General features: G+C 33.8%; 9 protein-coding genes and 1 pseudogene across 13 annotated transcripts in view; 3 read left to right on the forward strand and 7 right to left on the reverse strand.

Moving 5' to 3' along the window:
- Positions 1-1,744: 1,744 nt before the first annotated feature.
- Positions 1,745-4,208, reverse strand: LOC128166889 (uncharacterized). The gene is made up of 2 exons (XM_052832323.1): positions 3,924-4,208; positions 1,745-3,829 (listed from the first exon to the last, which is right to left on the reverse strand). The coding sequence occupies exons 1-2, from the start codon at positions 3,939-3,941 to the stop codon at positions 1,973-1,975; spliced, it is 1,875 nt and encodes a 624-aa protein (XP_052688283.1). The 5' UTR covers positions 3,942-4,208; the 3' UTR covers positions 1,745-1,972.
- Positions 4,209-11,209: 7,001 nt separating this feature from the next.
- LOC128166564 (eukaryotic translation initiation factor 4E-like) lies at positions 11,210-22,325 on the forward strand. The gene is made up of 7 exons (XM_052831827.1): positions 11,210-11,298; positions 16,331-16,518; positions 17,519-17,582; positions 18,885-18,998; positions 19,187-19,326; positions 19,922-19,976; positions 20,450-22,325. The coding sequence occupies exons 1-7, from the start codon at positions 11,272-11,274 to the stop codon at positions 20,507-20,509; spliced, it is 648 nt and encodes a 215-aa protein (XP_052687787.1). The 5' UTR covers positions 11,210-11,271; the 3' UTR covers positions 20,510-22,325.
- Positions 22,326-23,431: 1,106 nt separating this feature from the next.
- On the forward strand, positions 23,432-25,189 carry LOC128165458 (uncharacterized). Its single transcript, XM_052830013.1, has 2 exons — positions 23,432-24,168; positions 24,977-25,189. Exons 1-2 carry the CDS (start codon positions 23,596-23,598, stop codon positions 25,091-25,093), a joined length of 690 nt encoding a protein of 229 aa, XP_052685973.1. The 5' UTR covers positions 23,432-23,595; the 3' UTR covers positions 25,094-25,189.
- A 134-nt stretch (positions 25,190-25,323) lies between these two features.
- Positions 25,324-32,398, reverse strand: LOC128165456 (uncharacterized). 2 transcript variants are annotated; one of them, XM_052830011.1, is made up of 8 exons: positions 32,153-32,398; positions 31,581-32,057; positions 30,144-30,276; positions 27,621-27,887; positions 27,432-27,508; positions 27,173-27,242; positions 26,286-26,329; positions 25,324-26,122 (listed from the first exon to the last, which is right to left on the reverse strand). In XM_052830011.1, the coding sequence occupies exons 2-8, from the start codon at positions 32,046-32,048 to the stop codon at positions 25,979-25,981; spliced, it is 1,203 nt and encodes a 400-aa protein (XP_052685971.1). In that variant the 5' UTR covers positions 32,049-32,057; positions 32,153-32,398; the 3' UTR covers positions 25,324-25,978. The 2 variants fall into 2 exon arrangements, with proteins under 2 accessions (XP_052685971.1, XP_052685972.1); XM_052830012.1 differs by having other exon boundaries at positions 31,581-32,069.
- A 747-nt stretch (positions 32,399-33,145) lies between these two features.
- LOC128165454 (uncharacterized) lies at positions 33,146-42,025 on the reverse strand. 4 transcript variants are annotated; one of them, XM_052830005.1, is made up of 8 exons: positions 40,727-42,019; positions 39,869-40,345; positions 39,652-39,784; positions 36,773-37,051; positions 36,367-36,431; positions 36,094-36,163; positions 35,258-35,301; positions 33,146-35,071 (listed from the first exon to the last, which is right to left on the reverse strand). In XM_052830005.1, exons 1-8 carry the CDS (start codon positions 40,751-40,753, stop codon positions 34,925-34,927), a joined length of 1,242 nt encoding a protein of 413 aa, XP_052685965.1. In that variant the 5' UTR covers positions 40,754-42,019; the 3' UTR covers positions 33,146-34,924. The 4 variants fall into 4 exon arrangements, with proteins under 4 accessions (XP_052685965.1, XP_052685967.1, XP_052685969.1 ...); XM_052830007.1 differs by lacking the exon at positions 39,869-40,345 and having other exon boundaries at positions 40,727-42,025; XM_052830009.1 differs by lacking the exon at positions 40,727-42,019 and having other exon boundaries at positions 39,898-40,057.
- Positions 42,026-42,185: 160 nt separating this feature from the next.
- LOC128165455 (uncharacterized) lies at positions 42,186-46,386 on the reverse strand. Its single transcript, XM_052830010.1, has 7 exons — positions 45,539-46,386; positions 45,328-45,457; positions 44,785-45,045; positions 44,585-44,637; positions 44,427-44,484; positions 42,867-42,910; positions 42,186-42,744 (listed from the first exon to the last, which is right to left on the reverse strand). The coding sequence occupies exons 1-7, from the start codon at positions 46,079-46,081 to the stop codon at positions 42,601-42,603; spliced, it is 1,233 nt and encodes a 410-aa protein (XP_052685970.1). The 5' UTR covers positions 46,082-46,386; the 3' UTR covers positions 42,186-42,600.
- Positions 46,387-50,906: 4,520 nt separating this feature from the next.
- Positions 50,907-52,867, forward strand: LOC128165457 (uncharacterized; annotated as a pseudogene).
- A 2,049-nt stretch (positions 52,868-54,916) lies between these two features.
- LOC128165459 (QRFP-like peptide receptor) lies at positions 54,917-65,659 on the reverse strand (the record flags this gene model as incomplete). The annotated part of the gene is made up of 2 exons (XM_052830014.1): positions 54,917-56,076; positions 65,620-65,659. Coding segments are annotated over 2 exons (1,053 nt in total), but the record flags the coding sequence as incomplete, so codon positions are not given.
- Positions 59,131-64,532, reverse strand: LOC128165453 (dynein axonemal assembly factor 5-like). The gene is made up of 10 exons (XM_052830004.1): positions 63,868-64,532; positions 63,319-63,561; positions 63,048-63,134; positions 62,239-62,471; positions 61,952-62,161; positions 61,657-61,794; positions 61,099-61,267; positions 60,637-60,935; positions 59,773-60,121; positions 59,131-59,567 (listed from the first exon to the last, which is right to left on the reverse strand). Exons 1-10 carry the CDS (start codon positions 64,496-64,498, stop codon positions 59,440-59,442), a joined length of 2,487 nt encoding a protein of 828 aa, XP_052685964.1. The 5' UTR covers positions 64,499-64,532; the 3' UTR covers positions 59,131-59,439.
- An 848-nt stretch (positions 65,660-66,507) lies between the features above and the next one.
- Positions 66,508-70,629, reverse strand: part of LOC128166965 (von Willebrand factor A domain-containing protein 3A-like) — an 11,248-nt gene continuing 7,126 nt past the window's right edge. The window contains exons 20-30 of the mRNA XM_052832444.1: positions 70,609-70,629; positions 70,403-70,490; positions 70,025-70,236; positions 69,161-69,279; positions 68,888-69,030; positions 68,628-68,772; positions 68,353-68,497; positions 67,985-68,136; positions 67,622-67,846; positions 67,338-67,390; positions 66,508-67,188 (exon numbers count right to left, since the gene is read on the reverse strand). The exon at positions 70,609-70,629 is cut by the window's right edge and continues 87 nt beyond it. Coding sequence (XP_052688404.1) covers positions 67,139-67,188; positions 67,338-67,390; positions 67,622-67,846; positions 67,985-68,136; positions 68,353-68,497; positions 68,628-68,772; positions 68,888-69,030; positions 69,161-69,279; positions 70,025-70,236; positions 70,403-70,490; positions 70,609-70,629 — 1,353 coding nt within the window. The 3' untranslated portion in view covers positions 66,508-67,138. The remainder of the gene's footprint in view (positions 67,189-67,337; positions 67,391-67,621; positions 67,847-67,984; positions 68,137-68,352; positions 68,498-68,627; positions 68,773-68,887; positions 69,031-69,160; positions 69,280-70,024; positions 70,237-70,402; positions 70,491-70,608) is intronic.

Here is a 70,629-nt window from a genome sequence, read left to right on the forward strand (position 1 = left end):
GAGAATCAGTAAATAAACATATACATAATACGCATGATTTTTAAAGTTGACACCAAGCCTGTGGATTGTTAATTTATGTACTTTTTGACTGATAGCCCAGTTAAAACAGTATTAATTACCATTACCCTTGTACATGTAAATAAAATTGTTTCTTTATGTTTTATAGTTACTTTATATCGCATATTCTTATATTCCGTAACAATAAGTAAACTTCCTATAACATGCTGAATGCAAAATGTATCTACATTTTTGGAACGGAACACACCGTCAGCGTCGTAAATATAAAACAAAAATTCTTGTTTATCTGTGAGATTAATTGTTTCGTTTATCTCGCAATTGTTTAAATATCGCAAAAATAAAACACAAATACATGTATGTTGGTTTACCGTCATTGTTGACTACATTTTTTTTGTAAATCTAAAAAAAAATGTATTTCGCAAATAAAACAGTTTACAAATTTTCTTTTTACGAGTATGTATTTCAGTTTTAGCAATATTTATTTCATCGTTATTCATTTTTCAGTCATTTTTTCTGTAATTGCAATTTGAGGTTATTTCTTTCAGTTAACGTCTTAAGTTTGTTTTCGCTCTTGCTTGATTAGATGGTAATTTTGCAAAAATAGGGGGTCAATTGCGTGATGATTAATATTTAATTGTTCTTTTCAATCGATCCAGCGAAAGTGTGGTGGACGTTTGCGCTTATTAGATAAATGAATCCGTATGACTGTATGAAGAAATGAGAAGATACAGACTGTTGAAAACAAACCTTTTAAAATACGCGTATGCTCGCAAAGAGTTTGTACATTAACCAACATACATATGTTAAATGTGTGATGTGTATGCATGTAACAGCATTCCTCATTGGATGAGGGGACCTTAATGATGCCAATACAAGTATATGTGTTTACCCAATACTTTTATTAGTTACTTGGTTTTCTGGATCATTGGTTATTTTCTGTAAAGGACAACTCGTTCAGTGAGAAACTGAGGTGGTAACATTTTTTAAGAATGTCACAGACACTTACCCATTAGATCAGCTGTAACTAACTTTGAATTATCAATGTTCAGGCATTGGCCAAACAATATTCATACAAGAATCAACTTTCTTATGAAAATGACGTTGCTCAGAATAAAAATAATTACACTTAAGAAAAAAAAAATCAATTTGTTTAAGTTATAATAAAACTTTGATTGTAGTATTTTTTTTCACTTTTCAAAATATGATGTCAATGACTTACTTTCCAAATATTGGCCTTAAAATAATTTTTTGGAATATGGTTTTTCATTTCTAAAATTTCAAAAAAAATGATTGCACACTACATGAACAATTTGATTTTCTCCGTAGTGTAAATACAATTAAATGATATTCAAAAGATGAACACATTGAACATGATATATTAATTTTTTTATAAATATTCCAGTCCGATGTCCTCTAATTTCCCTATGCACTTCTTATTTTGGATTCAGTATGACAAAAAAAAACTTGAATTATGATAATACAAAAATAGAATTGTAATTTTAAAATACTTTTATTGATCTTATTCTGCAAGCAGAAAAACTATATAAGATCAATGATAAAAATCTGGAGAGAAAAGAGGGAAATCACAAAAAGTCACAAGCACTCTACAGTTTCATTTATTACCCTTTTTAAAAATGCACATGCACTTACTAATTAATTTTTTTTTCAATTTCATCTTATTTAAAGATTTCACGTTAATTGCTAGACTTTTGAATAAAGCAAAACGGAAATTTCAGAGCATTTATTACAAACGTTATTGCTCTTACCATGGTATAGTATGACCAAACTGAAACTTTGTGAATTTGTTGAATTTACATGTTAAGTGTTATTATACACGGCAATTTCAATAATTGCATGGTTCAAATGTAAACAGCGATACTGAAGCAACAGAGTCCGATTATAAATCGTTTCATGATATACAGTGACAATATTCGTTCGGACTGTCTGAATGCTTCTAAAGGATGTGCACTGTATTTTCCTTGTCTATTGTCTCTAATTTCAGATCAGGGCTCAATGTATTATAACTAGATATGCATTTCCGGTAGAGCACTGCAGACAACCCATACAAAGTGGTCCAGTCCCCGATGATATTCCGATCGGCATCGTTATTCACAGAAATACGATCCACCAGACTATTGCCGTCAGAGATCCACATGGAAGAGAGAGTCATTAGGGGGTACATTTTTCTGTCGTGCATGACTGAGTTGTATTTGACGGTGAGAATCGTTTCAGGATGCATCGCATCTATGTAAAGAGATGCACGGTCGCCATGGATGAATTCAACATCGAACTTCATGTTGATCGTATCCATTTCAATGCTTTTGATTGGTGAGGTCGGTCGAGCATCACTGGCGTTGTTTGGACCAATGACAATGCTCGTTCCGAATGGTATCCAATCCAGACCATGGGGAGTCATTGGCAACAAACTGACCAATCCATCATGATATAAGGAAAATACTTGGGAGTAACCGCTGCTCCAAGGTAGTTTTACATAGACTTGAATCCGATCCATGTCATAAAATTCTTCTTTGGTATACTTACTAGTGATAGTCATGGTTTTTTCTCCCATGTACCAAAAATCAATGTCCGTTCCCTCTATAATGTATTTGTTGTCTTTAAAGAGAACGGTTTTGTTGTGGACAGTTTCTCGACTTTTAAGGATGATGGAATCAATGACTACATTCATGGTTTGAGAGGACGTAAATCCAAGCCTAAGAATGTTGTCTTGGTCTGCACTCCAGGAGTAGTCTGGGAATGTCCACGTATAAGTCGTTTCATTTTGGGGGTCAATCTTTAGTCTGTCGAAACTGATATAACGGCGGGACTCCCCCAAATAAGAAACGTCAAGGTCAAATACGGGGCCTTCGTTTCTAAACTTTACTGTCAAAATAGATCCAACTCGATTTTCATCCACGCCCCTAACGAAGGAAAGTACAGACGGATAAAAGGTTGTAGTCATGATCATGTAGGTTGGGGATCCCGCAAAAACGGTTTTCATTTTCTTCGTGGTGATGGTTTGTCCATACGGATCTATAAGTATATTGGAGAGGTTCAAAGAAGGGCGATTAAAATTACATCCACTGAAGATCGGAACTCGGTTATTGGAAAATGTTCTGTATTGAGGGATTGTTGCTGTTAAACGGAAAGTGTCTGCTATATCGTTAAACACAGCAACTCTAACGTTGGATTCCTCAGGACAAGACGACTTGAAACTGTTTTGCTCAAATCTTGAACTAGGTACGCTGTCCTGTGTAGACACGTTTTTAAAAGCTATATCGTCGGAACAAAACTTGTCACAATAAAACCCCATTTCGTCCAAATTCCTGTCGTCCACGTCTAGTGTGATAAAATCTACCTCGGCTCCCCACTGATCCGAGAAGACGGTCGTCAGCTTGACCTTGTGGCTACCAGCCCCAAGATCCACCGGATTTCCCACCTGACCACTGGAATGATAATCATTCCATGCAGCTCCACTTCCGGTTTGTGTTCCTGTCTCAAATTTTCCAACGACATTTCCGTCAATCTCAATAACATATTCGTCATGCGGACCGTCATTGGAGAACCTGATGTTGGAGACTTGAACTTTGGTCTCCTTTCGTACGCAGAAGGTGTATTCAAGGTACTGACCTTGTATTAAGTGAACAGCCTTTCTGCCGCTGGCCTCGGACCGGTAAACTGCTCCTTCTTCGGGGTTATTTATGTTAAGTAACCCCACAGCGTGTGAATCCTCTGCCTCAAATATGAAGGCTTTAGCATGGGCATGCCAACAAAAATAGCACAGTGTGAACATGAATAGGATGCATCGGAAAGTCTGAAATAAAAAGTGACTTCGTATATGAAATATTATGCACATCTATATGTATTGTGCATTTGAAAAAAAAAAGAAATATTGAATAGATACTTGCCTTGTAGAACGACATCATGAAAATTGAGATTTTTCAGGCAAAGGTTTAAATTTTACTCGGAGACACACCTTTTTTGGTGCATTGTTTTGAATACAAAACCTGTTTGAGACATTTTTCAGCCGCAATGAATTAATGAATTACTTAATTAGAATTCTTTAGCACACACCTTGTTAAACGCACTTGATACGCAAGTATTGAGTCTATGCCCACTGTCTTTATGTAAACTATAAAGATTTATATGTGCATGACTTTCCGAATAGAAATAAACATAATATAGGAATATGCCTTCTTTATGCACATTACTTCTGCAGTGAAGCTTTTCATTTTACGGGTTTGTGCATCGAAATCATAATTGTAAAAGTGCTCTGAATAGCAGTTCATAGTATTAAAATCGAATAGTCATGAAGCAAAAAGTTCTGGTATGCGATTCGCCTTCAGATTTGTATTAGGTTATAAAATCATACCAATATATCTATTATCAAACTACATGTATCTAATGTTTGTGGGTTTTACTTTATTGTATATATTCAATGCATAAAGGTAGCACTGCGTGTGCCCATATGTTATAAGTGATGCGCTAAATTGTAAAAACGACTATTTCAGAGCATGTCAATCTTCCATTTTTTTTATAAAATCGTCTGTGAATATTTACGATTAGGGTTTCAGACTGCTGACCAAATGCAAATTTCCACGTGAGTGAACAAGCATCAAAAGGTCACATGTCAAACACAGGTGGCGATTTCAGTGTCTCGAGAGCGAAAATTATTGGAAAATAACGGCATTTAGCAAAATCTTCAAAATAGTTCAAAATACTGTATAACATTATCATTTTTCGTGAATTTTGGTGTCCGTTATACGGTGCACATTGCGAACCCCCGGTATATAACGTATATACACTGCATGCTCATCCTTATATGAAGTACAGAGATTCATACATGTAGCCACAGAGACCACGCAAGCCCGTTTTAACATTAATTTCAATGTAACCATAAATAAAGATTTTTTTTAATTTCTTTATTAATGGTTAGATTGAAATTAATGTTAAAACGGTCTTGGCCCCTGTGCATATAATTGCAGGTCTGTAGCTCCTGGTCTGACAAAATTCGGATGTTTTTCAGACTGTGAGTTACAGTCCTGCAGCTAAGAGATCCAACACTATTAGTATATTGGTTTTGCTTTTGTACCATTTTTGCTTGTTATCTTCAGGAAGGTTGATATTGATGCTAATGCACAGATTTAAACTTTATGTATTTTTTCCATGTTTTTGGAAATGAGGGTGAACAAAGATCAGAGAAACATTAATGCTGAAAAAAACCCCACCCTGATTATCTACCAAAAGAGCAAAATATGTACATCGCGGTATTATTGAGCTCTGAAAGTAAACAACTACTAGCAATAATTTGACATTTTTTGGATACATTTTTTTGGTATAATCATTCACATTCAAGGAACACACACAAACACACACACACACACTTACTCTCTCTCTCTCTCTCTCTCTCTCTCTCTCTCTCTCTCTCTCTCTCTCTCTCTCTCATTGATAAATACATTCGTGCTAAAATTGGAAGCGCATTATTGAAACATCGGGGGATCAGTGTCACTTTCCGATCGAACTTTGATAACCTTGAGAACCCGTACTTCTATCCCTGGAGGAAAGTCCATATTGCCATGGTAAAGTGTCAGTAATCTTAGAAGACCAGGTGGTGTCTTTTACTGTTTTCATCTCTTTGTGATCAGTCTTCTCATGTCTTCCAAAATGGAGGCAGACAAATCACAGTTTCTTCAGATCCCATGTCAGCCTTGGGTAGGATATACAGTATACGATTTACCTATTTACATTCAATTTATGATTAGGAATCATCTCTCGAAATTCTAGGTTGAAGGGTAACGATACGATCGTATGCAAATTTGGTGGGTGTTGAAATGTTAAAAAAAATCATGTAGTTTATTTAAATACGATAAATTCTTACACTAACTGAAGGGTTTGCAGGAGAGTTATACAGGAATTATTTTCAGGAACAGGGTGAAAACGACGACGAAGAAGATTTATGTTCCTGGGAGGATCCAAAGGACACGACAGAAACTCTGGAAACGACAAAAGCAAGTAATTAAGTAATTAAACAATGTCTTAGATACATAATATAGTGTCCGTTTATTTACATTTTCCAGCGTCTTTCTGATAACACGTACAAATCAAATGTAACCGAAAGTAACGTACACGTACATATAGCCCAATACATTTCACGAATGACGCAAATGACTTACTGTTGGGGCGCAAGCGAAGTTAGCATAATCATACGAAATGATAATAACGTTAAAGTGCACGTGTAAGAATTAATATTTAATCGTACAACTGCGTAGAAATATACAAATATAAGTAATTTAGAATCCGTCTTTAAATATGGTAATCAATATGGTCGAGGCATCGTGAAATCTATCATAAAGCCATTCAGGCTTTATTTGACTCGCTCTTTGTTAAATGTATATTGTTATACCAGAAATCGCCCGTGAAAGGAGCGATAACCATGTATAAGAAAAAGCTAGATGAAAGGTCGATTTTTCATTAATTAGATAGGCCTCAACTCGATGACAGGCATATAATATCGGGTTAGCATTTAATTACTGGTATTTTCCTATTAATTTTTTCCTCATATATACATGTTTTAACCTACAAAGGTATTTTGAAATAGGGTTGTTTGGTCTCATTCATGATAAGGCACGTAGCATCGTTTTTGAAAGTGTAGGGGGGGGGGGGGGTAACTCAACCAAAAAATCTTGACAATCAAAAATTTTTTTATAAAAAAAACTTCTCAAAATCATGAAAATCCTAACCCGTGAGGGTGGGCGGGGGGGGGGGGGGGGCATCATAGCGTACCTTTAAGTTCATATCACATCAATTTCACTGTTAATTTCCTTCCTTTCAATTCATTTCTTTTTACATACATGCTCACAAAAAAGGGAGCAACTCTATCCTAATTTACTGAATTAAATTGAAAAAAAAAGTTTGCTGGAAGAAAAAAGAAAAAAAAACAATGCTACTTGTCTGATGATAATATATATAGCAAATTCCTGGATTTGGTTTCTTGAAGATATTTTCTCAATATATATATATATATATATATAGGTCCTATATAAATATTCCTTGTAATAAATAAAACAAAGACATTCATTTTCAATCTAATTAAATTTAGACCTTTCATTTCGCTCTATGTTATACAAGGTTATCGCTCGTGCAATAACCATGCATACATAAGAGAGAGCGAGACGAAAGGTCTAACTTTGATTACATTGATTCATTTTCAAATAATCACATCAATCAATATGCCGCGATATATCAGGTACATGTATTATATATGATATCAAAATATATATTTGATGATAAAATAGAGTTATAGAGGAGTTGATCCAAACTTTTGGGGCATATTAAGTAACTGAAATAGTATGAATCAAAATAATTTATTATAGTCTGTCCCAAGTTATTGCTTCTATCACTTTTTGATGATTTTTAATAAAAACACACATACCTGTGAAAGAAGTACAGTTGAAATCGATGAAATGGAAAATATCCAAGATAACTTCATTGACAAATTATCCCTTTTCACTCATAAAAGTTTACAGGCACGAAAACAAATTTCTTCCAGAGATTTATATTGGGAAATGTTTACATCTTTTCTCCATTCGGAAGTACTCGGGACACCTCGCGCAATTTTTCAACGTTATCATCCGGGCTCATTAATGGCTGATGCAATGCAAAATCTCCGTAGACTTTTTATTTGGGATGTGTATTGAAACCTGAAGCGGTAGAGGGGGCGTTGCAAAACAGATAATCTGGACATTTTTCATATTAGTGGATGAACGTAGTTTAAGCATAAAGGTATTTATTATTATCGAAATATCAAGCGAAAAGTGGTGGAAGCAAAAACCCGGGACAGAGTATAAACACAACTGAATTGAAAAAAACATATTAAAAATCACAGTCACAATTTGCAATATAACGTTACATATTGTATTGAAGAATATAAAGTTAACTTCATGACTGTATAATATGGAGGGTAATCGTGTTCAAAAATCCAGACATGTAAACTTGTAAATCCGAATATGCAATCGTGTTGATGTGTGAGCCTGAGTATGAATATGTGTAATTCTGATCGTGTAACCTATAAAACTCGGGCATAAACACGTGTAAGATTTGACTCAGTTCCTTCGCATGATGCACATTTTGCAACTTTATTGTTTACATTAGTAAATTAAACCTTCAACTTTGCACACTTTCAATCCGTAGTTTCTGCATTTGTAACTTCAGGCTCGGCAATAGCACATCTGACATGATACTAATTGACAATATAAAGTCTACAAGTTTGTCGAATTTTGACATGACCTTATATGGCAACTGCCTTGCTGCGGGAAAAGGCATGCCGTAACCGCCGGAATGAACGAAAAATAAACAATATTCAGCTAAACTGTTGCAATAAGCTTTTAATGAACGAAAACTTTTCTATCGAAAACACCGGTATTATTTTTAGAAAAAAATTGAGGTATGATTGAAGCTGGACCAAACAGGAAGAGGTTCATGTAGAAAAAAAATCGTTGCCGATGTGACGAATGCGCTAATTTCCGTATAAATATAAATCTCATCGTATTATAAAAGGAAATGCCTAATATCTTATTTCTCTTTAAAAAAAAATTGACATGTAATTTAAACTGGAATATAAGTAAATGCGTACTCTTTTCTAGATTATTTCCGATTATTGAAATAGTAAAAATTGCAGGCGGGCGAGTGGCTGTCAAAAAGGTACCCTTATTGTACCGATAACTCCTCGAACAGTTTTCAAGATAGGAAGTTGTTCTTTTGCAGATCATTTATACATATACATCAGAGGTATGCAAATTGCTAGGATTTTGATTTCTGATAATTTATGAAAAAACATCAGCTGTTGAACTTAGTCATTTTGGGGCAAAAACATTGCATATAGAGTACCCCATTTTTACTCTTGTTATTTTTCTGAATTAGTTAGAATAAACGACCTGCAAGGATTCGGTAATTTTTCGCGGAAAAATTTATGTTACTTTACATGTATTTATATTTTTTGTTGTTGTGAAAGTGAAAGATAAATAATAACACAATTTTCAATAATAATATAAAACTAGCGCGTATTTTTTGTGGGCCGTAAATTGAAGTTTTACTATGGGAGGCACTGTAGCTCCCAGATCGTCCATCTGTATGTTTAGACCGGGAGCTACAGACCTGCAGCTAGTTCACAAGTGGCTGTAAAGCTGTATTATAATAGCTCTCCAGAAAAGTTTTATCAACCAACTTCACAAAGTGAGTCTGTATTGAACCGACATTCAGGACGTCATACTCATATCCCGTAATAATTGCTTGAAATAATAAAAAAAAATGTCAATTTTCACCTGCATAATATGCTTTTTTCCCTATATATAGCCGACAATGCAAAGAAACATTTCTTAGAATAATATATATACATATTTTAATTTCACGACAGTTAACCTTATCTTTAGAATTTTTATTCAATTTTATGTCTCATATTAATCACAATCTCAAAACCAATGTCTTTAAATAGTTTGTTTTTCTTATCGATAACTTTGCAACACAGCTGGCCGACCCCGTGTAATTTTTCGCGGGGGTGTGGGGGAGGGAGGTCTTGTCACAACTTTGAGGTAGCGATAATGATGCATTTGGAGATATTTTCTTAATTCAGCCGAGGCCTATACTTTAACAATTTGTTGCATGTACTCTAATAACAGTGGCGTCGGAAGCAAATTGAAAGGGGGGGGGGGGCTAAACTAATCATAAAAAATATTGACAAGAATTCCCATATGCATGAAAGTTCTAATCCGTTGGGGAGGGTATATCAATAACTCCAATCTTACCTGCCCAATTTTTTCCCCAAATCATGAAATTCCTAATCCGTGGTGGTGGTGGCGTGGTGGGGGGGGGGGGGTGCTAGTATACCTACTATGACTCTAATTTTCAATATCCCTGTTACTATGTTCCTAATGGTTAGGTCTTACTTGGCAAAAAAAGTGGGGGGGGGGGGCTAAGTCCCCCCTAGCCCCCCCCCCCCCCACCCCTCCCCACCCCTCCCGGTTCCGACGCCTATGAATAAAAATGCGTATATATCTTTCTACACGTGTATTCAAACAAAGTCATTAAATGTAATTTTTTTCAGTTCTAAGAGGATATCTGAAGCCGATCGAATTCTTTACTCGCATCTTTTATACATTCTCTTGATAAAATGTACACCAATCTCATAATTTAATTTTCCGAAAAATAATACTCTATGAAATGTTGTTATCCAGAGATAATATGATTATAGGCCTATTTAATATATTTTTTTTTTATTTATTCCGTCCCTATTCCAGCGATTACGGCATGCCTTTACCTGCAGCTAGCCTTTTTCTATCAGTGACGTCACTGTTTCCATATAAGGTCATGTCAAAATTCGACAAACTTGTAGACTTCACATTTGTCAATTTGTATCATGTCAGATGTGCTATTGCCGAGCCTGAAGTTACAATTGCAGAAACTACGGATTGAAAGTGTGCAAAGTTGAAGGTTTAATTAACTAATGTAAACAATAAGGTTGCAAAATGTGCATCATGCGAAGGAACTGAGTCAGATCTTACACGTGTTTATGCCCGAGTTTTATAGGTTACACGATCAGAATTACACATATTCATACTCAGGTTCACACATCAACACGATTGCATACAAGTTTACATGTCTGGATTTTTGAACACGATTACCCTCCATAGTATAACTCCAATCTGATTTCAACAAATTTTTTCAGAAATCGGTCATGTTTGGCAAGTTAGTCCTTTTTTTTTCTTTTTTGTGTCCTCTAATGTTTGCCCCGCTGTGATAAAACTACAGTAAGATGAAATATTTATTATGAAGCACCACCCTCAACGGTTCGGTTTTTTTTTTTACTGAATACATATGCATTTATTTTATGTTAGCCTTTTTATTTCAATACAAAGTAAGATCCGGCATAAGCATGTACCTATTTACCATGCATTAATTAACCACTGACAAAATCCTCGGAGATTTTTTGCCTGACGTCATGCCTCCACAATAGTTCATTAGATCCGCGCCTCTTGATGAAAGAGTCGGGATCGGGAATTTCGTGAAAAGGAAAAAAAGAAAGAAATAAACAACAAAATTTTATTTACGTTAAATTTATATATTCTGTTACATGCTGTTAAATTACAGTCGCTCTATATCCTCATATACACCCTACATTTTACATTTTGCACCACTTTTATCTCTGGCCTCGTTTTCGAAGCCGGTATACCATGTGATCAGTGTCCATTTTTGTCTTACAACATGGCTTCAGAAATTGATACGAAAGAGGTAAAATATTGTGACTGAATTATCCTTTATATAAGAATTCATGCGTAAAATTATGTTCAGATATCAAAACACATATATACTACAAGCTATCCTTTAAGTTATTAACACTTTAAAGATCGTTGTTTTTGTGAGCCAGAGAAAAACATGTTGCACTTTGTTAATTGAAGGAACACCTGAATTGAGAAGCAAACACTAGTTTGAGAAATGTTCAGCCAAGTTTATTGTCGTGTGTATTTAAGTTTTGGTGTTTTCTTATCATAGGGTGCAAGTCTCTATATTGAGAAATTATTCGGCCCATTCAATCTTCAGTGATCTTTACAATATTGCTTCTTTCATAGTTTTTGAAATAAACCGTATATTATCAGTCATAGCAGGGACAGAATTTTAAAACACATATGATTATTTTCTCATGCATCACATAGGCCTACAGTATACATAAAAGTAACTATGAATGAGGCAAATTTGCAAGGTATTACTTACCTTGCTGTATTTTTAAGTGAATCAATAATCGTGGTACATTATCCTTAAAGTTTTAGACCTTAGATTTTTTCCTGCATACATATGGTATTGATCATTAAATATGCATTTTTAAATCTTCAAATTAGCTCATGTAATAGTTTTCAATGGGGGGGGGGGGTTATTATTGAATAGTCGAGGCTTTAGTTTAAGGGTGCAACGATAAACCGTGAGACGGTATATCACGGTAAAAGTTTGTACGATTCAATATCACAATACTGTAGGCAATACTGCGGTTCGGTATTTCGGTCCAGAAAATGTTTATCCGTCTTATTCGGTTTGAAAATTTTATTTTCAAAATGGCTTCCGGTGTTAAAAAACGTGCTTCGCATTAACTAATTTTGCCCCCTGCTACAGTGCATCCCATAAATCTTCGATATGGTAACATTTTGGGTTTTATAGGATAAACGAAATTGGTTAACAAAGTTCCCATTCCGAGTGTTTTTACATGTAAGCACTATTTTGCAGACATTTTCCTACAAACAAATGACATGCGTATTGCACCTCGTATAAAACAGCATTACCCCTGCATTTTTTGTCAGCTGGTTGTCACAAAAAATTAATGGCACAATCTTAGATGCGCAAAAATGCTATTAAATTTAGATGTAATCCTAGTCAATAAATATTTTGCTTTTAGAAAATTCATTACACCTATAATAAGAGCATACATAGTTTAATTGTTGTCAGTGTTGAAATAACGATATTGATGTCAACATTAGATTTTTACCTTGTCATATTGACATTCTGATATTTATACAGCTGATTATGAAAAATATGTGGGAAAAAAATTGATGAAACTAAAAGTTGGAGATTAAACAATATCAAAGTATGCTAATTGTTTATATGTTATTTTTTAAAAGCACATCACAAGTATCATGATACGTATCGTATTGTACTGTCAGTATCGTGATACATGTCGTATCGTGAGGCATGTGTATCGTTGCACCCCTACTTTAGTTGTGTCACAAGACACAAGTTGTGAATTAAGTTTATTTCAGAGGAGATTCAATTGGCGTGATATTCACCACATCTATCATTATCCATGTCTGGAATTTGGCCTTAAACTTCTTTCACATGTGTCAAGGTTAACACCAGAAGTTTGTCTCTAAGACCCGGGAGGCGGGGAATTCCCCCACCTATAATGTCTTAATTACCCAGCTAGTTTTGCATTTCAAACCCTAATCCTAACCCTAAACTAACCCTAACCCTAACCCAAACCTAACTCTGTTTTGTAACCAATGTTACCAGTAACCACTGTAACCTGTCACAAGTACATCAAAGTTTGAAAATCATTCATAATCAAACATTGTTACCGATGTAACCAATGTTACTGTAAATAGAAAGGGGTAAAAGTCAGGACTAATTTCTGGCCATATATGGATGAAGACCTTTTCTTATTGGAAGCCATCACACTTAATGATTTAAACCTTAGGTTCAATTGTCAAAACAACTCACGAAAATAATTAACACTTACTGTGTATGTTATAGCCATCGGCATTGTTTACGTAAATTCAAGCTCAGCTTGAGTTCATAGAACCATTTTAACAAGTCCTTGGACTTTCAGTATGATGTTACTATCTATATCTTGCGTCAAAGCAAGTTAAAATGACGCTGGTTTCAAGCGAAATATACACCGATTGCGTAGCTTTACCTCAAAAGCCAGACAAATCTTGTTAATTTCAAAGAGCCATGACTGAGTGGCTTACAATGAAATAGACAGGCCTACATCACAATGCTGTTTGACACAACTACCCAAAGTCCAAGCTCCTGTTAAAATGGTTCTAACTGGAAGTCAAACGCGCAACGTAATTTACAAACCAAATCCGGAAATCAGGAGATTTTTGAGTAGTTGGACAAAAATCGAGTGAAAAGCATGACTCGCAGGGTCAGAAAAAATAATTGAGTGAAGGGTTGAAAAATCAGGTGTGACCCGACGAAATTGGGTCAGTTGGCAAGTATGCCCATGGTTTAAGGTAAGAGAAAGAAGACTGACCCTGGGTTTCCACTGATGGAATGTAGTACAAATGTAGTTACCAGAAACTTTCAGACATCTCTACCATTTTGATTTCTTGTCACAAATGAATACAGTTATACTGACATAGTTTGAGTATGCCTTTATGGATATTCTGTTTATTTGAAATACACATGCACCATATATAAATATGTGTAAAACATGGTACTGCATGCAGATTGTTTCTTGATCAAAATGGCCAGATCCCAGACAGATCCCAGACAGATTTAAATAGGTTTGATGCTTATCACTTCACTACCATTTGATTTATAATTTTGATGAGGATATCAAAGTTGTAATGATGAGTTACAAAGATAATAATTCTGAATACCAGTAACTAGCGTGTGTTTTCATATTGTTGGAGTAGAATTCTAGCTACTTTTGTGCAGATGACATAAAAAGTTATAGGCGTGTGACATGGAATGAGTGACATGAGCTACTGAATGGTTGGAGAATTCCTCCTTTTCTGAATATGATGTCCTTTGATGCTATGTCCCACTGCATATGAGGACAAACTGTCTTATATTCTACACTTACTGGATCAAAATAAAATTGATTTAGGTGAATAAGCAGCAACTCAATATTTACTACCATTATCCATAATATAAACAGGGATTGAATTGTTTACACTTTTTTATATACTGCTAAGCAGCTCCTTTAATGGTTTTTCTGTCTTGATGCAATACATTATGAATAGGGTATGAATTCACTGTTAGTTACTGTTTTATTCAGACTGACAGAACTAGCTTCAGACTGGTAGAACAAACTAGTATCAGTCCGAATGACTGATGGAAATTTCTATAGTTTTTGAAAACCCTGCAATTGAATCATTAATGTTGAAGCAATATACCTGTACACCAAGCCTATTAATGAATATTCACAGGTACATACTATTATAATTCATTCTTGGAGAAATGTATAGCTAGAAAAATACATATACATACAGTACTGTATTTATTCCCTTGTTTGGCTCCACATGCAACTCATAAAATGTTAACTTTTACCACTTATCAAAAAATGAAAAAAATAATTTAACGAGGCCGAGTACAGAACGAGTACGCACGCTTTCGCGCAGCGTTTCATTTGTATTGTGACGTCATCTTTTTGCTTGTTTGACGCCATGGCGTGATAGTTTTATCTGCAGATATTCAGCGAAATTTGTTGAAAATGGCTCGTTTAATGCGTAAAATTAATGTTATATTGTGGAATAAACATAACTGTCTCGAAGTATAAGCTATATTTGGGCTCGGGTCGAAAAAGTGAAGAGGGTTCAGCAGGCCAAACCCTCTGTCACGTTTTCTTAACCCGCCTAAATATAGCTTAATTCATATATTTCAAGACAGTAACCATGTATTTTATATTAATGACCCTTAATATGTGATGTTATATATTTTTTTATTACTTAAATATGTCTGAAGGCTTTAATAATACTATAAAGATCACCTTTTCCGCCTTTGTCAAATAAAAAATAGCCATTATCTGACAAATCTGGGAAATTGGGCATACAAAAATCAACTTTGATAAGACCCCTGAAACAAACCAGGAGGTAAAAGGTTTTTTTTGTTTGACCATTTGATGCCTTTTAGCAATAACTTTAATATGTAGAACAGAAAAAAAAATCCCTAGGGCAGAAGTTTAAAAAAATGTGCAAAATTGATACATTTCAAGCGAAATCCCATAGGGTCCTATGTTAAAGGTTACCAAACTTTGAGATGACCCCCTAAACAAACGGTGTGGTAAATGTCTTATTCTTTAATCTTAAAATAATAATTATATCAGTAGAAATTCAGGTAAAAAATTTCATTAAAAAATCTAGGGCAGAACTAATTAGACCCGGCCTCGTTAAGATAAAATATGTTATGAGCTGTCATTTACCTAATTTGATTTTAAAGGAAGAGAAATTTAAAAATCAAATGTGTACTCAATCAATCGTTTGCTAAATACTGATATATACCCAGTGTGTTTTGCATTGTAATTTTTTTTACCTCTTTTCTCTAATAAAAAGAATTGTTATTCAGTAATTCTTGTATATATATAATATTATTTGATCCTTACTGCAAGAAAAAGGCCAATACATTTTCATTCTATCATCTGGATAAAAGCCAAGGTCTAATTAAAAGATTCATAACTGATGCTAAATATAGGAAAAGACAGCAGGAATATCACTTTTTGACCTAGTTATTTAAGGGCACCTGCTAGTTCAGGTGAATTTTGTATGTACAGCTGTCATTGTGTGGCATACTGAAGACACTCTAAAAGTTGTTTTCTCATGTTGTGTTGAAGAGTTTTTAGATTCCAGAAGAATGAAGTTTGTCTTGTTTCCACATTTGCAGAAAATTATAGTACATGTGGGTTTCATGTCAGATTATAGTTAATCTTAATTGCCAATAGTTACATGTTTATTCATGTCTAACTAATAGCATGCATTGTTGTTGTTTTTTCTGTCTGCGTTTATGATAATATTACAATTGTTAACTGTGTATAATATTATCTTTGGAATTGTAGGAAGAGAGAGTCGAGGAGGAAGAAGATGAACCAACTGATGATGGTGCCATGATGGCACCAGACTCGCTCATCAAGCACCCCTTACAAAACAGATGGGCCCTTTGGTTCTTCAAAAATGACCGCAACAAAGAGTGGACAGCAAACCTTAAACTCATTACAGCATTTGACACTGTTGAGGATTTTTGGGCGTAAGTACTTTTATATGTGAGTTTTGCAGTCAGTACCTTTCTAAGGGCATATCATATATTTTTATTCAGGACAAATATTTTTGCATGTTTTGAAAAATTTATAGTGTCAGGGACCAACCTAGAGCAAATTTTAGGGAGACTTCACTTCTCCCTAACAGAAAAATAGAGAGAAGTTTGAGAAATCAGGGAGACTTCCATTACTTGACAACAGCGTAACACTTATGACTCAATTTTTAATAAGAAATCAATAAAAAATAAAACAACTTCTAAAAATTAAAAGAAAACTTATCCAATTTATTAAATTTAATTTATTTGATGTATTCATACATTTTATAGATAAAATATGTTGTAATTGTGTTAGCTAAATGACAAATAAAATCAGTCTCTGTATTTCTGTGTATTTTGGAGGTACGGTATTAGTCTAACCCTTTGACCCAATTACAACTGTTATGTAGATGATCTTATTTTTTAAGATAACTGTAAACAAACGGTTTTATGATTGTTTTAGCATTACTTTGGCAGAGTTATTAACTAATTACAAGTTACCAACTAATTGTAACATCAACACTAAAAGAAATAAACATCGGTTGCACAGTATGTGGTTGCATCACCCGTATTTTTAACCCCCTAAAGATAAGACAGTCTTGAGTAATTAATCACAACAGGGGTTAACTGAGACTCTGAAAATGTCTTTAGAATTAGTCAATTATCATTTTATTGCTTTTGGGGTTAATTCATAACTCATAATACAGGAAGACTTCAACTTCTCTTTTGGAGGAAATTCCAGCGAAGTTACCGATCAAAAAGCGACTATTTCGCCCAAGTCGCCCCCTAGGTTGGTCCTTGAGTGTAGAGAGAGTACAATCATTTGCATTTTTGCAGCATTTCATTTGCACTCTGTATTTGTACAGTTTAACTTAACCTTGTAATACATTAGTACAGGAGATATAATGTTTTCTTGGTACAACTGCAGTATTATTCTTCTCTGCTTACATTGCAGGTTATACAACCATGTACAGAAAGCCAGTAAACTGCCCTCAGGCTGTGATTACTCCCTCTTCAAGGTAAGCCTGCGGTTATTGAATACATGTTTATAGGAAAAAGTAAAGATTTGGATTTGTTCTGTGATCTATGAACCAATAATGGGGTTGTATGTGGTGTGCATAGTTCTTAGGAACATATATGTATGATTACATTAAATTATAAAATAAACACCTCTTACATATACAGATTTGAAGTTGTTTAAATCATGCTGTCACAAGGCAGAGTGTTTAACCACAAGCTTGATGTAAGAATAGTTAGAAATGGATACAATAATTAAAAATTTACTTAGGTACACTGACTGCCTGTAAGGGGCATGGCTTATACATCTCTTTTTGAAGTTATTATTTTGGCAAGTGGGTGAGTGATGGCCACTGCTTGGCACCGTATGATTCTTTCAGCTGCTTTTTTTTTTTTTTTTTTTAACGGTTTATGTACCAGTGTATCAACTCAGTTTTGTGAGTTTTTGGTAAATGAATTGTCCCCAAGACAGCAGCACATTTTCAGTGAGCAATGTTGTATCAATTTAGAATATCAAGAATATAAAATAATATGATTGTAATTGTACAAGGAATGAAAAGAATTGTTTAGAGGAATGATTTATCTCTTAATCACCCAAGAACAAAATTTATCAATCCAATAATCAACAGTTTGTGATGAAGATGAGGTTCCATACAGTACACCAGAGTAACTTTTACATGTACCAAATCAGTTGCATTACCTGATCATTTGTTTGACATGAACTTACATAACATCTAAAAATGTCTTTTCTGAAAATTCAAAGCTATATGGCATAAGTTGACAAAGTTTTCACAATTGTCAGCTTTCTAATGGATGAAGTCATCATATTTAACACATATGAACTAATTTGATACACAATTTGCTATGTATGTCAACATCAACAAATAGCTGTTCTTTAATTTAACAAGTCATGTGCAGGTATATAATGATCAATTTTCACACCATACTTAATAAAAAGTCATAAACAATATGAATTTAGTACTACAGTAAACGTACTACATTTGGCTGTGTATTCTTTTTAGCGCTTTTGGCGGAATACGACTTCCTCTAAATCAAGTACATCGCTAAATGCCATGCATATATGTATAAGAATAGTCAAATTCAAGAATACGCTTATTCAAATCTACGTCAACTTGTTCAAAAACTAATTTCCGCAAAGTATGGTACACGCCAAATATAATATGTTTACAGTATTTGGTCATAGATTTGAAAGATCAGTAGATGGGTAAGTCTTGTGGGTTTTATTCATGATAAAATGACTGCATCATTTCAAATAATTAACTCAGCATTCTTGTATCATACAGGATGGTGTTCAACCTATGTGGGAAGATGAGCGAAATAAAGATGGAGGAAGGTGGTTAATAAATCTTAACAAAAATCAGCGTATGACAGATCTTGATAACTTCTGGCTAGAAACTGTAAGTACCAGTATTTAAACCTGTTTATATGAAAAGTTCACTGCAACATGTTTTCTACATACCAATCAAAATCTTCACAAGAAAACTATAAAGTGACAGGCCTGTCCCTCATAATTTCATGAACCATAAATGGAAGCATTCTGTTAAAAGTATAAGAGTTATAAAGCGTTATGATATCTTGTTTTCAGCTACTGTGTTTGATTGGAGAGTCTTTTGAGGAGTACAGCGAGGACATCTGTGGGGCTGTTGTCAACATTAGAAATAAGGGAGATAAACTCAGTCTGTGGACAAAAGAGGCTGGAAGACCTGATGCTATATTAAAAATTGGGTATGTCATTTCATGCTCTTAGTTAAATTCTAGATTCATTTGGTGTATTATTTAGGGCTGGGATGATACTCTACTTAGCCGACTCGGTACATATCACAATACGTGAGATGCTATACAATACATATCACGATACAGCAGCTGTACATTGCAACTCAATGACAACATGAGAAAACGGTTTAAAATTTATTGAATTTGTCACTGTGTTACTGCATGTCCATAGTGGTTTTATTATATTTCAAAGGAACATTGCACAGTTTTCAAATTACATTAGTCTGATTTGCCTTATCTACTTTATGTAGTCTTTCGCCATCTTTGTACTTTCATATTAGCCAGGCAAACTAAAAATAGCTGATATAAGAAGCTCAGACATTTTTTGAAAATTAAAAAAACGTTCCCATAGGTATCGTTGTATTAATGGTAAGTGTATCGATGCATAGATTGTGAAAATTATTACGGTGATGCACCGGTGAATTTCCCATCTCTAGTACCATTTGATAGGGAAATGAATCTGAACTTCCAAACCTCTATGAAATTAATATTTTCAATTGTTTTAATTGAATCCATATATCAGTAACCTTTTTTTTATAATTTACAGAAGAAAATTAAAAGAAAGATTAAGTATACCAGCCAAGATCCAAATAGGGTTTCAGGTAAGTAATCACTATTGAACGTCTTAAATAATAACTGATTCAGCCTGATTACAATCGGATCTTCTCAAGTAGATCTCTGCCAATGATCTGAAGTAACCAGAAAAGTTTAAACATCCCAATTATCCGTAGATATTCAATATAGATGTTCATTTGCTGGCAAGTTTCTGACAGTTGTTTAGATATATTTGTGCTACCAAGGTCGAGTTCTACAAATGGTAAAAGCGAGTAGAAATCACTGATTAGTTAAATTCATTGATATGAATATTTATATTCGAAAGCTTGCAAGGACACAACCTTCTATTGAGTTACTTCAGATCCCTGGGCAGTGATCTTTGATCGAAGGTTTTGATTTTAATCAGATTGTTCTTATATCTTTTGTTTAGTGCCTGCTTACCGGAAAAAGTCAGTTAGAAAAAGGATAATAAGTTAATTAAAAGTGAACCTCTTTTTAAAAAGAATGTTTTCCATTTTAGTCACACAGAGATACCATGACGAAGACTGGTTCCACAGCCAAAGATCGTTTCCGAGTTTAACACAGGCTGGATCTCTAAGTAGTTATATAAAGACATTATCTCTCACCCCACCCTGATGTGTCCCAGTCTCTCCTCATGGTAGTGCTTGGACAATATTTCTCCAGGATGATCAAGTACATACTACAGCAAATGAACCTCAAAGGACTCTTTTGATTGGTGCCACACATAAGTGCCTGTGGAGGTGGGACTGAAACACATCAGGCAGAATCATGAATGCTTGTGTGTATTGAATGACTTTGTTAAAATGCCTGATATTGCATTTGCCTCATGTTGTTACACATGAATTTATGATTATTTTTTTTTGATTTTTTTTTTGATAATGATATAAACCGTTTGTTGAAGAACTTGGTTTTTGTACATGTATGTGGTGTTGACTGAATGTATAGTTTTAACAACTTCTATCAGCTCCACAATGTGTATCCTGTCTGATGTGGTAACAGAGTGTCTGTAGTTATTATTTATTTGTTATTTTTGTATGTTAAACAGAATAATTGTGTCTCCTTGGAAACTACTACAACAGACCTCCTATGTCTAAACCAACAAGCTAGAACTATTTGAGTTGTACAGTTTTTGGAGATTTCTAAGGTTTTAAGTTTAAGTATGGATCCTTTGAATGAGGTATCAATCTTTTCTATATTCCACAAGTCCCTCATAAGTCTTTGGAGTTGTAGCAGTACTTGACATCCCCAGAGGACTTTCAAAAAGGCTATCTCAAGTTTAGGTGTTCAAGTTTTCAATTTCAAGCTATGGAGATGTCATCATTCATTATTGGATAGTTTTCATGTCATCAAAATGACCTGTAGTAAAATTCAAATGAGTTACAACTGCAGGTCTCGGTTATTGGGGTTTGGATATATTTGTTTCTTGCCCCGGAGGTTAACAAGTATAACAGGAACCTATTTGTTATCAATTCATTTTAGTAGCGGTCATGAAACAATATTTTCCAAATGTAGCAAAACATGAGAGAGTTGTTTATAATGCAGTGAAATAATCCTTGTCAGTGTTCTTGTTGTGAAATATCTAAGTTTATTTTTCAGAAAGTGCTACATGCTATCTTGGAAGTCTAGTTTTGTCTAGCGTCCAAGGTCAGTGTTTGTTCATGATATGTATGTGGTTGGCAATTTTAAGATGTATCTATTTTATTTTGCTTCAGTGTGGTTCAAGTCAACCTCGTTGCCACATTTCCCCTTCTTTACACTTGTATTTTCCCCACACAATTTTTATGATATTGTCGGAGTGTAAAATAGTGTTTTGGTGTTAATAATTGTAACAGACCAGTTATTTGTATCATATTCATGTTATCTGGTAATTTGAAATTAATGCTTATTGTGAGTTTATACTGAACTATGTACACTCTTGCATGCATTTATCCCCCTCCCTCTCCAGTAGTTGCATAATGAATGAAAGGGTTTATTTCTGTAAACTGCCACACCACACGGGTGAATGAATGAATCTACTGTATGCTTCATAGATGTACTATGCCTATATTTTTCTCCCTTCCCTTTCCCCATTATTTTTGATTCGAGAAGTTTTGTGTAATAAATCTTTTTAAGTTTTATTTCTGTTATTACAACAATTATATAGATTTGGCCTTTGGTCCGTTACTGTAGTTAAACATCTGGAAAGTTGCTTATGTTTTCCATTGTCTTTGTTTGATAAACCTACATTTGAATCGACAGTTAGTTGATGGGCCAGCAGAGATATGCCCTGTTCTGTAGATCTTTTGTTAGCACGGTGCAGTGTTTTTGTTGGTATGAGTTAATTGATGATTGACATGATATATGAACTATAAAAAATAAATACCGATAAATTTTGAGATCTCGTTTTTGTTTATTTGTTTTGTAAAGAAATCCTACAACACTTTGCTTAAGACATGTGAAAAGTAAGAAAAAACGCATCAAAAGCTTACGATTTAGCTGACTTGTATTAATATGACTAAACACTGAGAAGAAGTCGGTATTGATAAGTTCTACTTTGCTATTTGTAAGTGATAAAAAATATGATTAATATTGGTTCATAAACTCAGAAAGAATGTTAATACCGCTTTAAGTGATACAAGTCTTTATTTAGGAGGTCCTTTGCTGTATTCAATTAATTTGTTGTAGAATTCATGTTTGAAACAGCGAATATCTGGAGCTGACCCCCCCGACCCCCCCCCCCCCCCCTTGTACTTTGGACCTCCTAGGGAAAATTTTCTGAATTCGTGTATACTGAGTAGGGGTTCGTTCTCGGCAAAAAAAAATAAATTAAATTATAATAATTAAAGCCATGACGACAAATATCAATGTAAATATAATCATACCATTCCAAATTGTTAATTAAACCATGCATCAGCATGAATTTTGTAGAAATTGCATCAAAACAGGAAGATTGGCAACAATGATTGTCATAAAACAAGGATTTAGTGAAACAAGGTTCAAGATAGAAAGAATAATGTTACCGTGACAAGGCTACGCTCAGCCAGGTTAAACCGTCTGTCATTTTAACGATAGAACATTCTATCAAGGTTTAAGATGCTTTCATATCGAGCTACATATATTATACCCTATAAAAGCTACAAAAATATGTTGGTTAGTTGATATAATTCCTTATTGACAATTTTACCGCTCTTGAGTCTTGATTCTGTTTTGAAGAGTTAGCGCTCTTCGTATAGATATGAGTGTACATGTACATGTATATATGTTAATTCTTAACATCTTTTTTGTTTGATTGAAAATTAAGGAAAAATATGTAAATGCATAATAAAAAAAATAATAAAAAATAGAACAAATGAAGAAAAGGAACTGCATCAAATGTAACTTGTATGTTTATAAGCACGCCCCTATTCTCCTTCGCCTGGTCCGCCACGCGAGGGATCCATGTTGATTGATCTAAAGTTGGATTAAATACCTTGTTATGTTCGTTATTTATTCCTATCAAAATCCTAAGCGGATTTAAGGAGTAACTCTGTTGACTGCCTGTAATAATAAGTTGTTTGTCCGCTGTGAAAATGTCAAATGACAAAAGTAATGGATACAATGCGAGTTCCTACTTAGAGTCGCAAAACTGACGATTTATGATAAATTGAAAAAGTGAAAAAGGACAGTATGGGGTGCTTGTTTGGAAAACCCAAAACGGACATCTGGAATGACGAAGTTCAAGGTTTTGATAATCTCGCCATCGACGAGAAAGAGGTGTCTGGTCGAACATCGCAGACGTTCGACATTAAAAAGGCGGCAAATCGACGTCGAAGGTATTCCAGCGAAAATAGCGGGATCTGGATGAATCTGGACAAGCACATATACTTGGGACGTGATACAAGAGGGACCCAGACAAAAGTGGACACAATTTCTCAGATGGTTCAGACGGAGCAAGTATGGAGGATGTACGATGACAGAGCGACACAAACAATAGAAGACGGCGATGTCAACGAGTCCATAAAACAGGAATCAGGTGTTTGTGAACATGCATGGCTAAACGCTACGTGTGAAATTCAGACAACAGAAATTGAAATTCAAAATGAAAAAGAATGTGAAATTCAGAATAGGACTGAAAGTCAAGTTCAGAATGGAAACGATCTCTTAGTGACTGGATGTGGTAGTTCAGAAGAAAATACGACTAAAGAAGAAAATAATTTAACCCAAACGGGACAAGATACTAGTCCCTCACACAAGAGCAAGGCAAGTGATTGTTTTGTTACTAACAGGTAAACTTTACAAGAGGTGCATCCAAATAATGCTTAATTAACTATCTATACAAGAGTGTTCGAGAATTTATTACTATGGCGTAAATCTTTTCAATATATAGCCAAGTTAATATTTTTCATATATTTAATCTATTCCTTTACATTTATTACTTTAAAAAACTCCTGGCAAACAATTGACAGTAGTTTGTTGACTTATGATATCTCCTGAAACAGCACATTATAATTAAATATACTTTAATTAGGGTAATACACAACACGTAAGTTGTTTTCATATTTAATTGTTTCTCGTTTCCTGATTGTAATTTTAACGTTGACTAAACGTTTGAATCAGTTCGAATGATATCAATGTAATTTTCAAGACCTCTTTTTGACTGAATAATATATATATATTAGAGATAACTTTTGTAAGGCATATGTTACAATAAAAGTTTAAAGTCTAAAGATTTCTAAAACATATGTATAACAATCTAAAATGTTATAGTAAAGTTTTAAACATTTTTATTTAAACTTTAAATGCGACGCAATATATATAGTACATGTGCGAAAAAAGATATTATGCTAAGAACTATGGCTTTCACGGTCTTACTACATTTTCAAAAATGTAAATAAATAACTCATCTAGACCCATAACAGGGTCGTCATTTTTCATTAATTTTTTCGCATTGCACGTCAAGTTTTATTTAATTACTAAACTTGAAATTTTGAATATAATATTGAAGAAATACACAAAAGGTACAAAAAGTTGCTAAATTTCCTTTAATTGTTTTATTATTTGTTTACAGGTTATAGCAAAAGAATGTAATGGAAATGTCATGGAAGATTCGCAACAAACCAGTGAAAACCATATAACTGAGCAGAACGAGGCGAACATTGTAGCGAATGAGAATTCATACATGTAGTACAAAATTCATTTCAGGGAAAATTATATTTATTGACATGGTTTACATATGTTTAAACATCAATTATAATACAAAATATTGCATATGAATACAAAATTTTGTTTTATTGCTGGAAGCACCTTTCTATACATCGTATATCGTCAAGACAAATCGAGGTGAAATTGATGTAAGGGCTATAATTTATTAGTAAATGTGTGTCGTCTCACATCGCGTTACGTGTTAAGTTTAACATTGTATTATTTTACATTGTTTTGTGAACAAAGTCTTCGTGAACACTCTTAAACATTTAAAGATAACATACAAACTAATTAACTCACATCTATCATATAACATGTATGGATTTTTCATAGACAACCAATGTCACATTGCTAGTCTGGTAATTTTATATTTCACATTAGAACATAGCAGATATGTTCATAAAACTTAGCTAGTTAGTTTTGCGCACTATTAAAATTAATCCAAGTTTTACAGTTCAATAGCTATTGATTTTGCTAGGACAATGTACATGTATAGTTGTTCTAGATCTTTTAAATCGATTCGAGTTTATTGTACTGACAGAAGCAACCTTAAGCTTGGATTCCTCGAAAGAAACAACTTTTGGTGAAATCTGAGGAAAAAATGAATGTTTCAGATATAAATATCCCTATCGATTTGTTACTGCTTGCCTGAAATTTGAAAAAGCGTATTTATTGAGATAGTTGTCTTACTTCAATGATGTTTGGGAATACTAGTATTACTTCCTAGATATACATGTATACATGTACCAATGTGAACAAATCAATTAAGTATGACACAAATGTAAATAAGGTACAGTATCATCCAAAAAAAGACAATTTTCACATGAACAAGAATACAGCAGCATATACCAGATTAATTGTTAATCATTTAACATACACTGTTGGACTCTAGTACTGATTCAAAAAAGTCAGCAGGCAATGATCTCATCAAATCAGGATTCACCTTAATGAGAGGCAAGTCTTCTTCTGCACTCAAGTTCTGTAGAGCTTTCGAAATCCGTTTGCTTTGAAGCTAAAATTATAATTAAGCTGAGATAATTACGTTTAAATATTATGTACAATTTGCTTCAGAATCGCGTTGGTAACCATATTGAGAGTCTTTTACAGGCTTGTAGTTATTATATTTTACAAATTCGATATAGCGTTACTTGGTTTCTGGATTCTGTCTTTCTTACCTCAGTAGATATACAAGGAACATTGGCGTCTTCTCTTGAACAGTCTTCAAAATTATAATATATTTCGTTATAAGAACGAGGAGATATAAAACATACATTGCGAAAACCTAAATCGAAATAAATATGTTTTAAAATTTCGTCATTACAAAATTTTGTTAATAAATGAAATCCTTATTGTCCAACTGATATGTTTGTGTAAGAGGGGGTCTTAAAGGGGTTTTATATTTGAGAGAAAGTTTGACTTGACCACTAGTTCTAATAATTAATCATCAAGGTTTTTAACAAAAGAAAGATTCGTTATCAATTAGTGACTAAACTCTGAACAAAAGTAAACATTTACATTGCAAAATTATACTGCTGATAAGTTTAATAGAACTTGTCATACAAAGTATACGCTGAAGGGGGTTGAGTAGTTAACAAAATAACCATCATATCTTCCTTAATTTTTTTTTATATATGATGTATTTAGCAAAGAAAAAGTCCATATAATTTACCTTTTACATTTTGGGATTCTCCTTTATTCTAATATAGAGCTCTCCTTTTAAAGGAGGTCTTTACAGTCTAAAAATGACCCCGACCATCGAGCCCTCTTAATAAGAAGTCGCTTGACATTCAAATCATGACTGACCATTGAACACTTTTAAAAATTCATTCTAAACATAGCATATAGTATATAATGAAGTTTCAAAATGTCATGTTCAAATTGATGCGCAATACCATTTCCTCCGTTGGCTTTAAAAAGTAAAGTTAGGATTTTAAAGCAGTTGCTGTAGTAATTGATGAAAATTGCAATCGTATCGTATCAACAACAAACACTAAGATAAATTGAAAAAAAAAATGATAGCTTTTTTAAAAGTAGAGTGTTGTTTACTGTAGCATTATTCTACCTGGTACTGACTCTTCTCTTCTTTTCCGGATATTCTGACTGTTGGATCGTCGGACTTCGGACTCGGTATTCTGTCAGTGGATGTAAAATCATTGGCTTAACTGCTGTCGGATTGTTTTATGTCACGATAATTTACAAAATCATACAATCATAACTTGTTATTTATGCATTATACATGTTGTTTAAATTACGGACAATGTCTAAGTGTTACTTTAGTAAATTAATAATCTAATAATCATTTATGAAAAAAGTGTATTTACATAACAAAGATTTTCTTCCAAGCTTGATTCCTCTTGAGACTCTATGTTCTGTCTGTAGGAACTATCTGACTCAACAACTAAATGACACATGTTACAAATAAATGAAACCATATATTCATTTCAAATCAAGCCATTCATCAAATTGAATGTTCTTTTTTATGGTAACGATAGTCATAACAGTTTTATTACCCATTGAAAAGCCAGATAATTCAGCCAACTTTTTTAATAACTGCTTGGTGCCATCCAGTAGTTTGACATCTATGCTCGCATTAGATGATTCGCTCTTTGTGTCTTTAATAGATTGTACAATGTCCTGTAAGAAATGAAGCGGCGAAGCTGAGTCGTTGATTTCTTCTAATAGTATTTGACTCCTGTCCTTAACGAACATTTTTGCGGTGCCTACGCAATCTCCATTTACAAAAACTGTTACCAAGCGTTCACCATTTGTATTGCAGCCTGCCAAAATATATTTATACAGACATGTGCAAAGATGAACAAATAAAAATACTACACATTTAACTTTTGCTACGTATGTGATTCCAAATCTAATCTCCCTCGTTAGAAGAGTTCAATTAAAAGGTGTAAAGCTATTTTGTACCACGACATAATGTTATAAATCCGGAACAAAATGGCGTTTCAAACGGATGTCAGGCATGTTGTTATACGTTGTAGCTTTCCACCTTAATCATCATAAAGAATACATGCACCATGTACACTACCGATCAGACCCAACCTAACAGAAAGTATAAACCTCAACTAAACCCTGGGTTTACTTTCTGGGTTTACTCCGGGTTTACTAGAATGGACCCAGAGTAAACCCAAAGTAAACCCAGAGTGGACACAGAGAGTAAACCCAGTCAGAAGTATACCCCTGAAAACAGACGCTAACTGTGTTTTCGAATTATACAAGGGGCAGGAATAACAGTAAGTAGGATGCTAAGATAAAAGAGGGGTCTGCTTCACACTTCAATACGTACTGTTGACCTCAAAAGCAATTTCCAATTAAATCCAAAGTAAACCCCGTGTGAACCCGAATTTTCAAAAAGTAAACCGAGTAAACCCAAAGTAAACCCCTAAAGTAAACCCGGGGTTTAGTTGGACTTTACTCTGGTGTTAGGTTAGGTCTGATCAGTACTGTACATGGTTACATAATTTGGGTATTTATGATAAAAATACTCTCATTGATATGTGCTAACCACCAAAAATTAGTATTATAGTAGAAAAAAAGCAAAAGAAACATTCTGAAAATTTTCAGAAATGTTTGTTTCTCTGATCTATATAAATATCAAGTGTTTTACCCGATCATCTTTACCAATTATAATCGGCCCTGCTTTAAGGTGGCTCTATAAACCACTTTTTGATGACGCAGTACGCAAAAAAGTAAATCTGGAAACATGCATTTCCGGTACTGGCTGATTTAAACTGAGGTGAATTGTATGGGAACCGCTATTTTGAAAAAATTTGTTAAATGGATAGATTTAATTTGATAATTGGAAAATTCATTACTTACAAGTAATGTGGTATGTGACGCCTTCACGTTGTGTGGTATTATTTATCGAAATAAACAATAAAATCAAGTATAAATTTTTAAAGAGTTTCTTTAGCATCTTCGATATGTTACACCGTAGCGCAGTGGGTTAGTGGGTTCACTACAAACCAGTAGGTCATGAGTTCGATTCCCACTGTGAACAATAAATTTTTTAACTTTCCAAAAATTTCTAAAACGTATTTTTTGGTTGAATACCGTGAAAGAAAATTCTAAACAGGTGAAAAATATTTCAATTATAATATACTTTAATGCACATTAATATCGACACCTAACGGGGATGAGAGGGTTGCTTTGAATTTCTCTCAGGTTGGGATACATAAATCCTATTAGCCTAGTCAATGTTCCCCTTTATTTATTTTACTTAGTTTTGCACTAAATCGAATATATTCACTTATACAGGGCAAAGTCTATCATGATATATGCATGTATTCATCATTCCAACATTATATTTAGGAAATTTTCTTTAACTCAGAAATGAAAAGTCCCCAAGGTGTTTGGGCCTTGGGACTTAGGAACGATAACCCTTACATGAGGAACTTTCATACCAAATAAAATTTAAAATATTTTTTGTGTTTATTTGCAATTGTTTTCATTCAATTTTTTATTTCACATTTATTAAAATACATTTTTTTATAACATCAAGCAACTTTTTCAGATGATTTGTCAACAGAGTAAGAAAATATGAAAAAATATGTTTTGGGGAAATACTAAAAAAATTGCAATAATAACATTTTTGAATGTTAAGAAGTGTTATATTTTTTTTTATGTGTCCGAAGGAAATATCCATCATATGACAAAATAATTTCTCTTAATTTGTTGATAGCTGTCTTTTTAAAAAATATTTTACAAAAACACGAAAAAACATTAAAAAATTCTTTAAAAATACCTATAGTATCCCTATCGTCATTTTGATATTTGATAAGTATATGTTTTGTGGTCTTCTATTGAAAATTGGAATAAACTGTGGGTGTATAGAGCCACCTTAAGAAGCAATATTTTTTTATAACAGTTACATGCATGATTATAATTGAAATATAATCAGTAAATTTAACGCATAATAATTATTACAGAGTACATGTATTAAAATTTTTAAAAGTGGCCTGTTTTCTTGGAAAACCTAAGATCTAGAGGTTCTTAATGATGAAAACGGATCCAAAACCTACCATGATTGTACTTAAACATATAGGTGTACGGGTTAACCCAGGTGGCCTCAAACAAGGTTTGATCTACGTCAACCGTCACCTTGTCCTCAAGTGTTCTCTCGGAGTTAAAGGATATGAACACAGTCTGCTTGTCCTAAAATTTCAAATTAACTGCGTATTTTACAAAACATAGAACCAGTATCATAAAACTATTGCAAAACTCAGTGATCAAGTAATATGTGGTTCCTGTGAATGTTTTTTCCGAGTTGAAAATTTTGAATTTACTGGGTGGGTACAAATGTAAAATTTACAACATTAGAATTGTAAATTTTGTATTAACACCCATCTTGTAAATTTTGTATTTTCTCCCACCAAGTAAATTCAAAATTTACAATAAGACATTTCTTTGCATTATTTGCCTTTGAAGTCAGTATTCATGAAGGCTGATTTCCTTTGGTATAAATTTTATGCTAAAATTTTATTTTGTAGTTTAAGAAGTTGGCAGCTGATCCTTTTGTATTAAAAAGAAATGTAGTCCTATTCTTCTAAAGGGCACTCTAAGTATCCTGAATATTAAAATCAAATTTTGACTCCTCTTCCTTAAAAATTCCTAATACCAATTTGACACAAAGGAATAGACGATAGTATGTAGATGATATCAGAACCTCTGCGATATTAATGTTGATAAGACATCATCTTATTATTACAGTTATATGTTGATGTAAATGTTAATGTAAAAGTCCTCTATCGGTTTAAAACTAATAAATGACTCTTGAATGTCTCAAATTTTCAAGAGATCCCGGAAGCTTGCCTCCTATTAGTACTTTGCCCTGAACATCTCTAGACGGCCAATTCTCATACCTCTGGAAAAAAAATCCCGCATTTATACATATTCTCCATTCAACTAACTTTCCTTCTCACCCCTCCCCAGGACCTCCTCCTGTTTTAAGACCAGAAACTGGTCGATGTAGCATTTAATTTATTATATATTGAACCAGATCACGAGCTCAGAGGGCCCAGCAAACTTTTTGCTCATTTCAAAAACTAAAGCGGATGGTCATTTACGTTTTAATCTCAACATCATCACTGTTGCGGAAGAAGTGCGCTGATCAAACGGCAAAAACACGAGAGAGAGAGAGAGAGAGAGAGAGAGAGAGAGAGAGAGAGAGAGAGAGAGAGAGCAATCACAAATTGACATCCGATTTCACATTTATAAAATTTTAAAATCAATTTGTTAATAATATTATTAGAAGGTAAATATTTCATTTTTAAAATTATCATTATTATTACAATTTACCCTGAAAAATAGAACGAAATTAGTTTTAAACAAGCGAGATATTAAGATTTTGAAACACGTCTAGAAGAAAAAAAATGTTTTAAAGAAAAGCCATTACAAGCAGTACAAGGTCTCCCGTTGGAAACAGAAAAAACTGAATAACTTTTTTTTTACAAACTCACCTTCCACACACTCTCTGGATAAAGCTGGCATTCAGACTCAAGACCTGGAACATCTTGATATGGTCCCTCCTCAACTGCATCAAGGAGTTCTATGATTTTTAAAATGATTGTTAAAACTCTATTTCCTGTAGGAAAGCAGCTCCATTTTTTAAATGAAGGAATTTTTTGTTTTAACAGTTGTTGGACCGAATCTCCAGTGAAGTTGATTGTCTCATGAAAGAACAAAGCACAAGTGCTGCTTTTGTTATATACACTGTTCAGATCGGGTGCATGTGCTGATTTCAACACAGATAACATCCCCGGGGTCAAAAATAGTACCAGTGCAGACGAAGTAAACGCTTCACTGATTTGCGAAATATCAACGCTATGCACCGTAATTTCGTTTTTTTCTAAACCTTTTTTGACCGTATCAGCAATCTTTATTCCATCATGAGCAAAAAGAAGAAAAATTACGGGGAAATCTAGCATGACGATGTTCTGAAAAATATCCTTTGATATAAATTAAATGATTAAAGATCCATGTGTCTATGGAAAAAAGAATTTAATTTAACGAATACTGTAAAACATCTGACCTCGTGGGTAAAAGTAATTCCGGAAATGTAGCAGCAATCCAAGGTGAAGGTTATTTGTTAAAGTTTTCCACCAATTCAGGACTAAATAAACTGACTACGAAAACCTATGATAATTATCGCAGTCAATTTCACCATATGGATATATGGCTTAGGACCCGATGGAATGATGGATATCTCAGAATTTGCACAATTGAAAACACTCCCCTTAAATCTATGCACCAACGAACAAGGTGCAATTCAAGTTGTTTTATACCGAGCGCAGCGAGAGGCGGGCGAAGCCCGCCTCGCGAAGCGAGGATTAATGGTAACACGTATATATAAGAAAATCAGTGAAAAATGAATGTTGAATCAGGGGTACTAAGGCCAAAAAAAATTTCTTCCAGCCCTGGGCGCCGCCATATTGGCAGCCATTTTGTTTTTAAAAAGTTAGTTCGATCATTGATTGACTGGTACTTTTCGATGTTTATTGCCCCTAAACTCGCTTTAATAAGTTCCAGTGTTTCAATAGAAGTGAATCTGAATTAAAAGAAATTAAAAAGGAAACCAGATAAGTTTTAATAGTGCTTCAATCAAGAAACACGACTTGTTCTATGTATGTCTTATCAAATTATCAGATGGAAAATAAAAACATTAACGTCAAGGAACTGATCTTTTAGATACTGAACAAAGTATACAATTTTATTACAGCGGCATTCATATGAATTAAATTGATGAACAATAAAACAAGAAATAAAAAAAATTCGGAATCACGTAACTGTCTTCGGCTTTTTCCGAAGACAAAACTTGAACGTTTTACGTCTGAAATATGACGTCATAATGTAGACTGAGCACGCGACGTTTAGTTTAATATTTACGAATGATTTGAGTAGGCAACCATGCAGGCGGATCTTACTGTGTGCGTTTGAAATAGATTTTATCATACAAAAATCAAACTGCATGCACTGTGTTAAATCTGCGCTCGGTCCAACGGTCACACCGTTTACATATTAAAACATATTACAGGTTTCGAAATGCTTTTTTCCATACATTTTTCAATAAAAGGAAGAATGTATGGAATGCGTTGCACAAACCTCTCCACTGTTCACCTTCTCACTACGGTTTACTATGATAGCGAGGATCGAGTGTGCACGCGCGATAATGCAATCCCTTTCTTGGCAAGGTGATTAGATGTTTTTGGCAATGCTTAATAAAAATATAATAAAATAAAAACCACAAAAAACTACCAATTTTTAAAAAAATCATAAAAACCCCCACAAAAACAAAAACAAAAGAAGGGGAAAATGATAACAAAGATCCCTAATCGTACATGAAGAAAAATGTCAATATGATATAAATTATATCATTGCATCTTAAGCCCCTTTCTTTCACTATTCGCGCGAGCTATCTCATACGTTGCACGAGCTCTCGCATTCGTTGCATGCGTTTTTGTAGTTGCATCAAGTCTCCTAACATCACTGGGCATGCACACTATTCAGACGCGACCAAATGCGATCTAAATTTCTGCAATTCAACGCACAAACATTACAACGAACGCTTTACAGCGTTTTGTGTACTCGCAAGAGCTCTAGACTGGAGCAAGGTACGGGAAACGTGAGAATGCAAAACTTCTCAAGCGTAAGGACCAGATATCCCCATGCAACCAATTTTAGCAAATTTTAAAATCCACTTAACTATTAGGACACATATTTGTATATGCATTACCTGTTTCACATTTCCTCGACAGAAGAAACTACCCCCTGTCACCTTAGTGGTAAAGTAAATATGAAATTTTCTCAGCGCAGCTTTATGAAGCCTTTGCACATACCTGAAACTGTCTAATAAGTGAACAATGGAAAGTTTACGCTAGACTTGTTTAATTGTTCAAAGTTAAAAATAATAAATTTATTAACATTGTCAACAGGTATACCTGATACTGTCTATTCTTAAAATACAGAAGGTAATGTTTTAAGTCAGATACTAGTACAAGCATTAGCCTCAAATTGTTCATTTTGTGATAGAGAGAACTAATTTAGGCCCTACGGACCTCTATGGTCCGAGAATAGTTGTTTTTCACTCAGAATGGACAGTTTGAAGCTTATGTCTTTTACGTAAATCAATTGTAGTAGAGTGTTTACATAATTATATGTATTCTACAGAAAAATAACCATAGAAGAATGATATTTCCTTAAAGCATCTATGAAGGTAAATATGTCTTCTTAATAATTGAGAATTGAAAGGTGAAATACGTAAAAAGGGAATTTGTTTTTCAATTCAATTGAATTCCATGTAATTGTCCATCATGTGACATGTACAATTTTTTTCTGAAACTCATCCTTAGGTAGACACAACTTTGCCTACTTTGCACCAGTCTGGTATGATAATATTCGATGACAGTAAAAATTAAAAACATAAAGTTTTGTGCACTATAAAATCCGATTTTTACAGTTCAGTAGCTATTGATTTTGCTAGATACCTGTACATGAACTGTCTAACCTTTGATTCCTCGAGAGAGACAGCTTATTGTGCAATTTAAGATATACATTTTATATCCTAGCAATGTTTCAGATATAAATGTTCTTATCAAATTGTTATTGCCTGAAATTTGAAAATTCATATTCATTGACGTATTTGCCTTAAACCAGTGATATCTTGGGAAATATAGCTTCATAGATATATACTATAATGTACAATTCAATTTAGTTAAGCATGACACAATTGTTAATATATTGTTAAGTACTGTTTAAAACATCAATAAAAAGACAATTTTCATATGAAAAAGACTATTTTTATTATTTAACGAACACTGTTGTTGAACTCTAGTGCGGATTCAAAGAAGTCATCAGGCAAAGATTTCTTTAAATCAGGGTTCACCTTTATCAGAGGTACGTCTTCTTCTGAACTCAAATTCTGTAAAGCTTTCGAAATCCGTTTGCTATGGAGCTAACATGATAAATAAGCAGATATAAGTATCATTTTTAAGCGCAATAAGCTTCAGAATCGCGTTGGTAACCATAAATAGAGCACAGTAAATTAAATTATAATACTTGTACATTCCTAATCACATTCTTCTTATTTTGTATCTATAATATAATACGTCACTTATTAATTGGTATTTGGTATACTTACTTCTGTAGATTTACATAGAGTGCTGACGTCTTTTCTTGAACAATCTTCAAAAAATAAGTACACAGTTTAACAAAGTATTACAAAACATACATTTCGAATACCTAAATCGAAATGAATGTGTTTTTATATTTCATTGCTTCAAAATTTTATAAATTAATAAGTTTCGATTGTCAAAATGGTAGGTTTTTGTAACAGGGTTTTATCCTGGCAAGTAACTTTGACTTGAACATTAATTCTGGATGTGGAACTCATCCAGGCTTACAGGGTTCTCAATAATGAATTATAAATTAACGTGCTGTGATTGTAACAGTCTTAGAAGTTGTATGTATGAAAATATTGCTACATGAGGTACTGTGCTTGACACTCAAATTAGGACTGACCATTAAAAACAACCTAAAAACCATTCAAACCATTATATGATATCAAGATTTCAAATCGTGCTGCTGAAATCGTGACTGTTCCCCAATGACATTTTCTCGAGTAGCGAAAAATATAGTACCTTCTAGATTTATAGAAAATCAGCAGTTGAATTAGATTGCAATTGGAGCTTTAAAAATTGACTTCTAAGGCATTGTTCTAAATATTTTAAAGAAAATTTGTGAGTTTTTAATGACTGTATGGAATTCTGGTTTGACAAACTTTATAAATCACCCCCAAGAAAAAAACATGTAAATTACACCCCCCACCAAAAAAAAAAAAGAGAAAAAAACCGAAAAAAACAAACAAAAACACACCCCCCCAAAAAACTGTGATATTTGAGAAAAACTATTTTTAAAGTGCTTGGTTTGAAATTGCGAAACAAAATGTATAATGTTATTGCTGTAGCATAATAGTACCTGGTATTGATATCCCTCTTCTATTTCTGATGTCCTGACTGTTGGATCTTCGGACGACAGGCTCGGTACTCTGTCAAAGGTAGTAAAAGTCTTTGGCTTTACTGTTGTCTGATTGGTTTATATCACGATAATTTACAACCCCATAACTTGTTATTTCAATACATATGCACTTCATAGAATCATTGCTTGTTTTTTTTTTTTGTTTAAATTGAGGAAAATTTATATGAGTTACTCTTTCTGTTCAATAAACATTTATTAAAAAAGTGTATTTACATAAGAAAGATCTTCTTCCAAGGTAGGTTCCTCTAGAGTCTTTATTTTCTGTTTGTAGGAACTATCTGACTCAACAACAAAATGACACGTTACAAATTTTATCGTTACTTTCTTTATTAAGACACATATTCATTCCAAATCATGTCATTCACCAACGTTCTTTTTATGGTAGCAATACTGTAAACCAACATTTATTCGCGGCGACGTTATTTCGCGATTTATTTCCAATAAACTGGTTCGCGACGACTAATGTTCGCGACGAAGCATTATCCAGACCCGTAATTTGTTATAACAACCATACGATGAAGACTGGTTCGCGGCGAGATATATTCGCGACGACGAGGCTCTAGCGAACCTCGCGCTAATTTCTCGCACGCAAATAAAAGTTGGTTTACAGTAGTCATACCGCTTTTATTGCCATCTGTAAAGTCAGGTAATTGAGCCAACATTTTTAAAAACTGTTTGGTGCCCTCCAGTAGTTTGACATCTATGCTCTCAGTAGGCAATTCGCTATCTGTGTCTTTGATAGATTGTACAATGTCCTTTAAGAAATGAAGTGGCGAAGCTGAGTCGTTGATTTCTCCTAATAGTATCTGGCTCCTGTCTTTAACGAAAATCATAGAAGTGGCTAGGCATTCTCCGTTTACAAAAACCGTTACCAAGCGCTGGCCATTTGCATTGCAGCCTGCAAAAATATATTCATACTTACGCGTGCAGATATATAAAAAAAAATAGATGTCCTAAATCATTTTATTAACTTTTTTATTAACGAATGAGATTCCATCTTGATAAAAAAGAATCCAAGGATTGAAAAACCATTGTAACGTTAATAATGTTAAGCGATTATGATTTTAAGTTCATCATAAAGAATACACACAACATATACACGGTTACATAATTTGTGTATTTATGAAAAACATTCTCATTCATATGTGTCCACCGCCTTTAAATAGCATTATTAACAGCAAAAGGAACTTTTTAGAAATTTTCATAAGAAATGTCTGTTTCTCCGATCTATGAAAATATCGAGTGTTGTATCTAACCTGCATCAATAATAACTGGCCCTACTTTAGGAAGCAATAATAATTACATGTATACTTATAACTGAAACTAGACTTTGACCCGTGCGTGCACGGGTTGATATTGCAAATTATATCGGACGTTTACGAAATAGAAACTTCGACACACCGTATTGTTGACATTTACATAACCAAGCTTAATCCTACAATAATGCTATTAATTTTTCACTACACTCTGCTTAGTTAGAATAATCTACATGTAACTGTGTCTCGAGACAGGCCTTCACCACAGTAAAAATGCCTCCCATATACCCGTAATGTACCAAAAATTGCAGAATCGCTCCGAAACGATTTTGGAGAAAATCAAGAAAACTGCATTGAAAATAACAGTTAAATATTCATAACAAACCATTTTGAGGCAGTAAATACCTTTCATCTAAAAAACATTTAATCCAATTTATGAAGAATTCAACACTTTTTTTACCAACTTTTTTACTCGCTTCGAATTCACACACCATGTTGACATTCGGAACTCTCGGGATTTTTCATGTGAAAAATTTCATATTTAATGAGTCATCTCCCGTATTTCCTTTGATAAACAGAATAGATGACAAATTTTCAAGGAAAATTTACACGTATTTGTAATTTCGTTTCTGAGTATACAATGCAGATGTGATATTGTGGAAATATAAACTAAAGAGCCACCCGTGATTAAGCGTAAATGTAATGCGCATGCGCAAGATTGTAAAATCCCAAAAATACGGTAGGTTTCCGGATTTGTTTACAGGAATTTTCGTTGATTATTAATAAGCGAATCTTGATTGAGAAAAAAAAACTTGGTAATAAGTGCCAATGATGTTTAATATATATATATATATATATATATATATATATATATATATATATATATATATATATATATATATATATATATATAAGAAGACAGTTCTCTTCCAATTTCTTGATATTAAAGCCCAACAATTCGAGTCTATTATTATAAAATAGTATAGATAATTATATTCATGACATTTAAAAGGCCTATTAATTATGCATAATGATCAAACAGATAACATATATACTTATAAATTACGACTTTTTGTCAATAAACTCAAACATGCCTGCACTAGAGTTACTGCTTACATCTTTGGTATTTCAACACGAGACATATGATGTTCGTAAGCTATAATTGAATTTTACCTGACAATTGTTTATAGTTACCGGAATCTTACTTAGAGTAACATAGAAGTGAAGATTTGACAAGTGTTGAATAAATAAAATCAGGCAATCTGTCTTTTTAATGCGCGATTTTAGTTTTGATGGATAGAACGCTTGCGAAGCGCGTCCTCTGGTGAGAGTGTCATGTTGTAAATTTTGAATTTACTGAGTTAGTGTAAATACAAAATTTACAACATGACAACTTTGTATCTACACCCATCCAGTAAATTCAAAATTTACAACATGACAAGAGTTTGGAATATAACTATCAAGAGTGGTAACCAAGAACACGGGTTGACTAATTAACGTCATGGCAAATACACAGTATAAGACGATTCATCAAGCATTACTGGCAGATACCCTGGATTGAACATCTTTGGTCAATACAAAAAAGTTGATTAATAAAATGGCGGAAAGTGTAGTGCGAGATGCTTTGTATCTAACAATTTTGGTTTAAAATATCGAACAAAATATGCATTCACTAGCGTTTTTTAATTTTATATATTTTTCATAGAACGACATGTTGGTAGAGTAGTAAACCTTACACATTATTTTGAAAATCATAAACAGTCTATGCATAAAACGGAGAAGTTATATTTGGACGGGGGTGGCCCCCTTCCCAGTTGTTGTTATTCAAAACAGTTTTTTTTTATCTGAAATTCTTAGGACAGTGGTGATTATAATAGAGAAATTTGACTTAAAGAACAATAGAGATACGACGAACTAAAAACCCACTCATGCGTTTGAAAAGTTGTTATTTTTTCAGTTAGCTGCAATACTACTCGTAGTATTTAGCCGTGCAGTTGTGTTTTTATTTCAATTTAAAAGAATAGGCTTAGATAGAAATTAAGAAAACATTCGGACAAAGTATGTACAAAAATGAAAAAAAACCAGAGTTCATTATTTTAAGTATTGAATCATATTGATGTGTAAAGTGTTCATTCTCGCGCTTCCCCGGGATATCATCTAGTGTATTAAACAGTTTGAAACTGCCAAGATTTGTTGTAAAGTCTGAGAGGTTTTTAAAGATGAAAACAAATAAAAAAATTACCATGTTTATACTGAAACATAAAGGTGTACGGATTAACCCAGGTGGCTTCAAACAAGGTCTGATCTACGTCAACCGTCACCTTGTCCTCAAGTGTTCTCTCGGAGTTGAAGGATATGAACACAGTCTGCTTGTCCTGAAATCTCAAATTAATTATACATTTTACAAAACATAGAAGCAAATAACATAAAATAACAGATTAATGATTTTACAAACTCACTTCCCATACACTCTCTGGATAAAGCTTACAGTCCCACACAAGACCAGGAACATCTTGATCTGGTTCCTCTTCAACTGTGTCAATGAGTTCTATGATTTTTAAAACGATAACTCTAATTCTCTTTCCTGTAGGTAAACAACCCCATTTTGTAAATGAAGGAATCGTTTGTTGCAACAATTGTTGAATCGAATCTCCATAGAAGTTAATTGTCTCATGAAAAAACAAAGCACACGTTTTGCTTCTGCTATATACACTGTTCAGATCGGGTGCATGTGATGATTTCAACACAGATAACATCCCTGGGGTTAAAAATAGTACCAGTACAGAGGAAGGAGGTGCTTCACTGATTTGCAAAACGTCAACAATAAGTACCTTTGTTTCATTTTTTTCTAAACTTTTTTTGACCGTATTAGCAATGTTAATTCCATCATGCGCACAAAGGAGAGAAACTATGGGAAAATCTAGCATGACGATTTTCTGAAATATAACGTTTAAAAAATCTGCTTAAAGATCCATGTGTCTAAATCATAAACAATCAATTTATTTTCATCGACTGGCAGTGTAAAGACAGTTGACAGTTTTTAATTACAGTTATGTGCAAATATCAAAAGAAGTCAAGATTAGAAAGAAGTAGAAATTTTATCAAAACAGCTTTACAGAAGAGATAACTTTAGATAAAATAACGTTCCGCGATAGATAAAGACTTCATTTTTGAGCCTGTGACGGTTTGCTTTAAAACAAGAATGAATATGCATTTTGTAAAATGGCTTTAGAAGCTTGATTGTTTGAAATATATGTCCATATATTTAAAAATAAAACTATCGTCAATTATTCAGCAAACACGTTATAACAACTGACCTTGTTGGTAATCGTAATTCCGGACATGTAACTGCAATCCAAGGTAAAGGTTATTTGATTAAGGTTGTTAAAAAATCGTTTTCCATGAATTCAGCACTAAATAGACTGATTACGGAAACAGTCATTATAGTGTAGTAGTTTGTCAATAAACAGTCAAACATTAAAATAGCTTACTACATAATGCAGTCATAAATGTGACAACTTAAATGTAACAAAATGCATTATCTAAACAACCCTATAAAATCAATGCATACCAGAACATGTTTAAACAAATAGCGTGTCTTTATGCAATGTTTTTACTAAACACTTGGTCACAGGTTTGAATTATTGATGATTTCTATACATTTTCCACTGAATGGAAAGATCATGGAAGGCATTATTCACCCTTTCCGCGTAAGATAATCAATTTCTGTGCAAGGTACCGTAAAACATGGTCATAGCGAACACGCTTACAATAAATTGACGCTTACATCGAAGTGATTTTCATTTCCCATGACTATAAAATATGTTGTTAACTTGACAGATATAACGAATTTCGCTTATAACGAAGTAAAATCACCCGTCCCTGGCACTTCGTTATAAACGTGTTTTACTGTATTTGGATATTTTGGCAATTCTTGCAACAACCAAAAACCCAAACAAACATATAAACAAACAAACAATACAAAATTCCCTAATCTCGTTTCCCATACAGAATAGTTCTTTTTAAATACATTCATACAAGTCTAGTACAGAACTTGTATCTAGTGTCCCATGCAATGTAAAATGTTTAGTCCAATTTTGTGGAAAGCAGGGTTGCAAGGTAGGAACTATAAAAAATCATTCATAAATTCATTACTGTTCTTAATTGGACTTTAAATGTCTTGCGTACACAAAGAAAAAGAAAAAAGATATTGGCAATGATATAAAATTGGTTGATTGAATCACCATAGCTTCTTTTTTAACTCAGATAATAACAAGTCTTAAGGAGTTAAAACAAAACTTTGTACATAAGATGATTTGCTCGTTTTAAATGTCAAGCTGCAAAAATAGTCTAGTTATCTAAGGTACAGTGTTTCCTCTTGGCTTACTCAGTGGCACGATGTCCGTGACTTCACATTTAAATTCAGTAGACGTTGTCTTAGTTCGCTACTGCTGACCTGCGTTGAAAGCTTTTGTGCACTTCTGCAGCATGTAGCCCAACATTTTAAATTAAATACGAATACAAAATATCCGATAAATAGAAGATGTTCCATTTTTCTGCATCTATGAAACAAGATGAATGCTATTTTATTTATTTAAACCATTTTAAAATCAATTTTGCATTTTGGAATAACTAGAATTTTATATATGTACCATGATAAATATTGGATTGTCAATCAATTAATCAATCAATCAATCATGATGTAATATTCCATGACTGTAACAGCAATATGCACACCTTTTAAAAAATAAATTCACAAATACACACATGTAGTTTAGTTTATTTACAAAATCTTCAAAATCATTCGGACAATTCCGCAACAATCTATTCTAATCATTAAAAATCAAAAAAAGGAAATATTCTAACAATTATATATATTCTTTCTACGATAAAATAATCAAAATACTTATTTCGTCATTACGGTCGATAGAGGACCAAACATGCCTAAAATGACAACGGCCATTTTTTAAGGAAAAAAAGGACCCGGTCATTACTCTCACTTTTCGTCGTTTCCTGCATGCAGTATATACATTCCACAGCATGACGATAGCTTCGTTATTATAAGAACACATACAGTAAGAGCTATGTTTTTGTCATTCAGCCGAAATAAAAAAAGTATATTCTATAAGCTTCATGTAAAGCAATTATGTAAAAATATTTTAATAATCTTTTATAGCATATAAGAAAATATTTAACGTTTGAATAGACCCTTCGCGAAGTCGAAAAAGTCCGAAGGCAATCTTTTGATTAAACTTGAACTCATCTTTATGTGAGGAAAGTCTTCTTCTTTATTCAGTTTTTGTAGAGCTTTGGAAAATCGTGTACTTCGTGTTCGCTTAAAATAATAAGAAAATTCATAAACTTATCAATCTAAGATTAAAGGATATTATCATTGTGTCTTGTGATTCAATTTTCTAAATCCGACACTAGGGTACGAATTTCCTTTGATATACTTACCGATTTAGAAATTGATGGACCATTGGCGTCTCTTTTTGAACGATCTTAAAAATCAAAACCATTATCTATAGTATACCGTTCATAGTGTTACGACATAAATGCATATAAAAAGGGGAAAATTTTTGTAAAACTAGTCCTTTACATTGAGCAAAGCTGCGTCGCGTAGACAAAGCGTTTGCTTTTATTAAACGTTATTGCTAGCTCCATAACCACTTTTTTAAACTTTCATATCATTTAACCGTTTGGTTTTCTAAACCAAAAATGCTTTTAAAAAAAGGGTTTTTTTGTTATGTTTTTTGTTTTTGTTTTTTTGTTTTTTAATATGCACTGGTATGTGTACATCAGCATCAGTTTTTTTTAATGAATAACATCCAAAGAAACTCAATACTATCTATTTTCCAAATATATTTTATAATTTTTCATGTATTTATGACTTTCCCGTTCAACCACACGCTATCTTTGAGCAAAGCTGCGTTGCGTAGACAAAGCTTTTGGTTTAACTAGACATTATACAACACGAGTTTCAGGTGTGCAATCGAAAGTAACAAAATCAAAGGGGTTATAAATCTGTCTGACGGTGCCTAGCATATAAGAAAATATTTAAAAGTGATGTTCAGCTTTAATGGGGAAAATCAGGCAATTTTATAATAAGGTTGAGTTTGATTCCCCCAAGGCTTTTTCTTGTTTCTTACTGAAATGTCTTACTGAATTTGTTTTAAAATTCATTTTTATCCCCAAACTGCATTTTGTTCGCTTATTTAAGATATGTACAGTTTATATATCATTTTATCTTTCACAATCAAATAATTTACTGTTAATTTGAATAATTTTTCAGGTGTGTTATTCCATCTTAACGCAGTTGCTCCCGTTCCGTCCATCATGGACATTTCCGTACACTAGGGAAGAAAGGGAAGTAACTGCGTTGTTAACAAAACTGTTTGTTGCGAGAAAAACAAGGCAGCTTTATCATATGGTTGCATGCTATTATAATATCCCTTTGACCTATATATATATATATATATATATATATATATATATATATATATATATATATATATATATATATATATATATAAGACAAGTTTTACTCATTTTCTATTGTTGACTAAGCACGATATGCTGAATAAAATCCCTACAATCGGCAAAGAGTTCAAAGATTAACGGAAAATACTAACCAGCACTGCTCTTTAGTGTGTTTGTACTCATAAGTCCGAATTTTAAAACAAATTACTATAAGTATCTTTTTTGTGCAATGTTATAGCACTATATATTAACCTAGTAGACAAGTTTTACTCATTTTCTGTTGCTAACAAAGCATGATATGCTTCACTTTTTTGAATAGTAAACATATTCAGGATTCTTTGTGATTATTATTTTCTTTGGACAGAAAACCAGTTTGTTAATCTTTATCATTTATTATATCGTATTAAACTTACTGTTTGTTAAAATTAGATATGCGTGACTTGAACCCGATATTAATTTTCATGTTAAACCTTATACATATATTATAATGACTGTTTAGTAATTGTAACTGTATGTTACTTGTACCAGACACCATACCTTCCCATTTATTTCTGACGTCCCGAATGGCCCTTTGTAGCTGTGATGGTTTAGCACTCTAAAAATATATATATAATTGAATACACTTAATCGTAATCAGGTTCTTCAAAAGCTCCCCCCCCCCAAGAAAAGAAAAATGTCGTGTCATTAAAGATCACCTCTTCCTCGGTCTGTTTATCTTGAGTCCCTTTGTTCACATTGGCGGAACTTTCTAAAACACAAAATATGAAATTGATGAACAAGACATAGTAATGCATGCTCCTGCTATACCGTCTCATCTGCAGTTGTAATTTAGTCAACATTAAGTTTTCCCTTTAAATCGCTGTCGCTTTGAATGGCTAGGTATAAATGAATATACCCTTTGAAACTGTCTGGTTCAGTCTTTTCAATAGTTGCCTAGTGCCATTCAGTATTCTGGAATCAGTGGTAACTGTGTGTAATTCGACCTCCGTGTCTTTGATTGTTTGCATGATGTCTTGCAAATAATGAAGTGACGAATTCTCGTCATTGATTTCTTCCAGTAGAATTTGATCCCTGTTCTTGATGAGTACCTTACATGCTCCTACATAGGCATCGTTCACATGCACTGTCACTGCATGCTGAAGAAAATCTCTACAATCTGCATAGAGTTAAAAGATTAACGGACAATAAGCGCCAACACAGCTCACTAATGTATTTGTAAGTACGAATTTTAAAACAAATTACTGTAATAGGTATCTCTTTTTTGCGTAATGTTCTCGCACAATAGTATGTTTGTCAGTATGCAAGTACATATTACTGAATACTAGAATGTATCATTTTCTTGACTTAGTTTTATCAATACCGATGTCAGTAATTATTTATGCCATATTTCGTGTTAACGTTATAATTTTCAAAACAACTTTTCTAATCTTTAGTTTACCCTTGTATGTGAACATAAAGGTGTACGGATTAACCCTTGTGGCCTCAAACAAGGTTTGATCTACATCAACCGTCACCTTGTCCTCCTGTGTTCTCTCGGAGTTAAAGGATATGAACACAGTCTGCTTGTCCTGAAATTTCATGACACAGTTTTAATACTTAACTAATTTACAAAATAAAAAACTTAGTTTCATATATTTTTTTAAACATACCTCCCAAACATCATCTGGATAAAGTTTACAGTCGGACACAAGGTCTGGAATCGCAACATCCACCGTCTCAATCAGATTTAAGATTTGTAGAACAGTTGCACGAACTTTCTTTTCTATCCCAAAACGATGCCATTTTTCATAGGAAGGGACTTTCTGATTAAGAATTTGTTGGACTGGATCTCCAGCAAAATTGATCGTATCATGGAAAAATAAAGCACATTTGTTGCTTTTGTGATGCACACTTTTGAGATCGGGTGCATTTGGTGATTTCAACAGAGATAACATCTCAGGGGTTAAAAACAGTACCAATAAAGAGGAAGGGAACTCGTCATGGATTTTCAAAACGTCTGCAACATGTACCGTAGTTTCGTTTTGTTCCAAACGTTCCTTGACTGTATCAGCAATCTTAATTCCATCCTTGGCATACAGAAGAAAAACTGTAGGATTTTCCATCATGTGCCGCCTTCGGTAATAGAAGCACCGAAATTGATTAAAAGTCCAATTTTCAAAAACACAAATGATGACTTCTTCCAAACGCAGCATAAATCTTTGTGTTCTAAACTGTCTCCGTTTTGGGTTTTTAAAAATCCAGTAAATGTTATTCAATCTTTATGAACCGAATCTGTCAAGTGACAGATCAAGTTTCGAATATTATTTAAGGTCATTTAATTTTCAACTGACTTTGTATAAATGCTGTAAAATTATGAAAACTAGCAAGAATTGATTACAGGAAAATCATAATTATAATTATCCTTTTTTGCATAAAAGCTCGAACATTCTAATAAAGAATGATAGTAAAACGACATACAGCGCATGTAAAAGAATGACATAGATACAACAAGCCTTGCAATCCTCCCAACCATGACACTTTAAATTTATACACATAAAATTTTTGCATTGTGATTGCCACGTACATGCTGAAGATAACTTCAAAACTTGATAAAAACGTTTGATTTGCTTTGCGGTATAACGGTTATTCTCGTTTATACGACTCCAATTCGAAAAATCTCTGGCGCTCAAATTAGGATCGTTTTTTTCTTGAAGTTACTGTAATGGGATAAAATTATACATGTTTGCAGTAAATGATTTAAGGGGTTTTATATCAAATTAATGTACAATGCATCGACCTTTATTTTTGTAACGCATTATCATTAACAGTGGTTTCCATGCATCGCAGGTATATGTACAAGGCTGAAGCTAGCAGCCAGTAACAGCAGCCCGTAGAAGCTAGCAGCCAATAAGGAAATTCATCAAAGTACTGAGAGTACTCGAAAAGAAAATTATATTTTACTTAATAATCGACATATTTTAATTAATATCAAAATGATTAATGCTCAATAATTTGTACGAGCATTGACGACTTCCGAAGCAGTAAAGCTTGCCTGGATAGGAGTTATAAATGCGTCTTTGTTGGATAGAAATGAAATATGTCTATACGGGTCATAAGTTATGAAAATAATGTTATCCTAAGTGTAGTCTTATTGATACAAATAGAAAAACTATATCCAACGTATAAAGTGATATGCAAACGTATTATGATATAAAAGACATGATCAATTAAAGGCATAAAACGATACAAATACAATAAAAACCCCAAGACAATCCAGTGTGGCAAGATAATTTGTTTACATCGAAGCTGAACAAGTGCGTGTTTAAAAATTTATCCTCGAGCCTTTTTCACCCCCCCCCCTCTCCCCGGAAACAGCATCAATCGAAAATTAAAAAGACAACGTATTATTTCGAATATGAGACAACAGAACACCCAGCATTGTGATTTCTTTCACCCGCCTTTCACCCCTCTATCATTGTGAAATGCTAAAATATGACAAGTTCGGGTGAGCTAAACCGACCCTTGTAGGGGTCATAGGTGCCCTCTTACACTTATTATGAATACTTCCTGAGGTCCTCTACCTAATTCTAGTGTTTTCAAGTTCTTGTGGTCAATCTCAAGTCAGATATAAACCCCTGAAAAGAGCCAGAACCCCATGGGAGCCACTTGGTGGTACCCCTACAGCCCAAATTTGAGACCGGGAAATAATAGCCCCATAGGTCCCCTACATTGCCCTTGTATCCGTTTGATGCACACTTCAAAGATAAATATAGAATATCACACTTTTGTTTTGATCTCGGCCCTGGTATCAGCCCGAGCGGTTGGTATCGGCCCAAGCCCGAAGGGCGCGGGCCGATACCTTCCGAGGGCTGATACCAGGGAAGAGATCAAAACAAAAGTGTGATGTTGTTTATATCATATATCTAAAATCAAAGACTGTAATTCAAATTTAAATTCCAAATTAGGAATATGATTTAAAATGAAGAAACTATAGATTTTTTTCGGATTTACAAAACTTGTTCGTTTTTATTTCTTTTTATATGTGTTAAAACTGTAAGAGTTGTCTGACTTTGTTTATTGTATTTTCCTTTTAGGACACAGACCACAATTATTTTTCCCTCTTATTCCTTTATACAAAAATAAATCATATAAAAAATTCCACCGGCTCAAATGAGTTCAAATACAGCATACCTATAGAATGACACTAGTCCAACAACATATCCAAACTACAGGAAAATCAATCGAGAGGGGACTGAGATATGGCCCCTAAAATAACCCCTACCATGAAAAATTGACTTTCACTTTGGAATTTGTGTAAACATTGGCCTCTTTACACCCTTTCTATTGCGCCTGTAAAGATAATTTTTCTAAATTTTTTCCTGCCTGTATTTTTTTTCAAACCTTCTTCTTTCCATCCATGCCATAAAAGGAACCAAATTCGACCATTTAGTACCCCCTAGGAATTTTTGAAATAATACATACATTTTTAGAATGGAACTACTTGCGTGGTCAATGAGCACGGGGTAAAAATAGTGGTATGTGACCTAATAATTACACAATTCTTCTTTGATTTTGATGAAACTTGGTAGGTAGACACTTATACCCATAATACACCTCCCTGTGAAATTTGGCGGGAATTGTTTATTCTGCATCAGAGTTATAGGCCTTTGAAATCTGGTCCAGGAAGGCTGAAATAACATGCAAAATCTAGCACGTTACACACAATATTCAAATTTCAAGAGCTACATTTAACATTAATTACTTGTCAAAACTTTCATTAATCTATTACATTCATTAACCTAACATGTCTACATGATGATGCTAATGATGATTTAATTCTTTTACACCTGGAACTATTTTTTGGAATTTTTTGAAAAAAATACCCCAAATATGGCTAAATTTTTTCAGAAAATGCCAAAAATGAAACATTTAATCACATGCTATGAGCTTGAAAAAATATTTAAAAAATTCTGCATTAAGTTTGCTATAGAAATCAGGTATTTTGATAAATATACAGTGGCTAATCCGTTTACAATAAGCAGATAATCACATAGAGCCATTCACACATTTTCAGGAAATGGCACTTGCTGACCAAAGTAGATTAACTCAGAGTACACAGGGCTGATATGGATAGGCATAAAATGCCTTTTGAAACAAAACTAACAATTTAGAAGAATTTAGAATGAATTCTGTTTGTCCATTCATTACATATACACTGAATAAATTACTTAAATGTACCCTAATTCATAAGGAGCCTTGGTTCATGAAAACTGTACTCTTAAAACAAAGGGAGATAACTCTACACATTAAAATCCAAAGTAGGGATTTTTTACAAACATTAACGTGAAACTATTTTAGAAATTACAAGTCCATCACCTTCTTTCAGCATTATCTGGTGTGATTAATCTTGAGGAGATCATACCTTTTGTAGCGAGGATTCACCATTCAAAGTCATGGGTTTCTACATACATTGTGCATTTAGACGTGAAAATGTCTGGTATGTTACCATGAACAATGATGACCAAGACTCAAATTAATGATGAGAGTGCCAAAAAGATATTACTACAGTATTACAAATAGTAAAGCTTCTAGCAGACCTCATATATCTTGGGCAATCACTGTTCAATGCCAGCAACCAAACTCATACACATGCTACATCTGTTGGTAGTTACATTTCTAGGACACAAAGAGGGGAAAAAACTGACATAATAAGACTTTAAAGCAGTAATTTAAATAAAAGTTTGCAAGGCATTGATAATTTAGAATGCTAAAATGACTATTTCTAACCAGTAAAATGTATATGTCTCATATAAATATCTATACATGAAGGTTTACATATTCTAAAGTACTGAGGAAAATGTTGTAATGCCTACTCACCATCAAATTTCAAGTGTTAAATTGTAAGAAAAATATGAATAAATGAATAAAATCAACTTACCATTTGTTGTTTTCTTCATTATTTCTCTGTCAAAATGGTGTTAACTGGGGGAGGGGGGGGGGGTGCAGCAGGTGCCCCTTTACCAGCTTGTATATCCTGTCATGCAATATGCTAGGCAGTGAAATATGTCATCATTCATAGGAATCATAAAGTAACATAAGCCCTACTTTCCTCCTTATAATTTAATCAAAAAATATGAAAGGAAATATATATATACTTTTACATGTACTATGATTGATATGAGAGAGAGAGAGAGAGAGAGAGAGAGAGAGAGAGAGAGAGAGAGAGAGAGGGGGGGGGGTATAGTTAAGGCTTTATAACTTAATGACAAATCGACCAATTCTTTTATGATTTGGGTGATAAGTAAAGTTAACATTAGAAAGTGTTTTTAGACATTTTGCAAGTACTTACGTCCCCTGTTTGACTCATTGATGACACCATGCTGTTCACACCCCGTTCAAATCCATTTCACACAATTTTTACCGTTTTTTTTTCATATTATCTGCCAAAATTGAAAAAGAACCCCACAAAATGTCATTATTCATCCTAATTGTTTGAAAAATAACGAAAAATTAGACTTAAGTTGATAAATGTGGATTTTGACCTTTGACCTGATAGGACACAGACCACAATTATTTTTCCCTCTTATTCCTTTATACAAAAATAAATCATATAAAAAATTCCACCGGCTCAAATGAGTTCAAATACAGCATACCTATAGAATGACACTAGTCCAACAACATATCCAAACTACAGGAAAATCAATCGAGAGGGGACTGAGATATGGCCCCTAAAATAACCCCTACCATGAAAAATTGACTTTCACTTTGGAATTTGTGTAAACATTGGCCTCTTTACACCCTTTCTATTGCGCCTGTAAAGATAATTTTTCTAAATTTTTTCCTGCCTGTATTTTTTTTCAAACCTTCTTCTTTCCATCCATGCCATAAAAGGAACCAAATTCGACCATTTAGTACCCCCTAGGAATTTTTGAAATAATACATACATTTTTAGAATGGAACTACTTGCGTGGTCAATGAGCACGGGGTAAAAATAGTGGTATGTGACCTTTAATTTAGTTTAATTTATCATGTCTTATATATAAATTGACTTGAGAAAACTCTACAAACGGACAAAAATGTTTGGAGAGGTTGTTTATCTTTAAGAAAAATCAACTTTCAGCCGTGAGGTACGCCGGTCCATTAAACTCAAAACATAGGCGACTTTTTTCTATGTTTGTCACTCCACTACACGCGATACATTTTATCTAGCTATCACGTAAAGGGGAATAGAGTTTCATGCATCTGTTTCATTAAATGCTGTCAACAGATTGACTCTGAGTCGCGAAAAGAACACGGGAAATTTATAAATCATATATTAACAATTTGGGATCCTGTCGGTCGCAGGTCATGAGGAAGATGCGATTCTCAAGATCTTATAAATGGGTGCTTTTGATTGTAGTTTTATTTGCCATTTGCATTGGCCTAAGGTTGGTTGTATTATCATTGAGAAATGATTACTTAGAGGTTCACCGTTTGAAACTGTCCAATAGGCAGCCAGCAGGCAGATGGTCATATCTACCAGTCCACGTTGTGGAGGAACATCATGAGGGTATAAAAGTTATATCAAAATTCCGTGTTCTTTTATTCCGTCTTGTAAAAATAAAACACAAAATGATAATGCTAGGAATCCGTCTCTTCTGTGAAAACATAATAGCTTGTGTATTGCAACAATTGGGAATGCGTTTTTACTATATTTTTTATAATTAACATAACTTAGTTCGTTTTAAAATTGTTCTTTCAAGTTTTGCCGTTTTGGCTTAGAGAGGCTGAGCGTGGAAGAATCCCCAAAGACGTAACATTAGTAGGTGGTGAAATCAATTTCTGGTGATATAGAGTTCATGCAGATTATTTTTGTTAAAAGGTTGGTTAGGTGATTCTTTCCCTTGGTTGAAATTCTAGATCCACATCGATGGGCACAGTGATCTTGCGATAAACTCTTATTTGAAAGGGTATCCTTTTTTCGAATGGCCCATAGATGGACAAGACATCAACATGATGATGCAGCGCAACGATGGATTTATTACGGTACGGGGTTAATACATGTACATGCAAAGAGAAAATGTGTATGCAGTGTCAACCAAAAAAAAGAAAATAAATAGATGTTTTCATGAAGACGGATATTTGAAATTGGTAAAGTGCTTGGGAATCGGCTGTGTGATAATAACTTTCACCTTTTCCTTATTGTGTGTGTGTGTGTATGTATGTGTGTTTGCTGTTAATTCATTGTAGGAATATCAAATATGGCAAAGGTACAATGGTCAGTGCTAGTACATTTCTCTACATCGTCTTCAGTAAATTATATAAAATAGCTGACCAGTCTTCATAGAAAACATTTTCTTGAATATCATCTTTAATGATTCTTAATTTATTCTTACAGGCGGCAGCAATGGCAGGGTTTATCAAACATGTTGTCTGGGTTTGGCCTGAATGGGATCATATCAATCACAACGCTTCGAAGTCCTCCGGCACAATTCAGCTAGGCTGGACAATCGTCCAACAGTCTAGTCTGGGGGCAGAAAAAGATTTTTGTATGTGCATCACAGACGAAACAGGTCAAAAGTGCATGTTTTTTTCAGAAGACGAAACAAATCCGGAAGTAGAAATGGAAAACGATTTATGCTTTGTCAAAAGATCCATTGGATTTACCGAAATTAGAGAAGATTTGGCTGTGGAATATCTCAACTCCATCCATAAAAATGTCGATATTATTCTGGACATCGACGAAGATTTTTTTGGTTGTGAATATGCATCCCAACCTCTCTTTGATCATGCGGTACCAAACATTGAGGTGCTGGACAGCTTCCTAAATCAGTTATTTTGTCCGATGAACCCACCTGCAGAAAAGGTTCTGGATAATTTTTTAACTGATTTGATTGAATTTATTAAGTTGAACAATTGCAGATTTGAAAAACATAGGGAGTGCAGAAACAATCTTTGGAACAAGATAAAACAGTTTTATTTGAATAAAAGTTTCCTCTGGCGTTCACATCTCTGCTCGGACGCGCTGAAAAACTCAACGCTTCTTTTTGACGTAATTATTAAAGAATTTTTAGAATTAAATAAAATACAACTGAGTGCTATTCAGACTGTCGGTTTCTGTCTTTCTACGACCCATAAAACGTATCAACTACTGAATCCCTCCCTCTTTGGCATGTGCAGAGGAGCAAATTCCCCAAACCAAACTGTGGTAACGGAACATAGGACGAACCGAAAGGAGGTCCATACTAGGGGAGAATTAATAAACAACATTTTGGGGGTGTTTAGACGAAATCCCCCAAAGTTCGTGACAGTGTGTCGGTCTATCCGTGACGGATACACACCCAGAAAATACTCTAAAGACATAGAGTATTTGGTACTAAAGGCAATTCGGTCTAACTATCCCGATACTCGTTTGTTTTACGACGATGGATTACTGAACGGGAAAACTGGATTCCGACACTCCTAGCAATAATGACATAATAGATAAAAGCAAAAACATTACATGAACCATCCGCATGAACACCACCTACGAAGTGAAAAATTTAAGAAAGACAGGTGGTCAAAAATTACCCATCAGTTCATCATTCAATTTTTAGAATGAATTTGTTGAGTTATAAAATGTGATTAAGTTAAGAGAAAATCCATTTATTTTCGCTTTAAACTTTGAATATTTTGCTATATATTTATTTTAGTCTAAAATGGACACGACTATTCATGCCGCACTCTTAACAACAGATGTCACACTTACATGTACAGTAATTTAAGACTTGTGGACGGCAGAGTATCATATGGTACTGGACCGTGCCTTTGTGAGACTAAGCGATTTCAGTGACGTGTTACATTAAAGTGTCCAAAATTCAATTTTTCTGTGGCGTGATTGAAAAAAAAATGTCAACAGATGCGCTGCAACATGTGTTAAAGAATACTAGTGTACTTGTAATGGGATATACAGTTTATTTTATCGTCACTGTATTTTTTTGTTCTAAAATGGAAGGGTTGTTCAGAGATTGTACATATAAAGTATTTTGTTTGGTTAGGTACCATGATATTTGAAATAATTAAAGTATTTAAATACATGTCAGCTTTGAATTGATTTATGGAGTCGAGGTAAAGTGTACCCATGATGCATCGACAGTATGATAGTTTCCAAGTGCGTACATGTGTGATAAAGAATAGCCATAAATATGTATATAATGTATGGTTACAGTAGTTGTATCATTAAGAATTCATCTTTTCAAAAACAATTTTGTCAAAGAATTTATTAAAAGGTAAATGTTGGGTAAGAAATATATATTTTGAGTAAAAATTAAGCAAACAATTATTTGTACATGTATATAACCACAACGTTAATAACTAAAGGCGACTGTTTAATGAATTTTAGTCTTCAATGAACAAAATTTAATGAAGCTTCCATTGTACACATTTTCTGTATGATTGTGATATGTGATTTGAGATACATGTATTACAGGGTCAAAGTACAAATTAGAATTCATCTAAATACAATTATCGATATACAATATTTACCAATATATCTGAAAGAAAACATAAACATGATAAATATAACCTACACGTGTACCCTTTTAAAATAACAATTTTTAAAATGTTTGTTCCATCATAAGGAAATAAGAACTTGTGTATACATATTTATCTACGACCTGACAAACCGAGTGTTCTGCAGTTAAAGGGAAATGGTCACGATTTTTGGTCAAAAATTATTTCTTCGATTTTATTGTTTACAATGCTTCAGTAAGGCATTTTTAATATGCAACTAAAATTTGAGTGTCATTTGTTGAGTTATAAGCGAGTTGAAGATCTTACAATTCTCTGCTATGTAAACAAAGCCTTTGTTTACATTTTTAATGTTGAAGTGAACATTACAGTTTTAGACCAAAAATAAATTGTTAATCGTTACGAACTATTTGTTTATGCTTAAAATGAATAAGAAGGTATTAGACAAATTAGTTTGAAAAACATTTTTACTGATATATTTAACATTTGTAAACAAAAACAGAGCACGAGCCTTGTTTACATGACAAAGAGTTGTGAGCCTTGTATCTTGCTTATAACTCTACAATTGACTCTTAAAATTCATTTGATCATTAGAAATGCATTCCTGAAGCATTTTGTAAATAATAAAGACAGAAAAATAAAATTTGACCAAAATCGTGACCATGCCTCTTCAATATACAGATTACATTCACATGCAATCATTATGGTCACTTAATGTTAGTTTCAGTTGTCTTCCTTTGATTCGTGGTCGGCGCGCTGGTGACATTTTCGGATCCGAATTTGATCCATACGGCTTGCGCTGGTTTTGTCATTATCGATTGTCTGTGATTGACATTTCTCACGGAAAGCGGTTCAATTCTGTGTTTTCCACAGCGCAACAGATTTGCGAAATTCTTCCTAAAGTTTTCATTCATAAATGCGTAAACAATGGGATTGTAACAGCTACTACTTAGAGCCAAGCATTTCAGAAACGCTTTCCACTGCAAGGTGGCTACGGGTGTCATGTTGGAAGCTTTCTCTCCCACGGCATTGAAGGTTTGAATTGGAAGCCAACATATGATGAAGAGGACCACCACAGTCACCAACATCTTGATGGCGCGCTTCTTCTGCTTCAGTCGGTAGGAGTCGCTTGCTTTCATGGATATCCCAATCTGTCGTCTTCCCCACAGCTTAACAATTATGATTGAGTAAAGAATTGTCATCACAAGAAGAGGGGTGACGAAAAGGACAACAAACGGCAGCCATAACTGAAAAAACTCCATTGTCTTACTTGTGATCAGAGGTAGTGTGCAAACGTCATTCACAACTTTCCCGCAAACGTCTCTCGCCTTGATGAGCTTAAAATAAAAAACTTGGGGGGTCCCTGATATCAATGACGTGACCCAAACGGTTATCAGTAGGGGCACAAGTCTGGTCGACGCCTGAAAAAACTTGACCTTCAGCGGATAAACTATTGCGTAGAAACGCTCAAAAGCAATACAGCATAACGTCAATGAACTACAGGCCACACAAAAAGTAGTTATACATGGGACAATTTTGCAGGCAAATGCCCCGTATTTCCAATACGTTGACATGACGTTGCCCATGTTTATGGGTGTGGCAATGAGGGCCAGGAGTAAATCACTGACGGACAGGGAAAGAATAAAGACGTTTGTGACGGACCGCATGTTTCTGTTCCCACACACCGTGATCAAGACCAACATGTTGCCCACCAGCGAGACAAAAATTATTACAGAATACAGAACCATGAGGATGGTTTTGGAAGCCGAAGAAATTTCCGGTTCGGCTATTTTGCGGCTGTGAATAACCGGGAAGAATACTGAATCGCACATAACTTGTAACAAAGTATAGTTTTTTCTTGGGGCACAGCACATAACTTTTAGGCTTATTAAATCCCAAGAAAAATTTCTAAAAGTGTTTGTAGATGCCGACGAATTGTTTGTGATCAACAAAGACTGGTTAAAATCGTTCGTGACGCCGGTGTGCCATACAGATACTGTTGAATTAGCCATGGCGAAACTGACTAAAATAATACAGCTTTTTGCTCGCCCTGCTTTTATATATCGCCCACATCAAGCATTTGTAAGAGAGGACTCTTGAGAATGTGTGTAATCAAGAGAGAATTTTGACATCATCTTCTACGTCATATTTGAATAACACCCCATAGATTTGTTACTTGTGACCTGTAAGAAACAATCAGGTAGCTTTGTATTGAACCGGGTTGACTTCCGATTAAGTATCGGTGCGGAAGGGCACCACAGAGTCTTTGGTCAACACGGCTATCAAGGACAATGCGCATTACCCATCTGCCGCATAGTTTCCATATCATCATCATGGAATTAAGTTTAATAAGTCGTCGTGGAAAAGGCCGTGTGTGAAAAGTACAATTGCAAGTACAGTTATCGTTGACCAATTAGAATATTCAACATATAAAGTTGAAATGATATTTAAATCGTTTTTCTGTATCCCCTTATTTTGAAATATGTGTATTCGGCGTATTTACTAAACCAAATTTACTCTATGTAAACGGTGTAATGTGAGCCAGCTAGGGGATAGAGAGAAAAGAACAACACTATAATCTTTACTGTAATTAGAATTAATCATGCTTAAATATAGATATTTTAAATTCAACACTTTGATTTCAAAAGGTTGGCATTATAATAACACTTGTTATAGTATTTTGTTTTAGTAATTATGCCAAATGAATATCTGCATGTACACACTCTTAAAGATTTTAATACTGCACGTACATATAGTTCGGAATATTTCTCCGGGCTATGGTCATTCAAATCTTCCCATTAATTTACCACCGTAAGTATACGATAGCTTTAACGAAAATCGATCGACATGATACATTTGTAATCTGAGATAAATTGATCAAACAATAAACAACTCAAGTACATGTATATACGTCACGAAAATCTTTTACAATAGCATATTCCAAAAAAAACAAGTATATTTCATTAGAATCGTCTATTCGATTAAGTAATATTACCTTTTTGTTTCATTTCTGAGGCTGTGTTCAGAAATGTAGCGGTGTAATAAAGTATGTATACACACGGTAAAAACCCTTTGTAAACAAAACGAAGGTTCCCGCTTCGAGGCATATTTGTATTTAATAATAAAAGGTAGATATAAGAGATTAGCCTCCTACCTATAAAACATTTTTTTTAAATTATCGGTAGGATGCCGTTTTGTTAAATATTACAAACGCGTGAAATGATTACATCAAAAGTAATTATTCCTGCAATAAAGGAAAAACCCTAAATAATGGTAAGGGGGACTTTGCGGTAGCATGCGCGGTAGTTCCTCCAAAGAAACCAACAGCCGCGGTCCTCTTAGTGAATAAAATGATTTGTTTAGGAAGATATATTGTAATTTAACCTTTTCCGTCCTGTTTATTTTCTTATGCACATTCTAATCCTTAAGACATCATTCACAAAGAAATAACAAATTCATTTATTTATACTAGACATATCATTGCCCTCTTACCATTGCATTATATGTTAACTTGGAAGCCGTTTTAAAATGGAAGTTGTCAATATTTTTTGTATTTGGTCTCTAAATTCAAAATAAGGGCAAAAAAGAAAGACATTGCGACATCTCATACAAAATTTAAACAATGATGCTTGATCAAAGTCTTATTGAAAGAAGATGGGTGAATAAGGCCTGTAAAATGCCCATATGAAGAATAATTAGATACTGCAAAATTAAAATATCATTAAATCTGATACTTTTTCCAAAAAAAAAAAATAAAAAACAATGTATATTTAACGTAACATCGGTTTGTAACCCTTAAATATTTTAAATACTTGCAATAGGTTGATTCAAACTTGTGTATGCGTGTCGAAACCTCCAAATAGTGTCAATTTTATAACTTCAATTCATTTTCTTTCATAGAGTGGGTCTGGCTCCACCGTCACCAAAATTTTCAAATCCCTCAACTCATTCCTCAACGCAAATCCTCAACAGAAACATGCATAAATTTGAGGTCAAACCTCAGATTTGAGGCTGAGTATTGACTTGAGGAAAGTTGGTGATGGCGGGGCCAGAGCTCCATATTTTTGTCATAGTCTAAATGCAGTTAAAAGGAATTTGAACCGATTTTAATCAACAAAATTGTGGAGAGATGACCCACTATACTTTAAAAATGTCCTTTTGTAGCCCAACAATTGAACGTTTTAGAAAAATAATACAAGTCCGTAAACTCGTGGCCCACGTCTCATATAGCATTTAAACACCGCACTTTGTTGTGAATGAAATGACTCAGTGGTTAGAGCAACAGACATTAGTTGACTTTATAGAACTTGGGTTATAGGTTGTGGGTTCGCTACCACCAAAACTTAGGATTTTTTTTTAAATTCTTATCGGTTTTTTTTTAAAGATTTCAAACTGAATATAGTTAGAAATTACCCTTTTGTAAACTTGTTTTATAACATATCAAATATATTTCATTGAAAAAAATGTTAAATTTGAAAATGTATTTTAAAACCAAATGAGGAGTTGCGCCATCTTATTCCCCCATCTTCTTTTTTAACATACAGTTCTTCTTTAGAAGTTTGCGAACGTTGACGTAAGCATTCTTTTAACAGAAGTTCGCTGTTTGTATCCTATTTTGAAAATTAATGTTCATTTATATTGAAACAGTGAATATATATATTGATTAAATGACAATCAGGCATGCTTCGACATTATTCGAAATGCAACTCACTTGTGACTGCTCTTTTTGTAATCCTAACACCACAACACATTCGTGTGTTTAGTTAAATATGTATAAATATTACATTACTTTATTTTTCTAAATGCTATAAATCAACCATAGGTTTAAATAGAGTGAATTTATATGAACATTTTATTGATTAAAATGAGAAATTCATTGAAAATAAATACACATGGCAGTGGTGATATGATGTTGTCTCCATTTACAAATGTCGCCATTCTTAGAGGGTACTCTTCCCTGCAGGAAACATGCTTCGTCACGGGGTCACCCTTACAAAAATAGTACAATCACGGAGTAGCCTCCCTTGTATAGGTCTATAAATCAGTGGTCTCCCTTACAAAGCTCCGTCATGATAAGTGGCCCCTAGAGCAGCCCCTTGAGGTACTCCATCAGTTTGTTACAGTACACACTGGACCTGTGTTTGTGCTTCACTTCCTCCACTTCCTGAAGTAGCATGGTCGGACAGATTGAGCCTGATTTCTTAAGAACCTCTGAAAAATTTACATGCTAAAGTTAGGTATCAAAATAAATTGTTTCTTATATGTAATGGTTCGTATAGCTGCTTTATCAAAATTTGTAGAACTAATTGAAATTCTGGAAATGGGGATTATTATTATTATAATTATTTAAATATGCTGATCATACTACTGGGCCAGTACTTTTGCAAAAAAACTGAAGTCCTTGGTTTTAACTTACCTAGTATTGCTTCTTGTATCTTTTGTTCTGGATCATCTAGATGTACCAACAGTCCTTTATAAATGGCTTCTAAATGAGCTCTGTATAATATGACGTCGTAGCCATTCTCAAAGCAATCAAAGTAAGCCAAAAATGTCTTGGAGACTGTGATTCTGACCTCATCACTGCTGTCATCTAAGCGTTTAAGAAGATCTGGATACATATTGTGCAATCGGTCTTGACCTAGTTCCATTCCAATTAGATCAAATAATCGGGTCATCACTCGACAACAAATGAGTCGTGTACTTTTGTTGTCATCATCCATTGTAGTAATCATTTGAGTTAACAGATCTTCAACAACTGGCATAAGCTGAAATTTAAAGCATCAATAGATTATTACATGTATTAAAAAGAACTAAACTTTTAAAACCAATAAAAATTATCTACATACTCTATTTTTAATCAAACCAAACTATCATCAATTTTAATTTCAAAAAGTAAGTAAACCATAAATTAGAATATGCCATTTTAATTCATTGTACATAATGTTTATGAACATTTATTACTAAACATTATACAAAGTAAAATTCAGTACCGGTACATTCATAATACATGTATATGTGCACCAATATCAATCATTATACTGTAAATGTTTTATATTTTACTAAATTAATTTTTTAAACAAGTTAGCTTTGATTTAATTTTGGACATTTAATATAGACTCCTCTCTTTATTTATGTTGAGGCAGGACATTAAGCAATGTATTTGTTAAAGGCCTTCTGCTAAATATTAAACAAAGTATCAGTCAATTGAAAGACATTTTACAGTTCTTATACTGCTTTAAAAAACTTTAATGTGGGTAAATCAACATGAAATGTTAGATACCTTGTCCTTGCTGAGGACCCCGCTCTGTAGCAGTGCCCACACACAGGAAGTAGCCGTGGTTCTGATGGCGCCCGCTACTCTCCCAGCCTTCCACACACAGTTGGGAATAATGATATCCTTGACTACGATTACTGCAAACTCCCCAAACTTGTGACAAGAATCCAGGGTCGACCCGGCGCTGATCACTAGGCGGGACAGCAGGGAGAAAAACTTTAACCGCAGCTCAGGGTCCTTATTTGTGTCGAGGTTTGTCACAAATATCGGCATAACCTCATCCAGAATATCTCCAACAACGGGTCCTTAAAACACACAAAATACAATTATTGCATCTTTAACTGTCTAAACATTTCTTATTTTCACCTTTGGTGTCTTTATCTATCCTGTGTTTCATTATCGGGAATTAGTGGTAGGTGTAACATGCGTAAATTCATTGGTTTTTCAGCAATTTATTCTTCAGCTTACCACATTCAATAAGAAGGGTGTCAAACAGCAGTCTCTCTGTGGAATGAACAGTCCACATGTTGGCGGACTCCTTCAGCTGGTTAATCAATGGCTTGGTGTGTCTACTGTACAGCTCTTGTCTGGACTCCAGTACCTGAACCTTGCACAAACTGTCCAAAAGTTCATTCACCTGGAAAATAAAAAAGAATAAATATCAGCATTTCATTACAAACTTGTTTTTTTTACACATGGCACACTCTTATTTCATTTTATGTAATATGTGTAGAAAACATGCATTGATAAAAAAAAAGTGATTGTTTCTATTATAATATGCAGTTGATTAGAAATATGATCTATCTGATGAAAATTTGATTTTAAAAAGAAATATGCAATCACTACTATTAAAACTTCATCCTAAACAAACCCTTTATTCTAAAGCTATAGTGAACAAGTGCAATTCAATAAAACACAGCATAACATATCGAATAAACATGTTAGTAACAGATCAAGCAACTGATTGAGTGTTATGTATTGCTTTACATCACATTAATTACACACTTTGCAATGAGACGCAAGTACCTGTCCATGAGTTTCCTCATTCTGACACAGGACTGTGAGGAGAAGATTGAACAGCAGCTGGCTTATTCCAGCACAGTCTTCTTCAGATACCTGTAGAATTGCTGCTGTGCAGTTTAACAGCTGTGCTTGCATCTGCACCTGTAAGAATGCAAATACATTAATATTAATTAAGATCAGATTTAAAGTTTGACAAAAAAATGATAGATGATAATATGTTCCTCCAATAACTGTATGAAATTTACCAGTATACAAAATAATGAAAATTTCACTTCTTTGAGTGGTAAAAAACATGTACCTGAGTTGTAAAACAGATGTCTGAATCATTCAGGGTAGAGACAATTTTGGGCAGGTATGGTCTCAGTGCAGTTCTCTCGGACCCCCTGATGACTGATGCTAGGATCATGACAGGGCTAAATGACTGCATAGACTTGACATTGGCCAGAATCATCTTACACCAGACCTCAGGAGAAACAAAGTATCCCACCAACTCAGCTGCTCTTTGTACCTGTTTGTAAAAAATACACATGAAAATCTGAATTTAACACTGAATTAATTTTTACTAAGGTAGCATTTAATTCTTACATCTTTGACAACTTGAGCCTCTTCATCCACACAGGCTCTATACATTCCAGTGGTCAGCACTGCCATGTGCTGGGTGACATAATCCTCAGCGTTCAGGAGGAGCCAGTACAGAAGGGCTGCTGATTTCAGTCGGGTGGCTACTACCCAATCTGTAACATCCTTCATCAGGGCGGGCAGGATCTTGGACAGGTGTCTCATCATCAGAACTCGACAGCCCAAGTTGGGTCTTTCCACTGAGTTAAAAAATCAAGATAAAGTTAGGGGTTAGTAGAAATTATTTCCACTTTATCTTTTCTGTATCATCTGTGACAAGTTTCTTCTTCTTCTGATACATTTTTTAAATTTTTCCTATCTAAAATCAATAATCACTAAAATTAAGCTAGGAGGATGCATAAAAACGATTCCATGGCCAGTCCCCCAAACCATAGCTGACTTTAGGGTCCTAATGAGTAGCAATAAAATAAAATAAAGGAATTATGTAATGCCAACATCTTACTTTTTGCACCCATAAGCATGTAGGCACTTAAGTGGATTTCCTTCATAAAAGTGGAAGAGAACCAATATTCAAATTGCAAATGAATAAGTCATGAAACTGTCAAGAATTCAATGAGTTGATCCATAATCAGTAAGGGTATACAAGACTGGACCTAGTTTTCCAAATAAATGGCTTAATAGACATTAATAGAAATAAAATTACATTATGATTAGATCAATTTCTCATCAGACAACAACAACATTTTTTTCTAATTGCCACTTCAATTTTCTGTTTGTTTTTATTTTTTTACATGTACATATTTATTACTACTGACCATTAGAGGGATAGTGTGCTGGTTTTTCTTTGGAAAAATCTAACTTGTCCTTTAGCTCTTCCTCATTCTCTTTTTCATACTTCAGTCCTGCAGTTTAATATAGGCAAATTATAAATTATATACACCATATAAAGTTAACAAAATAACTGCTTGATTTGTAAATTCTTAACAAGATTAAACAAGAGATGCTTATTAATATTTTCCTCTTTGAGGTCTCCAAAATTCACTAAATGTAAAGTTAAAATGAACTTGTAAATTGTATTATTCATACCTGTATCATACCACAAGGTGTCCGCTAACTCGGCAATCTCTGGCTGTGAGTCAGCGAGACCAGTCAGCAACAGAGGAATTAGCTTGTGGTGGAAGGAGTAACGGTCGGGTAGGTCTAACAACCAGTTCCCCACAATCTTCACTACTGCTTTCCTGACCACTGGCGAGTCATCAAACAGCCTCTGTGCCAAATGTGGAACCACCTTTTCCATTGATTTACTATTACCATATTGCATCACATTGCCTAAAAATTAAAATTAAATTCAAGCTCATTTTACTACTATAAACAAGTGTGTTGCTGAACTTTAAATTTTATCATGAAGACAAGTGTCAGGGTTCTCATTTTTAAAATAAGGCTAGCATACGTCCAATTCTAGCCAAGGAGCATTTCTCCTCAGTGTATTGTTACATCACTATATTTGAAATTATATATGAATAATGATGTTACAATAAACTGATGAAAAATGGTCCCAGGTCAGTATATAGGTATTTAAATATCATAGGGAAGAGTAAAATATAATAAACTATGATTAAGGTTTTTGAATTTTACCTATTGTTTCAACAACTAGACTCCGCACTTTGGCATGCTGATGTGTGATTGTCATTAAAAGTGGACTGATGAGAGATTCTGATTGCATATGGAAATATTCAGGGATAGCTTTAGCCACTTTTGAGGTACATCTGCAACTTTCTTTTTTTACATCTGGAAATGGGTCAATAATTGTCCTTTGTAAAATTCTTATCAAGTCGTCAAGATACACCGAAAGTCTCTTTCCAGAATATTCCACGATCTGAGTTAAAAATTCCACTAACATAAGCCGAATTTCCTCCGAAGGTTCTGTCAATTCTTGTTGGCCCAGTCTTAGAACTAATACGGGCATTACATAAGGTAAACTTTCGTCTGGTTTCTCTACCTTCTCCATGAATTCTCGGATGATAATGATGGATAATTCTCGGCATTTCTCAACGGGATCGGAGAAAACTTTTAACAAAGGTTTAGCAACTTCACTGAACACTAACTGGAGTTCAGTTGACTCTAAAGCTGGCTTTCGCTGTAGCGTATCTTTTTTTATGCCTTCTAAAGCTTTCTTTCTCGTATTTCTGTTTTCTTCTCCCAAACAATTGATGTGACGGGCAATTCCTTGAAGAACTGCATTGGAATTTTGGTCCACGCACGCCATGTTGTTGATCGCAACGCCTCGATTTCAACATGTGTGATTCACGTATTCCTATCCCGACTTGTTGAATAAACAAGCTAAAACGTGTCTATGGAACCCGTTGTAATGGATCCATGACTTAGTTATATCAGGGACGTATAAACTAGTATATACGTCCCTGGTTATATTGATTTAATTCGCTCAAATTAATTAGTTGATTTTTAAAAACATTACACATGACATATACTTTGTATGGTATGTAACATATATGCTATATAATAATATTATTTTTAATCTTTTAAAAAAATCGAATATTTTAATTTTTTCTAAATTGTAAATGCAACTGTAATTGAATTTTAAAGAAATGGACAAATAACAATTCTTTTATTTTCATTTTTTTGATAAAAATATATATTTACAATCATGAGAGAGAGAGAGAGAGAGAGAGAGAGAGAGAGAGAGATAGATATTCTGTCTCTATGATTTTTCAGTTTTCAATGTGTCAGACTTGAAAAAATGTATAAATTCTAATTAATTCAGTGCACATACTACTGTCAATATATCTCCGATACATGTATATTACAAGGCGTTAACCTAACTTTATACGACTTTGATAAATAACTTTAGTTTGACCAGCTGTTGACTGAATGCTCGCTTTGCATTGATGTGATATTTAATTTGTTCTTCACATTTTACTTGAAACCTAAAATCTAATTTAAAACTGAATCTTTCCACTGTTTTAAAATCACCTGCAAAGCTTAAAAGCCCCAAGTTTCAACTGTTTCAATCACTTAACTAATAAATTTTAAGTGCGTATTTCTGTTGCTGATGATAAGCACAAAGTACAATGTACTTGTCAGAAGTCGCCAAGTTCTTATATTCGTATACCTATTCCAGTGTCTTTGTCTGTGATAACACTACGGATCGATTTTGAAATGTATACTAGTCCAATATATTTTATCAATGACTAATTTAACATTTTTAAATCACACAACTGCTAAAAATTATATAAGTAATAAGGAATCATTCCTCGAATATTATGTTATCAAATACGTTCGGGCGTAATAAAATCTATCGTAATTTTTTCGCATTCCCTTAAAAAAAAATGAAATAAATGAGTATATAATTTGATCTATATTGCATGTAAATGAATAAAACCAGAAGTTTAAGAACTTCAAGAAATATTATGAATTATGAAAAAAATCCAAACGTTGATGAGACAGTTAGTCCGACTTTTACACTAGCCTCTAAATTACTCCTCGGAAAAAAAGACAACAGCCGATTCGTGTCTGAATGAAATCGAAACAATCATTACTTAAAGGAAGAATTGAAAGCCCATGCTAGAAAGAGTTATAATAGTAACGGAAATTAATAAATGCTTTATAATCGATTTTTATAGAATCATTAAATTAATATTATTAATCGATTTGTTCTCACTATAAGCGATTTTGTCAGAATTTTACATGTCACATTAATTTAGTAACTGCGATATTCACAACAAACAACACGTTGACAGTTTGCAAAACTACTATATAAAAGCGAAGAATTATTTGCAGAACATTAATTTTAAATTTGTTGTTGCTTGTTCCTTAATTTCTCAGTCTATAAATGAAGGGGATGGTCTTCATCGGATGCAAACAATACATCAGTGTCTGATAAACCGATACAATGTGTAGAACAAAAGGTTGTCATTCTTCATGTAAAGTTAATTTTGTCTTAGAAAAAAGAAACCAAAATACAAAACTGAGATATAGTGAGTTTTTTCCTTTGCCACCATGAACCCTACCAATTCTAATAATATTATATATCATATATAATGTTTCATGGGCACGGTTTTTATGTTCAGAGTCAATAGCTTTTAGCTAAGTTGAGCTACCAATAACAAAATCCATCCTAAAAATAATTTGATTATCTAAATTCACCAGAGCTGCAGGTGCCAAACAATTCAGGAATCATAAAACTCTGATGATTCTATGTCGTATACAGTAGATATATAAATACGTGTGTAAGTAATTTATTAAATAAAACAGAAAGATATTCTCTTATTTTTATTCTATGTTTTAATGAATCTTTCCATGTTGTAAACTAAGTATCAAACAATTAATATGTAACATTATAAACATGATAATATCGCTTTCACATAACCTGCATGTACCTATTGGCTCTTAGTCTTTACTCACCATATCACAGAAAGCAGCTCTACCTAGTATACATACAATCTACAGATTTAGTCTGTATTTGATACACTTTAAATACATGTCCTTGCATGTACATGCATATTAAAAAATTAACTTCAAGATGTTTTCTTATTCTAATTAATACCTAGCCATATGCAGTCTGCACAAAGAGTGAAAAAATAATTTTTTTTTGAAATTAGAGCTAATCCAAAAGCACCCAACTCCATGATCATATGCATATCTACAGTTATCTAAAATACATCATAAAGAAAGCTAAGATTGATAAAAAAAAAAATAATTCCAAATATACAAAGTTTTCATATAAAATGTAACATTTTTTTGAAGAGTTTGATGGAAATTGCATCATTGACAGTATCTGTTTGAGTTAATATGAAAGTATGTTTTGTCTTCATGAAAGCACTGGAATACATTTTACAACAATATCTAACAGCTGTCAAGGTTTTCTACTTCTGTTTCCTCAAAACTTCTATTGCACAGTCGTCTTTGGTTTGCCAACAACAAATGGAGTCACATTTCCTAAAAATATAAATATTTTTTGTTTAGATTTAATGAAAAAAAAAAAGATTGTTTCATATATTCATAAACAAACTGTTGTGTACATGTATATGCTTAACAATTACAATGTAATTACAATGAAACTACAATACATGTGTACAGATTATTACCTTTGTTGCTTGCTGGTTTTTCACTCTGTGATACTTTTGACTGATATAAAGATCTAAAAGAGAAATATCATTAATATTCAATAAATTTTGACCTTTGATATAATAATTACCAGTATTATCATGAAAGGAAATTTGAATTTCTTGATTTCTGAGACTTATTGAGGAGAATGATAATTTAGACATAGATTTTTTTTTTTGTAGGCCTTGAGTGATAAGGGCTACAATAGGATATTAGATGGGCATATATACGTCTATAGACTTGAACATTTGTGAATTTGTCCTACCTGTACTGCCTTGACTGTGCCAAATATTTGCGGGCAGTGTTGATTTCAGAGCCAAGTCTGCGTAGATCATCTCCTTCAAACTCTGGTAAATGGGGGTACTCTGTGTCTTCGAAACCCTCTGTCAACAGCTTGTGTGCAAAAAGCTGTGCATCGAAATCTGTTTGACAGCGATGGTACCTGCCACTTGTCTCTTGTGCCATCAGGTGAAGGAAATTGTTTGCAGTGCTATATAAGAGTATTAAGAATAGTCACTCAAAGATCACACCGGTAAGTATATGACAATTTTCTACACTGATGATGTTGAAAAGTTGACTTTTCTTATAAAAGAGAAGATGTTGAACTTGACTGATAACAAGAACAAACCTGTCTGAACAGTTGAAGGAGATGGTGTTGATAGGAATCTTCCTGTCCACATTCATCTCGGAGACTTCCTTCAGGACCATGGAGGTGCTTGTGTCTGGTTTTCCGTCAGTTAACATATATACTGCTGTAATGTCAGGATCATCAAAGGCCATCTAAAATTAGAAGATGAAAGAATAATTTTACGTTCAGTTATTTTCTGAAGTACCGATACATGTATAGCAAAATACTCTACATGATGGTAGAGTTGATTAGTGTTTAATTTAAAGCAATCTAACATGTAGCATAGCCCTGCACATTTTTCAAGTGCCAGGGCATTTTGTCAAACACCATATGCCAACTTCAAAATAATTGTGAGCTACAAGCCTTACCCTCAGTGCATCCAGTGTACAGGTATTGCCCGAGGCTGTGAATCTGGAGGACCATGACACAGCACTGTGACAGTTCTCCTGTGTGGCTGGCTCTAACCTCTGTTTCCATTTTTCACAGTCACCGGAAAACCGAATAAGGTTAAACCTAAAATTAATTTGTATAACACCCTTATAATTTGATAAATTGATGGAAAATAGCTAGACAAATGAATATTAGCTAATATGAGATAAAAAGTACATGTCTTTACTATTTCATCTCTTGAAGATTACAGTACCTTGCACCCAATCTGTATAGTTGATCCCAAATAAGGGCAGCTAACTCTTTCTTTAACTCATTCATATACTGCTCCATGGATCCTGAAGTGTCTACCAAGATGACAACCTTCTTGTGCAGAATTGTTCCAAACACTCTTCTACTGCCTAGAAATTCATATTTTAATTTAGAACAAGTACACAGACAAGTTAGAAAACCAAAGTTAATGAATAAAATGTCCAAAGCTTTCATCATAAAAGGAAATGATCTTCGGATCCCTACCACTGAGCAGCCATTGAAGTCGTTTTAGATATCTCTTGAGCACCTTCTCTACTTGAGCTTCATATTCTTTCAGTTCATGTGGTAAGAGTTGTAAGTGTTTGATTGTTCCTTTCACATTTATGCTTGGGAAAATATCACAGTACCTACAAGAAGTTGCATATATCAACAACCATCATTTTTAAAACTCCTAATGTTTCTACATGTAAAATTCTCAGTAAAAATTATTCAAAACTGAATCATGAAAATACTGAAACAAAAACAAATTATACTCACTTAGCAGAGACATGTTTGTGAAGGGTTTTGACAGTGCCCTCATTGTGCTTGCAGTCCGGGCCAGATACTAGTTTATCCAGATCCAGTTTCAGCTTCGACAAACTGTAAAGCCTCAGCCACTGCAAGAGTTTGTAAAATCAGTTAATTTTAAAAAAGAATGGCTAAATTTCAAAATCTGATCCTAGTTTTAACATGAAAGCATACTTACAGAGCATTTGTAATGTGTTATAAATTACACATACATTATATTTAATTTAATTCTGGATTACTATTAGCTGCAGGTCTGTAGCTCCCAGTCTGAAAAAACTCGGATGGACGACCTGGGAGCTACAGTGCCTCCCATTGTAAAAAACTGCAATTTACGGCGCACAAAAAAATGCGCTAGTTTTGGACTGATTAACCTTATTTTCAAACAAATTCTGTGAAAACAATTAGTACCATTAAATTCTTCAGACAATTTACTACTGATATTGTTACTTTACTTGCCTCAGACTTTCTTTGAAACATGCTAACCGACCTCGGAAATAAACAATATTAATTCACGTCGAGATCGAGAGTCGCCATTTTTACATGTAAACAAACTACACCAGTTTACTTTACAGGGCTGGTGATCGTGTTTAAAAGAATATCAGAGGCAAGTAAAGTGACGATATATGTAGTAAATTGTTCGAAGAATTTTTTGGAATCAAATATTTGTACAGAATATGTTCGGAAATGAGATTAATCAGTCCAAAACTAGCGCAATATTTGTGCGCCGTAAATTGCAGTTTTTTACTATGGGAGGCACTGTAGCTCCCAGGTCGTCCATCCGAATTTTTTCAGACCGGGAGCTACAGACCTGCAGCTAGATTACTATATAAATACCTCTTTGGTGGAGACAATGTCCTCTACATCGGGAATGTGTGGCTGTCCCACTGCCTTACGCACAGATTTCTGGTCTGGGTACTTCTTGATGACACTCCCTGTCCCATCCCCCATCTTCTGCTTTGTGTCCAGGAAGAAACTGGTGGTGGCAAAGCGTTTGGAGGACTTCACTCTCGACATAGGATCTCTGGCTGAGTTGGGTCTATCCCTTCCTATTTACATAAATACGCAGTACATGTATTATAGTACATGTTGTTCATATACATGTATATTTTTATAAACACAACAAAATTGTTTGATGATATGGAACATCCTCTTAATCAATAAAGATATCAAAATTTGTTAATATTCAAATAATTATGTTTTTAAATTATTTACCAGCAATTTGACTGTCACGCAAATAGGAGGCACTTGTTGGTCTTTTTGATAAAATTTTGGCCCTTTCTTCTTTAACCTCTGTCCTTTGCTGAAAGAGAAAACAACAAAATTTAACATATTAGTCAATTCACTAATATTTGCTCTGCCCTAAAATATCAATTATTGCACAGTTTGTCAAAACCAGATAACTAAAGACATTTTATTACCTGTCTGTAGGTAGCAGGAGG

The sequence above is a fragment of the Crassostrea angulata genome, chromosome 10 (assembly GCF_025612915.1).
Source record: "Crassostrea angulata isolate pt1a10 chromosome 10, ASM2561291v2, whole genome shotgun sequence".
Lineage (NCBI taxonomy): Eukaryota > Metazoa > Mollusca > Bivalvia > Ostreida > Ostreidae > Magallana > Magallana angulata.

Bases quoted from the DNA above. Each gene is read 5' to 3' on its own strand.
- LOC128165456 (XM_052830011.1), bottom strand. From the start codon at position 32,048: ATGCTAGATTTCCCCGTAATTTTTCTTCTTTTTGCTCATGATGGAATA. The intron at 27,888-30,143 runs GTAGGTTTTGGA...ATATTTTGGCAG, and splicing joins TATGTTTAAGTACAATCATG to GCTGCAATACAAATGGTGAA. The intron at 27,509-27,620 runs GTAATAAAACTG...TGTGTCATTTAG, and splicing joins ATTATCTGGCTTTTCAATGG to TTGTTGAGTCAGATAGTTCC.
- LOC128165458 (XM_052830013.1), top strand. From the start codon at position 23,596: ATGGGGTGCTTGTTTGGAAAACCCAAAACGGACATCTGGAATGACGAA. The intron at 24,169-24,976 runs GCAAGTGATTGT...ATTTGTTTACAG, and splicing joins GTCCCTCACACAAGAGCAAG to GTTATAGCAAAAGAATGTAA.
- LOC128165455 (XM_052830010.1), bottom strand. From the start codon at position 46,081: ATGCTGCGTTTGGAAGAAGTCATCATTTGTGTTTTTGAAAATTGGACT. The intron at 45,458-45,538 runs GTATGTTTAAAA...ATGAAATTTCAG, and splicing joins ATCCAGATGATGTTTGGGAG to GACAAGCAGACTGTGTTCAT. The intron at 44,485-44,584 runs GTGATCTTTAAT...ATATATTTTTAG, and splicing joins ATAAACAGACCGAGGAAGAG to AGTGCTAAACCATCACAGCT.
- LOC128165454 (XM_052830005.1), bottom strand. From the start codon at position 40,753: ATGTCCGGAATTACGATTACCAACAAG. The intron at 37,052-39,651 runs GTAATTTTTTTA...ATATTTTTGCAG, and splicing joins TATGTTTCAGTATAAACATG to GCTGCAATGCAAATGGCCAG. The intron at 35,072-35,257 runs GTAAGTATACCA...TTATCATGTTAG, and splicing joins CTCTATGTAAATCTACAGAA to CTCCATAGCAAACGGATTTC.
- LOC128166564 (XM_052831827.1), top strand. From the start codon at position 11,272: ATGGCTTCAGAAATTGATACGAAAGAG. The intron at 11,299-16,330 runs GTAAAATATTGT...TTGGAATTGTAG, and splicing joins CAGAAATTGATACGAAAGAG to GAAGAGAGAGTCGAGGAGGA. The intron at 19,327-19,921 runs GTATGTCATTTC...TATAATTTACAG, and splicing joins GATGCTATATTAAAAATTGG to AAGAAAATTAAAAGAAAGAT.
- LOC128165453 (XM_052830004.1), bottom strand. From the start codon at position 64,498: ATGGCGTGCGTGGACCAAAATTCCAATGCAGTTCTTCAAGGAATTGCC. The intron at 63,562-63,867 runs GTAAAATTCAAA...TTTAATTTTTAG, and splicing joins TCTAGTTGTTGAAACAATAG to GCAATGTGATGCAATATGGT. The intron at 62,472-63,047 runs GTCAGTAGTAAT...TTTTTAACTCAG, and splicing joins AGCACACTATCCCTCTAATG to TGGAAAGACCCAACTTGGGC.